Source organism: Triturus cristatus, chromosome 10, assembly GCF_964204655.1.
Source record: "Triturus cristatus chromosome 10, aTriCri1.1, whole genome shotgun sequence".
NCBI lineage: Eukaryota > Metazoa > Chordata > Amphibia > Caudata > Salamandridae > Triturus > Triturus cristatus.
In genome coordinates this window covers 825,068,550-825,140,638 of record NC_140593.1, presented here as the reverse complement: position 1 = coordinate 825,140,638, position 72,089 = coordinate 825,068,550, and positions in this window count along the sequence as shown.

The following is a 72,089-nucleotide window of genomic DNA, read 5'->3' as shown; positions in this document are numbered from 1 at the left end:
AACTACTTTTTAAAGCCTCAATGTGACCAAAATTGCTATTATTACAGACTTTTTCTCCTATTCAGAAGCTTCTATTTCGACCAATTTCCGGCATAAAAGTGACTCTAAACACACTTGTTTTAGTTCCAAAAGTGATAATTTACATGGAATAGTTATTTGCAGTCAAAAAATTAAACTTAAAAATTTTTCCATTTCTGACCATCTGGAGAAATTTCGACAGGTCACGGGTCATCGTTTTTCATCAAAAAATTGATTTTTTGGAATGTAGAAAAATTGATTCAAAATGTCTTTCGGAATGTGCCTCATGTTGAATAACTACTTTTTAAAGCCTCAATTTGACCAAAATTACCATTATTACAGACTTTTTCTCCTATTCAGAAGCTTCTATTTCGACAATTTCAGGCTTTAAAGTGACTCTAAACACACTTGTTTTTGTTCCAAAAGTGATAATTTACATGGAATAGTCATTTGCAGTCAAAAAATTAAACTTAAAAAAATTTCCATTTCTGACCATCTGGAGAAATTTCGACGGGTCACGGGTCATCGTTTTTCATCAGAAAATTGATTTTTTGGACTGTAGAAAAATTGATTCAAAATGTCATTTGGAATGTGCCTCATGTTGAAGAACTACTTTTTAAAGCCTCAATGTGACCAAAATTGCCATTATTACAGACTTCTTCTCCTATTCAGAAGCTTCTATTTCGACCAATTTCAGGCATTAAAGTGACTCTAAACACACTTGTTTTTGTTCCAAAAGTGATAATTTACATGGAATAGTTATTTGCAGTCAAAAAATTAAACATTAAAAAATTTCCATTTCGGACCATCTGGAGAAATTTCGACAGGTCACGGGTCATCGTTTTTCATCAGAAAATTGATTTTTTGGACTGTAGAAAAATTGATTCAAAATGTCATTTGGAATGTGCCTCATGTTGAAGAACTACTTTTTAAAGCCTCAATGTGACCAAAATTGCCATTATTACAGACTTTTTCTCCTATTCAGAAGCTTCTATTTCGACCAATTTAAGGCATTACAGTGACTCTAAACACACTTGTTTTTGTTCCAAAAGTGATAATTTACATGGAATAGTCATTTGCAGTCAAAAAATTAAACATAAAAAAATTTCCATTTCTGACCATCTGGAGAAATTTCGACAGGTCACGGGTCATCGTTTTTCATCAGAAAATTGATTTTTTGGACTGTAGAAAAATTGATTCAAAATGTCATTTGGATTGTGCCTCATGTTGAATAACTACTTTTTAAAGCCTCAATGTGACCAAAATTGCCTTATTACAGACATTTTCTCCTATTCAGAAGCTTCTATTTCGACCAATTTCAGGCATTAAAGTGACTCTAAACACACTTGTTTTTGTTCCAAAAGTGATAATTTACATGGAATAGTCATTTGCAGTCAAAAAATTAAACATAAAAAAATTTCCATTTCTGACCATCTGGAGAAATTTCGACAGGTCACGGGTCATCGTTTTTCATCAGAAAATTGATTTTTTGGACTGTAGAAAAATTGATTCAAAATGTCATTTGGAATGTGCCTCATGTTGAATAACTACTTTTTAAAGCCTCAATGTGACCAAAATTGCTATTATTACAGACTTTTTCTCCTATTCAGAAGCTTCTATTTCGACCAATTTCAGGCATTAAAGTGACTCTAAACACACTTGTTTTTGTTCCAAAAGTGATAATTTACATGGAATAGTCATTTGCAGTCAAAAAATTAAACATAAAAAAAATTCCATTTCTGACCATCTGGAGAAATTTCGACAGGTCACGGGTCATCGTTTTTCATCAGAAAATTGATTTTTTGGACTGTAGAAAAATTGATTCAAAATGTCATTTTGATTGTGCCTCATGTTGAATAACTCTTTTTAAAGCCTCAATGTGACCAAAATTGCCTTATTACAGATATTTTCTCCTATTCAGAAGCTTCTATTTCGGCCTATTTCAGGCATTAAAGTGACTCTAAACACACTTGTTTTTGTTCCAAAATTGATAATTTACATGGAATAGTCATTTGCAGTCAAAAAATTAAACATTAAAAAATTTCCATTTCTGACCATCTGGAGAAATTTCGACAGGTCACGGGTCATCGTTTTTCATCAGAAAATTGATTTTTTGGACTGTAGAAAAATTGATTCAAAATGTCATTTGGAATGTGCCTCATGTTGAATAACTACTTTTTAAAGCCTCAATGTGACCAAAATTGCTATTATTACAGACTTTTTCTCCTATTCAGAAGCTTCTATTTCGACCAATTTCCGGCATAAAAGTGACTCTAAACACACTTGTTTTAGTTCCAAAAGTGATAATTTACATGGAATAGTTATTTGCAGTCAAAAAATTAAACTTAAAAATTTTTCCATTTCTGACCATCTGGAGAAATTTCGACAGGTCACGGGTCATCGTTTTTCATCAAAAAATTGATTTTTTGGAATGTAGAAAAATTGATTCAAAATGTCTTTCGGAATGTGCCTCATGTTGAATAACTACTTTTTAAAGCCTCAATTTGACCAAAATTACCAGTATTACAGACTTTTTCTCCTATTCAGAAGCTTCTATTTCGACAATTTCAGGCTTTAAAGTGACTCTAAACACACTTGTTTTTGTTCCAAAAGTGATAATTTACATGGAATAGTCATTTGCAGTCAAAAAATTAAACTTAAAAAAATTTCCATTTCTGACCATCTGGAGAAATTTCGACGGGTCACGGGTCATCGTTTTTCATCAGAAAATTGATTTTTTGGACTGTAGAAAAATTGATTCAAAATGTCATTTGGAATGTGCCTCATGTTGAAGAACTACTTTTTAAAGCCTCAATGTGACCAAAATTGCCATTATTACAGACTTCTTCTCCTATTCAGAAGCTTCTATTTCGACCAATTTCAGGCATTAAAGTGACTCTAAACACACTTGTTTTTGTTCCAAAAGTGATAATTTACATGGAATAGTTATTTGCAGTCAAAAAATTAAACATTAAAAAATTTCCATTTCGGACCATCTGGAGAAATTTCGACAGGTCACGGGTCATCGTTTTTCATCAGAAAATTGATTTTTTGGACTGTAGAAAAATTGATTCAAAATGTCATTTGGAATGTGCCTCATGTTGAAGAACTACTTTTTAAAGCCTCAATGTGACCAAAATTGCCATTATTACAGACTTTTTCTCCTATTCAGAAGCTTCTATTTCGACCAATTTAAGGCATTACAGTGACTCTAAACACACTTGTTTTTGTTCCAAAAGTGATAATTTACATGGAATAGTCATTTGCAGTCAAAAAATTAAACATAAAAAAATTTCCATTTCTGACCATCTGGAGAAATTTCGACAGGTCACGGGTCATCGTTTTTCATCAGAAAATTGATTTTTTGGACTGTAGAAAAATTGATTCAAAATGTCATTTGGATTGTGCCTCATGTTGAATAACTACTTTTTAAAGCCTCAATGTGACCAAAATTGCCTTATTACAGACATTTTCTCCTATTCAGAAGCTTCTATTTCGACCAATTTCAGGCATTAAAGTGACTCTAAACACACTTGTTTTTGTTCCAAAAGTGATAATTTACATGGAATAGTCATTTGCAGTCAAAAAATTAAACATAAAAAAAATTCCATTTCTGACCATCTGGAGAAATTTCGACAGGTCACACGGGTCATCATTTTTCATCAGAAAATTGATTTTTTGGACTGTAGAAAAATTGATTCAAAATGTCATTTGGAATGTGCCTCATGTTGAAGAACTACTTTTTAAAGCCCCAATGTGACCAAAATTGCCATTATTACAGACTTTTTCTCCTATTCAGAAGCTTCTATTTTGACCAATTTAAGGCATTAAAGTGACTCTAAACACACTTGTTTTTGTTCCAAAAGTGATACTTTACATGGAATAGTCATTTGCAGTCAAAAAATTAAACATAAAAATTTTTCCATTTCTGACCATCTGGAGAAATTTCGACAGGTCCCGGGTCATCGTTTTTCATCAGAAAATGGATTTTTTGGACTGTAGAAAAATTTATTCAAAATGTCATTTGGATTGTGCCTCATGTTGAATAACTCTTTTTAAAGCCTCAATGTGACCAAAATTGCCTTATTACAGACATTTTCTCCTATTCAGAAGCTTCTATTTCGGCCTATTTCAGGCATTAAAGTGACTCTAAACACACTTGTTTTTGTTCCAAAGGTGATAATTTACATGGAATAATCATTTGCAGTCAAAAAATTAAACATTAAAAAATTTACATTTCTGACCATCTGGAGAAATTTCGACAGGTCACGGGTCATCGTTTTTCAACAGAAAATTGATTTTTTGGACTGTAGAAAAATTGATTCAAAATGTCTTTTGGAATGTGCCTCATGTTGAAGAACTACTTTTTAAAGCCTCAATGTGACCAAAATTGCCATTATTACAGACATTTTCTACTATTCAGAAGCTTCTATTTCGACCAATTTCAGGCATTAAAGTGACTCTAAACACACTTGTTTTTGTTCCAAAAGTGATAATTTACATGGAATAGTCATTTGCAGTCAAAAAATTAAACATAAAAAAATTTCCATTTCTGACCATCTGGAGAAATTTCGACAGGTCCCGGGTCATCGTTTTTCATCAGAAAATGGATTTTTTGGACTGTAGAAAAATTGATTCAAAATGTCATTTGGATTGTGCCTCATGTTGAATAACTCTTTTTAAAGCCTCAATGTGACCAAAATTGCCTTATTACAGACATTTTCTCCTATTCAGAAGCTTCTATTTCGGCCTATTTCAGGCATTAAAGTGACTCTAAACACACTTGTTTTTGTTCCAAAGGTGATAATTTACATGGAATAATCATTTGCAGTCAAAAAATTAAACATTAAAAATTTTACATTTCTGACCATCTGGAGAAATTTCGACAGGTCCCGGGTCATCGTTTTTCATCAGAAAATGGATTTTTTGGACTGTAGAAAAATTGATTCAAAATGTCATTTGGATTGTGCCTCATGTTGAATAACTCTTTTTAAAGCCTCAATGTGACCAAAATTGCCTTATTACAGACATTTTCTCCTATTCAGAAGCTTCTATTTCGGCCTATTTCAGGCATTAAAGTGACTCTAAACACACTTGTTTTTGTTCCAAAGGTGATAATTTACATGGAATAATCATTTGCAGTCAAAAAATTAAACATTAAAAAATTTACATTTCTGACCATCTGGAGAAATTTCGACAGGTCACGGGTCATCGTTTTTCATCAGAAATTTGATTTTTTGGACTGTAGAAAAATTGATTCAAAATGTCATTTGGAATGTGCCTCATGTTGAAGAACTACTTTTTAAAGCCTCAATGTGACCAAAATTGCCATTATTACAGACTTTTTCTCCTATTCAGAAGCTTCTATTTCGATAATTTAAGGCATTACAGTGACTCTAAACACACTTGTTTTTGTTCCAAAAGTGATAATTTACATGGAATAGTCATTTGCAGTCAAAAAATTAAACATAAAAAAATTTCCATTTCTGACCATCTGGAGGATTTTCGACAGGTCCCGGGTCATCGTTTTTCATCAGAAAATTGATTTTTTGGACTGTAGAAAAATTGATTCAAAATGTCATTTGGATTGTGCCTCATGTTGAATAACTACTTTTTAAAGCCTCAATGTGACCAAAATTGCCTTATTACAGACATTTTCTCCTATTCAGAAGCTTCTATTTCGACCAATTTCAGGCATTAAAGTGACTCTAAACACACTTGTTTTTGTTCCAAAAGTGATAATTTACATGGAATAGTCATTTGCAGTCAAAAAATTAAACATAAAAAAATTTCCATTTCTGACCATCTGGAGAAATTTCGACAGGTCACGGGTCATCGTTTTTCATCAGAAAATTGATTTTTTGGACTGTAGAAAAATTGATTCAAAATGTCATTTTGATTGTGCCTCATGTTGAATAACTCTTTTTAAAGCCTCAATGTGACCAAAATTGCCTTATTACAGATATTTTCTCCTATTCAGAAGCTTCTATTTCGGCCTATTTCAGGCATTAAAGTGACTCTAAACACACTTGTTTTTGTTCCAAAATTGATAATTTACATGGAATAGTCATTTGCAGTCAAAAAATTAAACATTAAAAAATTTCCATTTCTGACCATCTGGAGAAATTTCGACAGGTCACGGGTCATCGTTTTTCATCAGAAAATTGATTTTTTGGACTGTAGAAAAATTGATTCAAAATGTCATTTGGAATGTGCCTCATGTTGAATAACTACTTTTTAAAGCCTCAATGTGACCAAAATTGCTATTATTACAGACTTTTTCTCCTATTCAGAAGCTTCTATTTCGACCAATTTCCGGCATAAAAGTGACTCTAAACACACTTGTTTTAGTTCCAAAAGTGATAATTTACATGGAATAGTTATTTGCAGTCAAAAAATTAAACTTAAAATTTTTTCCATTTCTGACCATCTGGAGAAATTTCGACAGGTCACGGGTCATCGTTTTTCATCAAAAAATTGATTTTTTGAACTGTGGAAAAATTGATTCAAAATTTCTTTTGGAATGTGCCTCATGTTGAATAACTACTTTTTAAAGCCTCAATGTGACCAAAATTACAATTATTACAGACTTTTTCTCCTATTCAGAAGCTTCATTTTGACAATTTCAGGCATTAAAGTGACTCTAAACACACTTGTTTTTGTTCCAAAAGTGATAATTTACATGGAATAGTTATTTGCAGTCAAAAAATTAAACATTAAAAAATTTCCATTTCTGACCATCTGGAGAAATTTCGACAGGTCACGGGTCATCGTTTTTCATCAGAAAATTGATTTTTTGGACTGTAGAAAAATTGATTCAAAATGTCATTTTGATTGTGCCTCATGTTGAATAACTCTTTTTAAAGCCTCAATGTGACCAAAATTGCCTTATTACAGATATTTTCTCCTATTCAGAAGCTTCTATTTCGGCCTATTTCAGGCATTAAAGTGACTCTAAACACACTTGTTTTTGTTCCAAAATTGATAATTTACATGGAATAGTCATTTGCAGTCAAAAAATTAAACATTAAAAAATTTCCATTTCTGACCATCTGGAGAAATTTCGACAGGTCACGGGTCATCGTTTTTCATCAGAAAATTGATTTTTTTGGACTGTAGAAAATTTGATTCAAAATGTCATTTGGAATGTGCCTCATGTTGAATAACTACTTTTTAAAGCCTCAATGTGACCAAAATTGCTATTATTACAGACTTTTTCTCCTATTCAGAAGCTTCTATTTCGGCCTATTTCAGGCATTAAAGTGACTCTAAACACACTTGTTTTTGTTCCAAAGGTGATAATTTACATGGAATAATCATTTGCAGTCAAAAAATTAAACATTAAAAAATTTACATTTCTGACCATCTGGAGGATTTTCGACAGGTCCCGGGTCATCGTTTTTCATCAGAAAATTGATTTTTTGGACTGTAGAAAAATTGATTCAAAATGTCATTTGGATTGTGCCTCATGTTGAATAACTACTTTTTAAAGCCTCAATGTGATCAAAATTGCCTTATTACAGACATTTTCTCCTATTCAGAAGCTTCTATTTCGACCAATTTCAGGCATTAAAGTGACTCTAAACACACTTGTTTTTGTTCCAAAAGTGATAATTTACATGGAATAGTCATTTGCAGTCAAAAAATTAAACATAAAAAAATTTCCATTTTTGACCATCTGGAGAAATTTCGACAGGTCACGGGTCATCGTTTTTCATCAGAAAATGGATTTTTTGGACTGTAGAAAAATTGATTCAAAATGTCATTTGGATTGTGCCTCATGTTGAATAACTCTTTTTAAAGCCTCAATGTGACCAAAATTGACTTATTACAGACATTTTCTCCTGTTCAGAAGCTTCTATTTCGGCCTATTTCAGGCATTAAAGTGACTCTAAACACACTTGTTTTTGTTCCAAAAGTGATAATTTACATGGAATAGTCATTTGCAGTCAAAAAATTAAACATAAAAATTTTTCCATTTCTGACCATCTGGAGAAATTTCGACAGGTCACGGTTCATCGTTTTTCATCAGAAAATTGATTTTTTGGACTGTAGAAAAATTGATTCAAAATGTCATTTGGAATGTGCCTCATGTTGGAGAAATAATTTTTAAAGCCTCAATGTGACCAAAATTGCCATTATTACAGACTTTTTCTCCTATTCAAAAGCTTCTATTTCGACCAATTTCCGGCATAAAAGTGACTCTAAACACACTTGTTTTTGTTCCAAAAATGATAATTTACATGGAATAGTTATTTGCAGTCAAAAAATTAAACTTCAAATTTTTTCCATTTCTGACCATCTGGAGAAATTTCGACAGGTCACGGGTCATCGTTTTTCATCAAAAAATTGATTTTTTGGACTGTAGAAAAATTGATTCAAAATGTCTTTCGGAATGTGCCTCATGTTGAATAACTACTTTTTAAAGCCTCAATTTGACCAAAATTACCATTATTACAGACTTTTTCTCCTATTCAGAAGCTTCTATTTCGACCAATTTCAGGCATTAAAGTGACTCTAAACACACTTGTTTTTGTTCCAAAAGTGATAATTTACATGGAATAGTTATTTGCAGTCAAAAAATTAAACATTAAAAAATTTCCATTTCGGACCATCTGGAGAAATTTCGACAGGTCACGGGTCATCGTTTTTCATCAGAAAATTGATTTTTTGGACTGTAGAAAAATTGATTCAAAATGTCATTTGGAATGTGCCTCATGTTGAAGAACTACTTTTTAAAGCCCCAATGTGACCAAAATTGCCATTATTACAGACTTTTTCTCCTATTCAGAAGCTTCTATTTCGACCAATTTAAGGCATTACAGTGACTCTAAACACACTTGTTTTTGTTCCAAAAGTGATAATTTACATGGAATAGTCATTTGCAGTCAAAAAATTAAACATAAAAAAATTTCCATTTCTGACCATCTGGAGGATTTTCGACAGGTCACGGGTCATCGTTTTTCATCAGAAAATTGATTTTTTGGACTGTAGAAAAATTGATTCAAAATGTCATTTGGATTGTGCCTCATGTTGAATAACTACTTTTTAAAGCCTCAATGTGACCAAAATTGCCTTATTACAGACATTTTCTCCTATTCAGAAGCTTCTATTTCGACCAATTTCAGGCATTAAAGTGACTCTAAACACACTTGTTTTTGTTCCAAAAGTGATAATTTACATGGAATAGTCATTTGCAGTCAAAAAATTAAACATAAAAAAATTTCCATTTCTGACCATCTGGAGAAATTTCGACAGGTCACGGGTCATCGTTTTTCATCAGAAAATTGATTTTTTGGACTGTAGAAAAATTGATTCAAAATGTCATTTGGAATGTGCCTCATGTTGAATAACTACTTTTTAAAGCCTCAATGTGACCAAAATTGCTATTATTACAGACTTTTTCTCCTATTCAGAAGCTTCTATTTCGACCAATTTCAGGCATTAAAGTGACTCTAAACACACTTGTTTTTGTTCCAAAAGTGATAATTTACATGGAATAGTCATTTGCAGTCAAAAAATTAAACATAAAAAAAATTCCATTTCTGACCATCTGGAGAAATTTCGACAGGTCACGGGTCATCGTTTTTCATCAGAAAATTGATTTTTTGGACTGTAGAAAAATTGATTCAAAATGTCATTTTGATTGTGCCTCATGTTGAATAACTCTTTTTAAAGCCTCAATGTGACCAAAATTGCCTTATTACAGATATTTTCTCCTATTCAGAAGCTTCTATTTCGGCCTATTTCAGGCATTAAAGTGACTCTAAACACACTTGTTTTTGTTCCAAAATTGATAATTTACATGGAATAGTCATTTGCAGTCAAAAAATTAAACATTAAAAAATTTCCATTTCTGACCATCTGGAGAAATTTCGACAGGTCACGGGTCATCGTTTTTCATCAGAAAATTGATTTTTTGGACTGTAGAAAAATTGATTCAAAATGTCATTTGGAATGTGCCTCATGTTGAATAACTACTTTTTAAAGCCTCAATGTGACCAAAATTGCTATTATTACAGACTTTTTCTCCTATTCAGAAGCTTCTATTTCGACCAATTTCCGGCATAAAAGTGACTCTAAACACACTTGTTTTAGTTCCAAAAGTGATAATTTACATGGAATAGTTATTTGCAGTCAAAAAATTAAACTTAAAAATTTTTCCATTTCTGACCATCTGGAGAAATTTCGACAGGTCACGGGTCATCGTTTTTTACAAGAAAATTGATTTTTTGGACTGTAGAAAAATTGATTCAAAATGTCTTTTGGAATGTGCCTCATGTTGAATAACTACTTTTTAAAGCCTCAATGTGACCAAAATTGCCATTATTACAGACATTTTCTACTATTCAGAAGCTTCTATTTCGACCAATTTCAGGCATTAAAGTGACTCTAAACACACTTGTTTTTGTTCCAAAAGTGATAATTTACATGGAATAGTCATTTGCAGTCAAAAAATTAAACATTAAAAAATTTCCATTTCTGACCATCTGGAGAAATTTCGACGGGTCACGGGTCATCGTTTTTCATCAGAAAATTGATTTTTTGGACTGTTGAAAAATTGATTCAAAATGTCATTTGGAATGTGCCTCATGTTGAAGAAATACTTTTTAAAGCCTCAATGTGACCAAAATTGCCATTATTACAGACTTTTTCTCCTATTCAGAAGCTTCTATTTCGACCAATTTAAGGCATTCCAGTGACTCTAAACACACTTGTTTTTGTTCCAAAAGTGATAATTTACATGGAATAGTCATTTGCAGTCAAAAAATTAAACATAAAAAAATTTCCATTTCTGACCATCTGGAGAAATTTCGACGGGTCACGGGTCATCGTTTTTCATCAGAAAATTGATTTTTTGGACTGTAGAAAAATTGATTCAAAATGTCATTTGGAATGTGCCTCATGTTGAAGAAATAATTTTTAAAGCCTCAATGTGACCAAAATTGCCATTATTACAGACTTTTTCTCCTATTCAAAAGCTTCTATTTCGACCAATTTCTGGCATAAAAGTGACTCTAAACACACTTGTTTTTGTTCCAAACGTGATAATTTACATGGAATAGTTATTTGCAGTCAAAAAATTAAACTTAACATTTTTTCCATTTCTGACCATCTGGGGAAATTTCGACAGGTCACGGGTCATCGTTTTTCATCAGAAAATTGATTTTTTGGACTGTAGAAAAATTGATTCAAAATGTCATTTGGATTGTGCCTCATGTTGAATAACTACTTTTTAAAGCCTCAAGGTGACCAAAATTGCCTTATTACAGACATTTTCTCCTATTCAGAAGCTTCTATTTCAACCAATTTCAGGCATTAAAGTGACTCTAAACACACTTGTTTTTGTTCCAAAAGTGATAATTTACATGGAATAGTCATTTGCAGTCAAAAAATTAAACATAAAAAAATTTCCATTTCTGACCATCTGGAGAAATTTCGACAGGTCACGGGTCATCGTTTTTCATCAGAAAATTGATTTTTTGGACTGTAGAAAAATTGATTCAAAATGTCATTTTGATTGTGCCTCATGTTGAATAACTCTTTTTAAAGCCTCAATGTGACCAAAATTGCCTTATTACAGATATTTTCTCCTATTCAGAAGCTTCTATTTCGGCCTATTTCAGGCATTAAAGTGACTCTAAACACACTTGTTTTTGTTCCAAAATTGATAATTTACATGGAATAGTCATTTGCAGTCAAAAAATTAAACATTAAAAAATTTCCATTTCTGACCATCTGGAGAAATTTCGACAGGTCACGGGTCATCGTTTTTCATCAGAAAATTGATTTTTTGGACTGTAGAAAATTTGATTCAAAATGTCATTTGGAATGTGCCTCATGTTGAATAACTACTTTTTAAAGCCTCAATGTGACCAAAATTGCTATTATTACAGACTTTTTCTCCTATTCAGAAGCTTCTATTTCGACCAATTTCCGGCATAAAAGTGACTCTAAACACACTTGTTTTAGTTCCAAAAGTGATAATTTACATGGAATAGTTATTTGCAGTCAAAAAATTAAACTTAAAAATGTTTCCATTTCTGACCATCTGGAGAAATTTCGACAGGTCACGGGTCATCGTTTTTTACAAGAAAATTGATTTTTTGGACTGTAGAAAAATTGATTCAAAATGTCTTTTGGAATGTGCCTCATGTTGAATAACTACTTTTTAAAGCCTCAATGTGACCAAAATTGCCATTATTACAGACATTTTCTACTATTCAGAAGCTTCTATTTCGACCAATTTCAGGCATTAAAGTGACTCTAAACACACTTGTTTTTGTTCCAAAAGTGATAATTTACATGGAATAGTCATTTGTAGTCAAAAAATTAAACATTAAAAAATTTCCATTTCTGACCATCTGGAGAAATTTCGACGGGTCACGGGTCATCGTTTTTCATCAGAAAATTGATTTTTTGGACTGTAGAAAAATTGATTCAAAATGTCATTTGGAATGTGCCTCATGTTGAAGAAATACTTTTTAAAGCCTCAATGTGACCAAAATTGCCATTATTACAGACTTTTTCTCCTATTCAGAAGCTTCTATTTCGACCAATTTAAGGCATTCCAGTGACTCTAAACACACTTGTTTTTGTTCCAAAAGTGATAATTTACATGGAATAGTCATTTGCAGTCAAAAAATTAAACATAAAAAAATTTCCATTTCTGACCATCTGGAGAAATTTCGACAGGTCACGGGTCATCGTTTTTCATCAAAAAATTGATTTTTTGGAATGTAGAAAAATTGATTCAAAATGTCTTTCGGAATGTGCCTCATGTTGAAGAAATACTTTTTAAAGCCTCAATTTGACCAAAATTACCATTATTACAGACTTTTTCTCCTATTCAGAAGCTTCTATTTCGACAATTTCAGGCTTTAAAGTGACTCTAAACACACTTGTTTTTGTTCCAAAAGTGATAATTTACATGGAATAGTCATTTGCAGTCAAAAAATTAAACTTAAAAAAATTTCCATTTCTGACCATCTGGGGAAATTTCGACGGGTCACGGGTCATCGTTTTTCATCAGAAAATTGATTTTTTGGACTGTAGAAAAATTGATTCAAAATGTCATTTGGAATGTGCCTCATGTTGAAGAACTACTTTTTAAAGCCTCAATGTGACCAAAATTGCCATTATTACAGACTTTTTCTCCTATTCAGAAGCTTCTATTTCGACCAATTTAAGGCATTACAGTGACTCTAAACACACTTGTTTTTGTTCCAAAAGTGATAATTTACATGGAATAGTCATTTGCAGTCAAAAAATTAAACATAAAAAAATTTCCATTTCTGACCATCTGGAGAAATTTCGACAGGTCACGGGTCATCGTTTTTCATCAGAAAATTGATTTTTTGGACTGTAGAAAAATTGATTCAAAATGTCATTTGGATTGTGCCTCATGTTGAATAACTACTTTTTAAAGCCTCAATGTGACCAAAATTGCCTTATTACAGACATTTTCTCCTATTCAGAAGCTTCTATTTCGACCAATTTCAGGCATTAAAGTGACTCTAAACACACTTGTTTTTGTTCCAAAAGTGATAATTTACATGGAATAGTCATTTGCAGTCAAAAAATTAAACATTAAAAAATTTCCATTTCTGACCATCTGGAGAAATTTCGACGGGTCACGGGTCATCGTTTTTCATCAGAAAATTGATTTTATGGACTGTAGAAAAATTGATTCAAAATGTCATTTGGAATGTGCCTCATGTTGAAGAAATACTTTTTAAAGCCTCAATGTGACCAAAATTGCCATTATTACAGACTTTTTCTCCTATTCAAAAGCTTCTATTTCGACCAATTTCCGGCATAAAAGTGACTCTAAACACACTTGTTTTTGTTCCAAAAGTGATAATTTACATGGAATAGTTATTTGCAGTCAAAAAATTAAACTTAAAATTTTTTCCATTTCTGACCATCTGGAGAAATTTCGACAGGTCACGGGTCATCGTTTTTCATCAAAAAATTGATTTTTTGGAATGTAGAAAAATTGATTCAAAATGTCTTTCGGAATGTGCCTCATGTTGAATAACTACTTTTTAAAGCCTCAATTTGACCAAAATTACCATTATTACAGACTTTTTCTCCTATTCAGAAGCTTCTATTTCGACAATTTCAGGCTTTAAAGTGACTCTAAACACACTTGTTTTTGTTCCAAAAGTGATAATTTACATGGAATAGTCATTTGCAGTCAAAAAATTAAACTTAAAAAAATTTCCATTTCTGACCATCTGGAGAAATTTCGACGGGTCACGGGTCATCGTTTTTCATCAGAAAATTGATTTTTTGGACTGTAGAAAAATTGATTCAAAATGTCATTTGGAATGTGCCTCATGTTGAAGAACTACTTTTTAAAGCCTCAATGTGACCAAAATTGCCATTATTACAGACTTCTTCTCCTATTCAGAAGCTTCTATTTCGACCAATTTCAGGCATTAAAGTGACTCTAAACACACTTGTTTTTGTTCCAAAAGTGATAATTTACATGGAATAGTTATTTGCAGTCAAAAAATTAAACATTAAAAAATTTCCATTTCGGACCATCTGGAGAAATTTCGACAGGTCACGGGTCATCGTTTTTCATCAGAAAATTGATTTTTTGGACTGTAGAAAAATTGATTCAAAATGTCATTTGGAATGTGCCTCATGTTGAAGAACTACTTTTTAAAGCCTCAATGTGACCAAAATTGCCATTATTACAGACTTTTTCTCCTATTCAGAAGCTTCTATTTCGACCAATTTAAGGCATTACAGTGACTCTAAACACACTTGTTTTTGTTCCAAAAGTGATAATTTACATGGAATAGTCATTTGCAGTCAAAAAATTAAACATAAAAAAATTTACATTTCTGACCATCTGGAGAAATTTCGACAGGTCACACGGGTCATCGTTTTTCATCAGAAAATTGATTTTTTGGACTGTAGAAAAATTGATTCAAAATGTCATTTGGAATGTGCCTCATGTTGAAGAACTACTTTTTAAAGCCCCAATGTGACCAAAATTGCCATTATTACAGACTTTTTCTCCTATTCAGAAGCTTCTATTTCGACCAATTTAAGGCATTAAAGTGACTCTAAACACACTTGTTTTTGTTCCAAAAGTGATACTTTACATGGAATAGTCATTTGCAGTCAAAAAATTAAACATAAAAATTTTTCCATTTCTGACCATCTGGAGAAATTTCGACAGGTCCCGGGTCATCGTTTTTCATCAGAAATTGGATTTTTTGGACTGTAGAAAAATTGATTCAAAATGTCATTTGGATTGTGCCTCATGTTGAATAACTCTTTTTAAAGCCTCAATGTGACCAAAATTGCCTTATTACAGACATTTTCTCCTATTCAGAAGCTTCTATTTCGGCCTATTTCAGGCATTAAAGTGACTCTAAACACACTTGTTTTTGTTCCAAAGGTGATAATTTACATGGAATAATCATTTGCAGTCAAAAAACTTAAACATTAAAAAATTTCCATTTCTGACCATCTGGAGAAATTTCGACAGGTCACGGGTCATCGTTTTTCAACAGAAAACTGATTTTTTGGACTGTAGAAAAATTGATTCAAAATGTCTTTTGGAATGTGCCTCATGTTGAATAACTACTTTTTAAAGCCTCAATGTGACCAAAATTGCCATTATTAAAGACATTTTCTACTATTCAGAAGCTTCTATTTCGACCAATTTTAGGCATTAAAGTGACTCTAAACACACTTGTTTTTGTTCCAAAAGTGATAATTTACATGGAATAGTCATTTGCAGTCAAAAAATTAAACATTAAAAAATTTACATTTCTGACCATCTGGAGAAATTTCGACAGGTCACGGGTCATCGTTTTTTACAAGAAAATTGATTTTTTGGACTGTAGAAAAATTGATTCAAAATGTCTTTTGGAATGTGCCTCATGTTGAATAACTACTTTTTAAAGCCTCAATGTGACCAAAATTGCCATTATTACAGACATTTTCTACTATTCAGAAGCTTCTATTTCGACCAATTTCAGGCATTAAAGTGACTCTAAACACACTTGTTTTTGTTCCAAAAGTGATAATTTACATGGAATAGTCATTTGCAGTCAAAAAATTAAACATTAAAAAATTTCCATTTCTGACCATCTGGAGAAATTTCGACGGGTCACGGGTCATCGTTTTTCATCAGAAAATTGATTTTTTGGACTGTAGAAAAATTGATTCAAAATGTCATTTGGAATGTGCCTCATGTTGAAGAAATACTTTTTAAAGCCTCAATGTGACCAAAATTGCCATTATTACAGACTTTTTCTCCTATTCAGAAGCTTCTATTTCGACCAATTTAAGGCATTCCAGTGACTCTAAACACACTTGTTTTTGTTCCAAAAGTGATAATTTACATGGAATAGTCATTTGCAGTCAAAAAATTAAACATAAAAAAATTTCCATTTCTGACCATCTGGAGAAATTTCGACAGGTCACGGGTCATCGTTTTTCATCAAAAAATTGATTTTTTGGAATGTAGAAAAATTGATTCAAAATGTCTTTCGGAATGTGCCTCATGTTGAAGAAATACTTTTTAAAGCCTCAATTTGACCAAAATTACCATTATTACAGACTTTTTCTCCTATTCAGAAGCTTCTATTTCGACAATTTCAGGCTTTAAAGTGACTCTAAACACACTTGTTTTTGTTCCAAAAGTGATAATTTACATGGAATAGTCATTTGCAGTCAAAAAATTAAACTTAAAAAAATTTCCATTTCTGACCATCTGGGGAAATTTCGACGGGTCACGGGTCATCGTTTTTCATCAGAAAATTGATTTTTTGGACTGTAGAAAAATTGATTCAAAATGTCATTTGGAATGTGCCTCATGTTGAAGAACTACTTTTTAAAGCCTCAATGTGACCAAAATTGCCATTATTACAGACTTTTTCTCCTATTCAGAAGCTTCTATTTCGACCAATTTAAGGCATTACAGTGACTCTAAACACACTTGTTTTTGTTCCAAAAGTGATAATTTACATGGAATAGTCATTTGCAGTCAAAAAATTAAACATAAAAAAATTTCCATTTCTGACCATCTGGAGAAATTTCGACAGGTCACGGGTCATCGTTTTTCATCAGAAAATTGATTTTTTGGACTGTAGAAAAATTGATTCAAAATGTCATTTGGATTGTGCCTCATGTTGAATAACTACTTTTTAAAGCCTCAATGTGACCAAAATTGCCTTATTACAGACATTTTCTCCTATTCAGAAGCTTCTATTTCGACCAATTTCAGGCATTAAAGTGACTCTAAACACACTTGTTTTTGTTCCAAAAGTGATAATTTACATGGAATAGTCATTTGCAGTCAAAAAATTAAACATTAAAAAATTTCCATTTCTGACCATCTGGAGAAATTTCGACGGGTCACGGGTCATCGTTTTTCATCAGAAAATTGATTTTATGGACTGTAGAAAAATTGATTCAAAATGTCATTTGGAATGTGCCTCCTGTTGAAGAAATACTTTTTAAAGCCTCAATGTGACCAAAATTGCCATTATTACAGACTTTTTCTCCTATTCAAAAGCTTCTATTTCGACCAATTTCCGGCATAAAAGTGACTCTAAACACACTTGTTTTTGTTCCAAAAGTGATAATTTACATAGAATAGTTATTTGCAGTCAAAAAATTAAACTTAAAATTTTTTCCATTTCTGACCATCTGGAGAAATTTCGACAGGTCACGGGTCATCGTTTTTCATCAAAAAATTGATTTTTTGGAATGTAGAAAAATTGATTCAAAATGTCTTTCGGAATGTGCCTCATGTTGAATAACTACTTTTTAAAGCCTCAATTTGACCAAAATTACCATTATTACAGACTTTTTCTCCTATTCAGAAGCTTCTATTTCGACAATTTCAGGCTTTAAAGTGACTCTAAACACACTTGTTTTTGTTCCAAAAGTGATAATTTACATGGAATAGTCATTTGCAGTCAAAAAATTAAACTTAAAAAAATTTCCATTTCTGACCATCTGGAGAAATTTCGACGGGTCACGGGTCATCGTTTTTCATCAGAAAATTGATTTTTTGGACTGTAGAAAAATTGATTCAAAATGTCATTTGGAATGTGCCTCATGTTGAAGAACTACTTTTTAAAGCCTCAATGTGACCAAAATTGCCATTATTACAGACTTCTTCTCCTATTCAGAAGCTTCTATTTCGACCAATTTAAGGCATTACAGTGAGTCTAAACACACTTGTTTTTGTTCCAAAAGTGATAATTTACATGGAATAGTCATTTGCAGTCAAAAAATTAAACATAAAAAATTTTCCATTTCTGACCATCTGGAGAAATTTCGACAGGTCACGGGTCATCGTTTTTCATCAGAAATTGGATTTTTTGGACTGTAGAAAAATTGATTCAAAATGTCATTTGGATTGTGCCTCATGTTGAATAACTCTTTTTAAAGCCTCAATGTGACCAAAATTGCCTTATTACAGACATTTTCTCCTATTCAGAAGCTTCTATTTCGGCCTATTTCAGGCATTAAAGTGACTCTAAACACACTTGTTTTTGTTCCAAAGGTGATAATTTACATGGAATAGTCATTTGCAGTCAAAAAACTTAAACATTAAAAAATTTCCATTTCTGACCATCTGGAGAAATTTCGACAGGTCACGGGTCATCGTTTTTCAACAGAAAACTGATTTTTTGGACTGTAGAAAAATTGATTCAAAATGTCTTTTGGAATGTGCCTCATGTTGAATAACTACTTTTTAAAGCCTCAATGTGACCAAAATTGCCATTATTACAGACATTTTCTACTATTCAGAAGCTTCTATTTCGACCAATTTTAGGCATTAAAGTGACTCTAAACACACTTGTTTTTGTTCCAAAAGTGATAATTTACATGGAATAGTCATTTGCAGTCAAAAAATTAAACATTAAAAAATTTACATTTCTGACCATCTGGAGAAATTTCGACAGGTCACGGGTCATCGTTTTTCATCAGAAAATTGATTTTTTGGACTGTAGAAAAATTGATTCAAAATGTCATTTGGAATGTGCCTCATGTTGAAGAACTACTTTTTAAAGCCTCAATGTGACCAAAATTGCCATTATTACAGACTTTTTCTCCTATTCAGAAGCTTCTATTTCGACCAATTTAAGGCATTACAGTGACTCTAAACACACTTGTTTTTGTTCCAAAAGTGATAATTTACATGGAATAGTCATTTGCAGTCAAAAAATTAAACATAAAAAATTTTCCATTTCTGACCATCTGGAGGATTTTCGACAGGTCCGGGTCATCGTTTTTCATCAGAAAATTGATTTTTTGGACTGTAGAAAAATTGATTCAAAATGTCATTTGGATTGTGCCTCATGTTGAATAACTACTTTTTAAAGCCTCAATGTGACCAAAATTGCCTTATTACAGACATTTTCTCCTATTCAGAAGCTTCTATTTCGACCAATTTCAGGCATTAAAGTGACTCTAAACACACTTGTTTCTGTTCCAAAAGTGATAATTTACATGGAATAGTCATTTGCAGTCAAAAAATTAAACATAAAAAAATTTCCATTTCTGACCATCTGGAGAAATTTCAACAGGTCACAGGTCATCGTTTTTCATCAGAAAATTGATTTTTTGGTCTGTAAAAAAATTGATTCAAAATGTCATTTTGATTGTGCCTCATGTTGAATAACTCTTTTTAAAGCCTCAATGTGACCAAAATTGCCTTATTACAGAAATTTTCTCCTATTCAGAAGCTTCTATTTCGGCCTATTTCAGGCATTAAAGTGACTCTAAACACACTTGTTTTTGTTCCAAAGGTGATAATTTACATGGAATAATCATTTGCAGTCAAAAAATTAAACATTAAAAAATTTCCATTTCTGACCATCTGGAGAAATTTCGACAGGTCACGGGTCATCGTTTTTCAACAGAAAATTGATTTTTTGGACAGTATAAAAATTGATTCAAAATGTCATTTGGAATGTGCCTCATGTTGAATAACTACTTTTTAAAGCCTCAATGTGACCAAAATTGCCATTATTACAGACATTTTCTACTATTCAGAAGCTTCTATTTCGACCAATTTCAGGCATTAAAGTGACTCTAAACACACTTGTTTTTGTTCCAAAAGTGATAATTTACATGGAATAGTCATTTGCAGTCAAAAAATTAAACATTAAAAAATTTACATTTCTGACCATCTGGAGAAATTTCGACAGGTCACGGGTCATCGTTTTTCATCAGAAAATTGATTTTTTGGACTGTAGAAAAATTGATTCAAAATGTCATTTGGAATGTGCCTCATGTTGAAGAACTACTTTTTAAAGCCTCAATGTGACCAAAATTGCCATTATTACAGACTTTTTCTCCTATTCAGAAGCTTCTATTTCGACCAATTTAAGGCATTACAGTGACTCTAAACACACTTGTTTTTGTTCCAAAAGTGATAATTTACATGGAATAGTCATTTGCAGTCAAAAAATTAAACATAAAAAAATTTCCATTTCTGACCATCTGGAGGATTTTCGACAGGTCCCGGGTCATCGTTTTTCATCAGAAAATTGATTTTTTGGACTGTAGAAAAATTGATTCAAAATGTCATTTGGATTGTGCTTCATGTTGAATAACTTCTTTTTAAAGCCTCAATGTGACCAAAATTGCCTTATTACAGACATTTTCTCCTATTCAGAAGCTTCTATTTCGACCAATTTCAGGCATTAAAGTGACTCTAAACACACTTGTTTTTGTTCCAAAAGTGATAATTTACATGGAATAGTCATTTGCAGTCAAAAAATTAAACATGAAAAAATTTCCATTTCTGACCATCTGGAGAAATTTCGACGGGTCACGGGTCATCGTTTTTCATCAGAAAATTGATTTTTTGGACTGTAGAAAAATTGATTCAAAATGTCATTTGGAATGTGCCTCATGTTGAAGAAATACTTTTTAAAGCCTCAATGTGACCAAAATTGCCATTATTACAGACTTTTTCTCCTATTCAAAAGCTTCTATTTCGACCAATTTCCGGCATAAAAGTGACTCTAAACACACTTGTTTTTGTTCCAAAAGTGATAATTTACATGGAATAGTTATTTGCAGTCAAAAAATTAAACTTAAAATTTTTTCCATTTCTGACCATCTGGAGAAATTTCGACAGGTCACGGGTCATCGTTTTTCATCAAAAAATTGATTTTTTGGAATGTAGAAAAATTGATTCAAAATGTCTTTCGGAATGTGCCTCATGTTGAATAACTACTTTTTAAAGCCTCAATTTGACCAAAATTACCATTATTACAGACTTTTTCTCCTATTCAGAAGCTTCTATTTCGACAATTTCAGGCTTTAAAGTGACTCTAAACACACTTGTTTTTGTTCCAAAAGTGATAATTTATATGGAATAGTCATTTGCAGTCAAAAAATTAAACATAAAAAAATTTCCATTTCTGACCATCTGGAGAAATTTCGACAGGTCACGGGTCATCGTTTTTCATCAGAAAATTGATTTTTTGGACTGTAGAAAAATTGATTCAAAATGTCATTTGGATTGTGCCTCATGTTGAATAACTACTTTTTAAAGCCTCAATGTGACCAAATTGCCTTATTACAGACTTCTTCTCCTATTCAGAAGCTTCTATTTCGACCAATTTAAGGCATTACAGTGACTCTAAACACACTTGTTTTTGTTCCAAAAGTGATAATTTACATGGAATAGTCATTTGCAGTCAAAAAATTAAACATAAAAAAATTTCCATTTCTGACCATCTGGAGAAATTTCGACAGGTCACGGGTCATCGTTTTTCATCAGAAAATTGATTTTTTGGACTGTAGAAAAATTGATTCAAAATGTCATTTGGATTGTGCCTCATGTTGAATAACTACTTTTTAAAGCCTCAATGTGACCAAAATTGCCTTATTACAGACATTTTCTCCTATTCAGAAGCTTCTATTTCGACCAATTTCAGGCATTAAAGTGACTCTAAACACACTTGTTTTTCTTCAAAAGTGATAATTTACATGGAATAGTCATTTGCAGTCAAAAAATTAAACATAAAAAAATTTACATTTCTGACCATCTGGAGAAATTTCGACAGGTCACACGGGTCATCGTTTTTCATCAGAAAATTGATTTTTTGGACTGTAGAAAAATTGATTCAAAATGTCATTTGGAATGTGCCTCATGTTGAAGAACTACTTTTTAAAGCCCCAATGTGACCAAAATTGCCATTATTACAGACTTTTTCTCCTATTCAGAAGCTTCTATTTCGACCAATTTAAGGCATTAAAGTGACTCTAAACACACTTGTTTTTGTTCCAAAAGTGATACTTTACATGGAATAGTCATTTGCAGTCAAAAAATTAAACATAAAAATTTTTCCATTTCTGACCATCTGGAGAAATTTCGACAGGTCCCGGGTCATCGTTTTTCATCAGAAATTGGATTTTTTGGACTGTAGAAAAATTGATTCAAAATGTCATTTGGATTGTGCCTCATGTTGAATAACTCTTTTTAAAGCCTCAATGTGACCAAAATTGCCTTATTACAGACATTTTCTCCTATTCAGAAGCTTCTATTTCGGCCTATTTCAGGCATTAAAGTGACTCTAAACACACTTGTTTTTGTTCCAAAGGTGATAATTTACATGGAATAGTCATTTGCAGTCAAAAAACTTAAACATTAAAAAATTTCCATTTCTGACCATCTGGAGAAATTTCGACAGGTCACGGGTCATCGTTTTTCAACAGAAAACTGATTTTTTGGACTGTAGAAAAATTGATTCAAAATGTCTTTTGGAATGTGCCTCATGTTGAATAACTACTTTTTAAAGCCTCAATGTGACCAAAATTGCCATTATTACAGACATTTTCTACTATTCAGAAGCTTCTATTTCGACCAATTTTAGGCATTAAAGTGACTCTAAACACACTTGTTTTTGTTCCAAAAGTGATAATTTACATGGAATAGTCATTTGCAGTCAAAAAATTAAACATTAAAAAATTTACATTTCTGACCATCTGGAGAAATTTCGACAGGTCACAGGTCATCGTTTTTCATCAGAAAATTGATTTTTTGGACTGTAGAAAAATTGATTCAAAATGTCATTTGGAATGTGCCTCATGTTGAAGAACTACTTTTTAAAGCCTCAATGTGACCAAAATTGCCATTATTACAGACTTTTTCTCCTATTCAGAAGCTTCTATTTCGACCAATTTAAGGCATTACAGTGACTCTAAACACACTTGTTTTTGTTCCAAAAGTGATAATTTACATGGAATAGTCATTTGCAGTCAAAAAATTAAACATAAAAAAATTTCCATTTCTGACCATCTGGAGGATTTTCGACAGGTCCGGGTCATCGTTTTTCATCAGAAAATTGATTTTTTGGACTGTAGAAAAATTGATTCAAAATGTCATTTGGATTGTGCCTCATGTTGAATAACTACTTTTTAAAGCCTCAATGTGACCAAAATTGCCTTATTACAGACATTTTCTCCTATTCAGAAGCTTCTATTTCGACCAATTTCAGGCATTAAAGTGACTCTAAACACACTTGTTTTTGTTCCAAAAGTGATAATTTACATGGAATAGTCATTTGCAGTCAAAAAATTAAACATTAAAAAATTTCCATTTCTGACCATCTGGAGAAATTTCGACGGGTCACGGGTCATCGTTTTTCATCAGAAAATTGATTTTTTGGACTGTAGAAAAATTGATTCAAAATGTCATTTGGAATGTGCCTCATGTTGAAGAAATACTTTTTAAAGCCTCAATGTGACCAAAATTGCCATTATTACAGACTTTTTCTCCTATTCAGAAGCTTCTATTTCGACCAATTTAAGGCATTCCAGTGACTCTAAACACACTTGTTTTTGTTCCAAAAGTGATAATTTACATGGAATAGTCATTTGCAGTCAAAAAATTAAACATAAAAAAATTTCCATTTCTGACCATCTGGAGAAATTTCGACAGGTCACGGGTCATCGTTTTTCATCAAAAAATTGATTTTTTGGAATGTAGAAAAATTGATTCAAAATGTCTTTCGGAATGTGCCTCATGTTGAAGAAATACTTTTTAAAGCCTCAATTTGACCAAAATTACCATTATTACAGACTTTTTCTCCTATTCAGAAGCTTCTATTTCGACAATTTCAGGCTTTAAAGTGACTCTAAACACACTTGTTTTTGTTCCAAAAGTGATAATTTACATGGAATAGTCATTTGCAGTCAAAAAATTAAACTTAAAAAAATTTCCATTTCTGACCATCTGGGGAAATTTCGACGGGTCACGGGTCATCGTTTTTCATCAGAAAATTGATTTTTTGGACTGTAGAAAAATTGATTCAAAATGTCATTTGGAATGTGCCTCATGTTGAAGAACTACTTTTTAAAGCCTCAATGTGACCAAAATTGCCATTATTACAGACTTTTTCTCCTATTCAGAAGCTTCTATTTCGACCAATTTAAGGCATTACAGTGACTCTAAACACACTTGTTGTTGTTCCAAAAGTGATAATTTACATGGAATAGTCATTTGCAGTCAAAAAATTAAACATAAAAAAATTTCCATTTCTGACCATCTGGAGAAATTTCGACAGGTCACGGGTCATCGTTTTTCATCAGAAAATTGATTTTTTGGACTGTAGAAAAATTGATTCAAAATGTCATTTGGATTGTGCCTCATGTTGAATAACTACTTTTTAAAGCCTCAATGTGACCAAAATTGCCTTATTACAGACATTTTCTCCTATTCAGAAGCTTCTATTTCGACCAATTTCAGGCATTAAAGTGACTCTAAACACACTTGTTTTTGTTCCAAAAGTGATAATTTACATGGAATAGTCATTTGCAGTCAAAAAATTAATTATTAAAAAATTTCCATTTCTGACCATCTGGAGAAATTTCGACGGGTCACGGGTCATCGTTTTTCATCAGAAAATTGATTTTATGGACTGTAGAAAAATTGATTCAAAATGTCATTTGGAATGTGCCTCATGTTGAAGAAATACTTTTTAAAGCCTCAATGTGACCAAAATTGCCATTATTACAGACTTTTTCTCCTATTCAAAAGCTTCTATTTCGACCAATTTCCGGCATAAAAGTGACTCTAAACACACTTGTTTTTGTTCCAAAAGTGATAATTTACATGGAATAGTTATTTGCAGTCAAAAAATTAAACTTAAAATTTTTTCCATTTCTGACCATCTGGAGAAATTTCGACAGGTCACGGGTCATCGTTTTTCATCAAAAAATTGATTTTTTGGAATGTAGAAAAATTGATTCAAAATGTCTTTCGGAATGTGCCTCATGTTGAATAACTACTTTTTAAAGCCTCAATTTGACCAAAATTACCATTATTACAGACTTTTTCTCCTATTCAGAAGCTTCTATTTCGACAATTTCAGGCTTTAAAGTGACTCTAAACACACTTGTTTTTGTTCCAAAAGTGATAATTTACATGGAATAGTCATTTGCAGTCAAAAAATTAAACTTAAAAAAATTTCCATTTCTGACCATCTGGAGAAATTTCGACGGGTCACGGGTCATCGTTTTTCATCAGAAAATTGATTTTTTGGACTGTAGAAAAATTGATTCAAAATGTCATTTGGAATGTGCCTCATGTTGAAGAACTACTTTTTAAAGCCTCAATGTGACCAAAATTGCCATTATTACAGACTTCTTCTCCTATTCAGAAGCTTCTATTTCGACCAATTTCAGGCATTAAAGTGACTCTAAACACACTTGTTTTTGTTCCAAAAGTGATAATTTACATGGAATAGTTATTTGCAGTCAAAAAATTAAACATTAAAAAATTTCCATTTCGGACCATCTGGAGAAATTTCGACAGGTCACGGGTCATCGTTTTTCATCAGAAAATTGATTTTTTGGACTGTAGAAAAATTGATTCAAAATGTCATTTGGAATGTGCCTCATGTTGAAGAACTACTTTTTAAAGCCTCAATGTGACCAAAATTGCCATTATTACAGACTTTTTCTCCTATTCAGAAGCTTCTATTTCGACCAATTTAAGGCATTACAGTGACTCTAAACACACTTGTTTTTGTTCCAAAAGTGATAATTTACATGGAATAGTCATTTGCAGTCAAAAAATTAAACATAAAAAAATTTCCATTTCTGACCATCTGGAGAAATTTCGACAGGTCACGGGTCATCGTTTTTCATCAGAAAATTGATTTTTTGGACTGTAGAAAAATTGATTCAAAATGTCATTTGGATTGTGCCTCATGTTGAATAACTACTTTTTAAAGCCTCAATGTGACCAAAATTGCCTTATTACAGACATTTTCTCCTATTCAGAAGCTTCTATTTCGACCAATTTCAGGCATTAAAGTGACTCTAAACACACTTGTTTTTGTTCCAAAAGTGATAATTTACATGGAATAGTCATTTGCAGTCAAAAAATTAAACATAAAAAAATTTACATTTCTGACCATCTGGAGAAATTTCGACAGGTCACACGGGTCATCGTTTTTCATCAGAAAATTGATTTTTTGGACTGTAGAAAAATTGATTCAAAATGTCATTTGGAATGTGCCTCATGTTGAAGAACTACTTTTTAAAGCCCCAATGTGACCAAAATTGCCATTATTACAGACTTTTTCTCCTATTCAGAAGCTTCTATTTCGACCAATTTAAGGCATTAAAGTGACTCTAAACACACTTGTTTTTGTTCCAAAAGTGATACTTTACATGGAATAGTCATTTGCAGTCAAAAAATTAAACATAAAAATTTTTCCATTTCTGACCATCTGGAGAAATTTCGACAGGTCCCGGGTCATCGTTTTTCATCAGAAATTGGATTTTTTGGACTGTAGAAAAATTGATTCAAAATGTCATTTGGATTGTGCCTCATGTTGAATAACTCTTTTTAAAGCCTCAATGTGACCAAAATTGCCTTATTACAGACATTTTCTCCTATTCAGAAGCTTCTATTTCGGCCTATTTCAGGCATTAAAGTGACTCTAAACACACTTGTTTTTGTTCCAAAGGTGATAATTTACATGGAATAATCATTTGCAGTCAAAAAACTTAAACATTAAAAAATTTCCATTTCTGACCATCTGGAGAAATTTCGACAGGTCACGGGTCATCGTTTTTCAACAGAAAACTGATTTTTTGGACTGTAGAAAAATTGATTCAAAATGTCTTTTGGAATGTGCCTCATGTTGAATAACTACTTTTTAAAGCCTCAATGTGACCAAAATTGCCATTATTAAAGACATTTTCTACTATTCAGAAGCTTCTATTTCGACCAATTTTAGGCATTAAAGTGACTCTAAACACACTTGTTTTTGTTCCAAAAGTGATAATTTACATGGAATAGTCATTTGCAGTCAAAAAATTAAACATTAAAAAATTTACATTTCTGACCATCTGGAGAAATTTCGACAGGTCACGGGTCATCGTTTTTTACAAGAAAATTGATTTTTTGGACTGTAGAAAAATTGATTCAAAATGTCTTTTGGAATGTGCCTCATGTTGAATAACTACTTTTTAAAGCCTCAATGTGACCAAAATTGCCATTATTACAGACATTTTCTACTATTCAGAAGCTTCTATTTCGACCAATTTCAGGCATTAAAGTGACTCTAAACACACTTGTTTTTGTTCCAAAAGTGATAATTTACATGGAATAGTCATTTGCAGTCAAAAAATTAAACATTAAAAAATTTCCATTTCTGACCATCTGGAGAAATTTCGACGGGTCACGGGTCATCGTTTTTCATCAGAAAATTGATTTTTTGGACTGTAGAAAAATTGATTCAAAATGTCATTTGGAATGTGCCTCATGTTGAAGAAATACTTTTTAAAGCCTCAATGTGACCAAAATTGCCATTATTACAGACTTTTTCTCCTATTCAGAAGCTTCTATTTCGACCAATTTAAGGCATTCCAGTGACTCTAAACACACTTGTTTTTGTTCCAAAAGTGATAATTTACATGGAATAGTCATTTGCAGTCAAAAAATTAAACATAAAAAAATTTCCATTTCTGACCATCTGGAGAAATTTCGACGGGTCACGGGTCATCGTTTTTCATCAGAAAATTGATTTTTTGGACTGTAGAAAAATTGATTCAAAATGTCATTTGGAATGTGCCTCATGTTGAAGAAATAATTTTTAAAGCCTCAATGTGACCAAAATTGCCATTATTACAGACTTTTTCTCCTATTCAAAAGCTTCTATTTCGACCAATTTCTGGCATAAAAGTGACTCTAAACACACTTGTTTTTGTTCCAAACGTGATAATTTACATGGAATAGTTATTTGCAGTCAAAAAATTAAACTTAACATTTTTTCCATTTCTGACCATCTGGGGAAATTTCGACAGGTCACGGGTCATCGTTTTTCATCAGAAAATTGATTTTTTGGACTGTAGAAAAATTGATTCAAAATGTCATTTGGATTGTGCCTCATGTTGAATAACTACTTTTTAAAGCCTCAAGGTGACCAAAATTGCCTTATTACAGACATTTTCTCCTATTCAGAAGCTTCTATTTCAACCAATTTCAGGCATTAAAGTGACTCTAAACACACTTGTTTTTGTTCCAAAAGTGATAATTTACATGGAATAGTCATTTGCAGTCAAAAAATTAAACATAAAAAAATTTCCATTTCTGACCATCTGGAGAAATTTCGACAGGTCACGGGTCATCGTTTTTCATCAGAAAATTGATTTTTTGGACTGTAGAAAAATTGATTCAAAATGTCATTTTGATTGTGCCTCATGTTGAATAACTCTTTTTAAAGCCTCAATGTGACCAAAATTGCCTTATTACAGATATTTTCTCCTATTCAGAAGCTTCTATTTCGGCCTATTTCAGGCATTAAAGTGACTCTAAACACACTTGTTTTTGTTCCAAAATTGATAATTTACATGGAATAGTCATTTGCAGTCAAAAAATTAAACATTAAAAAATTTCCATTTCTGACCATCTGGAGAAATTTCGACAGGTCACGGGTCATCGTTTTTCATCGGAAAATTGATTTTTTGGACTGTAGAAAATTTGATTCAAAATGTCATTTGGAATGTGCCTCATGTTGAATAACTACTTTTTAAAGCCTCAATGTGACCAAAATTGCTATTATTACAGACTTTTTCTCCTATTCAGAAGCTTCTATTTCGACCAATTTCCGGCATAAAAGTGACTCTAAACACACTTGTTTTAGTTCCAAAAGTGATAATTTACATGGAATAGTTATTTGCAGTCAAAAAATTAAACTTAAAAATTTTTCCATTTCTGACCATCTGGAGAAATTTCGACAGGTCACGGGTCATCGTTTTTTACAAGAAAATTGATTTTTTGGACTGTAGAAAAATTGATTCAAAATGTCTTTTGGAATGTGCCTCATGTTGAATAACTACTTTTTAAAGCCTCAATGTGACCAAAATTGCCATTATTACAGACATTTTCTACTATTCAGAAGCTTCTATTTCGACCAATTTCAGGCATTAAAGTGACTCTAAACACACTTGTTTTTGTTCCAAAAGTGATAATTTACATGGAATAGTCATTTGTAGTCAAAAAATTAAACATTAAAAAATTTCCATTTCTGACCATCTGGAGAAATTTCGACGGGTCACGGGTCATCGTTTTTCATCAGAAAATTGATTTTTTGGACTGTAGAAAAATTGATTCAAAATGTCATTTGGAATGTGCCTCATGTTGAAGAAATACTTTTTAAAGCCTCAATGTGACCAAAATTGCCATTATTACAGACTTTTTCTCCTATTCAGAAGCTTCTATTTCGACCAATTTAAGGCATTCCAGTGACTCTAAACACACTTGTTTTTGTTCCAAAAGTGATAATTTACATGGAATAGTCATTTGCAGTCAAAAAATTAAACATAAAAAAATTTCCATTTCTGACCATCTGGAGAAATTTCGACAGGTCACGGGTCATCGTTTTTCATCAAAAAATTGATTTTTTGGAATGTAGAAAAATTGATTCAAAATGTCTTTCGGAATGTGCCTCATGTTGAAGAAATACTTTTTAAAGCCTCAATTTGACCAAAATTACCATTATTACAGACTTTTTCTCCTATTCAGAAGCTTCTATTTCGACAATTTCAGGCTTTAAAGTGACTCTAAACACACTTGTTTTTGTTCCAAAAGTGATAATTTACATGGAATAGTCATTTGCAGTCAAAAAATTAAACTTAAAAAAATTTCCATTTCTGACCATCTGGGGAAATTTCGACGGGTCACGGGTCATCGTTTTTCATCAGAAAATTGATTTTTTGGACTGTAGAAAAATTGATTCAAAATGTCATTTGGAATGTGCCTCATGTTGAAGAACTACTTTTTAAAGCCTCAATGTGACCAAAATTGCCATTATTACAGACTTTTTCTCCTATTCAGAAGCTTCTATTTCGACCAATTTAAGGCATTACAGTGACTCTAAACACACTTGTTTTTGTTCCAAAAGTGATAATTTACATGGAATAGTCATTTGCAGTCAAAAAATTAAACATAAAAAAATTTCCATTTCTGACCATCTGGAGAAATTTCGACAGGTCACGGGTCATCGTTTTTCATCAGAAAATTGATTTTTTGGACTGTAGAAAAATTGATTCAAAATGTCATTTGGATTGTGCCTCATGTTGAATAACTACTTTTTAAAGCCTCAATGTGACCAAAATTGCCTTATTACAGACATTTTCTCCTATTCAGAAGCTTCTATTTCGACCAATTTCAGGCATTAAAGTGACTCTAAACACACTTGTTTTTGTTCCAAAAGTGATAATTTACATGGAATAGTCATTTGCAGTCAAAAAATTAAACATTAAAAAATTTCCATTTCTGACCATCTGGAGAAATTTCGACGGGTCACGGGTCATCGTTTTTCATCAGAAAATTGATTTTATGGACTGTAGAAAAATTGATTCAAAATGTCATTTGGAATGTGCCTCATGTTGAAGAAATACTTTTTAAAGCCTCAATGTGACCAAAATTGCCATTATTACAGACTTTTTCTCCTATTCAAAAGCTTCTATTTCGACCAATTTCCGGCATAAAAGTGACTCTAAACACACTTGTTTTTGTTCCAAAAGTGATAATTTACATGGAATAGTTATTTGCAGTCAAAAAATTAAACTTAAAATTTTTTCCATTTCTGACCATCTGGAGAAATTTCGACAGGTCACGGGTCATCGTTTTTCATCAAAAAATTGATTTTTTGGAATGTAGAAAAATTGATTCAAAATGTCTTTCGGAATGTGCCTCATGTTGAATAACTACTTTTTAAAGCCTCAATTTGACCAAAATTACCATTATTACAGACTTTTTCTCCTATTCAGAAGCTTCTATTTCGACAATTTCAGGCTTTAAAGTGACTCTAAACACACTTGTTTTTGTTCCAAAAGTGATAATTTACATGGAATAGTCATTTGCAGTCAAAAAATTAAACTTAAAAAAATTTCCATTTCTGACCATCTGGAGAAATTTCGACGGGTCACGGGTCATCGTTTTTCATCAGAAAATTGATTTTTTGGACTGTAGAAAAATTGATTCAAAATGTCATTTGGAATGTGCCTCATGTTGAAGAACTACTTTTTAAAGCCTCAATGTGACCAAAATTGCCATTATTACAGACTTCTTCTCCTATTCAGAAGCTTCTATTTCGACCAATTTCAGGCATTAAAGTGACTCTAAACACACTTGTTTTTGTTCCAAAAGTGATAATTTACATGGAATAGTTATTTGCAGTCAAAAAATTAAACATTAAAAAATTTCCATTTCGGACCATCTGGAGAAATTTCGACAGGTCACGGGTCATCGTTTTTCATCAGAAAATTGATTTTTTGGACTGTAGAAAAATTGATTCAAAATGTCATTTGGAATGTGCCTCATGTTGAAGAACTACTTTTTAAAGCCTCAATGTGACCAAAATTGCCATTATTACAGACTTTTTCTCCTATTCAGAAGCTTCTATTTCGACCAATTTAAGGCATTACAGTGACTCTAAACACACTTGTTTTTGTTCCAAAAGTGATAATTTACATGGAATAGTCATTTGCAGTCAAAAAATTAAACATAAAAAAATTTCCATTTCTGACCATCTGGAGAAATTTCGACAGGTCACGGGTCATCGTTTTTCATCAGAAAATTGATTTTTTGGACTGTAGAAAAATTGATTCAAAATGTCATTTGGATTGTGCCTCATGTTGAATAACTACTTTTTAAAGCCTCAATGTGACCAAAATTGCCTTATTACAGACATTTTCTCCTATTCAGAAGCTTCTATTTCGACCAATTTCAGGCATTAAAGTGACTCTAAACACACTTGTTTTTGTTCCAAAAGTGATAATTTACATGGAATAGTCATTTGCAGTCAAAAAATTAAACATAAAAAAATTTACATTTCTGACCATCTGGAGAAATTTCGACAGGTCACACGGGTCATCGTTTTTCATCAGAAAATTGATTTTTTGGACTGTAGAAAAATTGATTCAAAATGTCATTTGGAATGTGCCTCATGTTGAAGAACTACTTTTTAAAGCCCCAATGTGACCAAAATTGCCATTATTACAGACTTTTTCTCCTATTCAGAAGCTTCTATTTCGACCAATTTAAGGCATTAAAGTGACTCTAAACACACTTGTTTTTGTTCCAAAAGTGATACTTTACATGGAATAGTCATTTGCAGTCAAAAAATTAAACATAAAAATTTTTCCATTTCTGACCATCTGGAGAAATTTCGACAGGTCCCGGGTCATCGTTTTTCATCAGAAATTGGATTTTTTGGACTGTAGAAAAATTGATTCAAAATGTCATTTGGATTGTGCCTCATGTTGAATAACTCTTTTTAAAGCCTCAATGTGACCAAAATTGCCTTATTACAGACATTTTCTCCTATTCAGAAGCTTCTATTTCGGCCTATTTCAGGCATTAAAGTGACTCTAAACACACTTGTTTTTGTTCCAAAGGTGATAATTTACATGGAATAATCATTTGCAGTCAAAAAACTTAAACATTAAAAAATTTCCATTTCTGACCATCTGGAGAAATTTCGACAGGTCACGGGTCATCGTTTTTCAACAGAAAACTGATTTTTTGGACTGTAGAAAAATTGATTCAAAATGTCTTTTGGAATGTGCCTCATGTTGAATAACTACTTTTTAAAGCCTCAATGTGACCAAAATTGCCATTATTAAAGACATTTTCTACTATTCAGAAGCTTCTATTTCGACCAATTTTAGGCATTAAAGTGACTCTAAACACACTTGTTTTTGTTCCAAAAGTGATAATTTACATGGAATAGTCATTTGCAGTCAAAAAATTAAACATTAAAAAATTTACATTTCTGACCATCTGGAGAAATTTCGACAGGTCACGGGTCATCGTTTTTCAACAGAAAACTGATTTTTTGGACTGTAGAAAAATTGATTCAAAATGTCTTTTGGAATGTGCCTCATGTTGAATAACTACTTTTTAAAGCCTCAATGTGACCAAAATTGCCATTATTACAGACATTTTCTACTATTCAGAAGCTTCTATTTCGACCAATTTTAGGCATTAAAGTGACTCTAAACACACTTGTTTTTGTTCCAAAAGTGATAATTTACATGGAATAGTCATTTGCAGTCAAAAAATTAAACATTAAAAAATTTACATTTCTGACCATCTGGAGAAATTTCGACAGGTCACGGGTCATCGTTTTTCATCAGAAAATTGATTTTTTGGACTGTAGAAAAATTGATTCAAAATGTCATTTGGAATGTGCCTCATGTTGAAGAACTACTTTTTAAAGCCTCAATGTGACCAAAATTGCCATTATTACAGACTTTTTCTCCTATTCAGAAGCTTCTATTTCGACCAATTTAAGGCATTACAGTGACTCTAAACACACTTGTTTTTGTTCCAAAAGTGATAATTTACATGGAATAGTCATTTGCAGTCAAAAAATTAAACATAAAAAATTTTCCATTTCTGACCATCTGGAGGATTTTCGACAGGTCCGGGTCATCGTTTTTCATCAGAAAATTGATTTTTTGGACTGTAGAAAAATTGATTCAAAATGTCATTTGGATTGTGCCTCATGTTGAATAACTACTTTTTAAAGCCTCAATGTGACCAAAATTGCCTTATTACAGACATTTTCTCCTATTCAGAAGCTTCTATTTCGACCAATTTCAGGCATTAAAGTGACTCTAAACACACTTGTTTCTGTTCCAAAAGTGATAATTTACATGGAATAGTCATTTGCAGTCAAAAAATTAAACATAAAAAAATTTCCATTTCTGACCATCTGGAGAAATTTCAACAGGTCACAGGTCATCGTTTTTCATCAGAAAATTGATTTTTTGGTCTGTAAAAAAATTGATTCAAAATGTCATTTTGATTGTGCCTCATGTTGAATAACTCTTTTTAAAGCCTCAATGTGACCAAAATTGCCTTATTACAGAAATTTTCTCCTATTCAGAAGCTTCTATTTCGGCCTATTTCAGGCATTAAAGTGACTCTAAACACACTTGTTTTTGTTCCAAAGGTGATAATTTACATGGAATAATCATTTGCAGTCAAAAAATTAAACATTAAAAAATTTCCATTTCTGACCATCTGGAGAAATTTCGACAGGTCACGGGTCATCGTTTTTCAACAGAAAATTGATTTTTTGGACAGTATAAAAATTGATTCAAAATGTCATTTGGAATGTGCCTCATGTTGAATAACTACTTTTTAAAGCCTCAATGTGACCAAAATTGCCATTATTACAGACATTTTCTACTATTCAGAAGCTTCTATTTCGACCAATTTCAGGCATTAAAGTGACTCTAAACACACTTGTTTTTGTTCCAAAAGTGATAATTTACATGGAATAGTCATTTGCAGTCAAAAAATTAAACATTAAAAAATTTACATTTCTGACCATCTGGAGAAATTTCGACAGGTCACGGGTCATCGTTTTTCATCAGAAAATTGATTTTTTGGACTGTAGAAAAATTGATTCAAAATGTCATTTGGAATGTGCCTCATGTTGAAGAACTACTTTTTAAAGCCTCAATGTGACCAAAATTGCCATTATTACAGACTTTTTCTCCTATTCAGAAGCTTCTATTTCGACCAATTTAAGGCATTACAGTGACTCTAAACACACTTGTTTTTGTTCCAAAAGTGATAATTTACATGGAATAGTCATTTGCAGTCAAAAAATTAAACATAAAAAAATTTCCATTTCTGACCATCTGGAGGATTTTCGACAGGTCCCGGGTCATCGTTTTTCATCAGAAAATTGATTTTTTGGACTGTAGAAAAATTGATTCAAAATGTCATTTGGATTGTGCTTCATGTTGAATAACTTCTTTTTAAAGCCTCAATGTGACCAAAATTGCCTTATTACAGACATTTTCTCCTATTCAGAAGCTTCTATTTCGACCAATTTCAGGCATTAAAGTGACTCTAAACACACTTGTTTTTGTTCCAAAAGTGATAATTTACATGGAATAGTCATTTGCAGTCAAAAAATTAAACATGAAAAAATTTCCATTTCTGACCATCTGGAGAAATTTCGACGGGTCACGGGTCATCGTTTTTCATCAGAAAATTGATTTTTTGGACTGTAGAAAAATTGATTCAAAATGTCATTTGGAATGTGCCTCATGTTGAAGAAATACTTTTTAAAGCCTCAATGTGACCAAAATTGCCATTATTACAGACTTTTTCTCCTATTCAAAAGCTTCTATTTCGACCAATTTCCGGCATAAAAGTGACTCTAAACACACTTGTTTTTGTTCCAAAAGTGATAATTTACATGGAATAGTTATTTGCAGTCAAAAAATTAAACTTAAAATTTTTTCCATTTCTGACCATCTGGAGAAATTTCGACAGGTCACGGGTCATCGTTTTTCATCAAAAAATTGATTTTTTGGAATGTAGAAAAATTGATTCAAAATGTCTTTCGGAATGTGCCTCATGTTGAATAACTACTTTTTAAAGCCTCAATTTGACCAAAATTACCATTATTACAGACTTTTTCTCCTATTCAGAAGCTTCTATTTCGACAATTTCAGGCTTTAAAGTGACTCTAAACACACTTGTTTTTGTTCCAAAAGTGATAATTTATATGGAATAGTCATTTGCAGTCAAAAAATTAAACATAAAAAAATTTCCATTTCTGACCATCTGGAGAAATTTCGACAGGTCACGGGTCATCGTTTTTCATCAGAAAATTGATTTTTTGGACTGTAGAAAAATTGATTCAAAATGTCATTTGGATTGTGCCTCATGTTGAATAACTACTTTTTAAAGCCTCAATGTGACCAAAATTGCCTTATTACAGACTTCTTCTCCTATTCAGAAGCTTCTATTTCGACCAATTTAAGGCATTACAGTGACTCTAAACACACTTGTTTTTGTTCCAAAAGTGATAATTTACATGGAATAGTCATTTGCAGTCAAAAAATTAAACATAAAAAAATTTCCATTTCTGACCATCTGGAGAAATTTCGACAGGTCACGGGTCATCGTTTTTCATCAGAAAATTGATTTTTTGGACTGTAGAAAAATTGATTCAAAATGTCATTTGGATTGTGCCTCATGTTGAATAACTACTTTTTAAAGCCTCAATGTGACCAAAATTGCCTTATTACAGACATTTTCTCCTATTCAGAAGCTTCTATTTCGACCAATTTCAGGCATTAAAGTGACTCTAAACACACTTGTTTTTGTTCCAAAAGTGATAATTTACATGGAATAGTCATTTGCAGTCAAAAAATTAAACATAAAAAAATTTACATTTCTGACCATCTGGAGAAATTTCGACAGGTCACACGGGTCATCGTTTTTCATCAGAAAATTGATTTTTTGGACTGTAGAAAAATTGATTCAAAATGTCATTTGGAATGTGCCTCATGTTGAAGAACTACTTTTTAAAGCCCCAATGTGACCAAAATTGCCATTATTACAGACTTTTTCTCCTATTCAGAAGCTTCTATTTCGACCAATTTAAGGCATTAAAGTGACTCTAAACACACTTGTTTTTGTTCCAAAAGTGATACTTTACATGGAATAGTCATTTGCAGTCAAAAAATTAAACATAAAAATTTTTCCATTTCTGACCATCTGGAGAAATTTCGACAGGTCCCGGGTCATCGTTTTTCATCAGAAATTGGATTTTTTGGACTGTAGAAAAATTGATTCAAAATGTCATTTGGATTGTGCCTCATGTTGAATAACTCTTTTTAAAGCCTCAATGTGACCAAAATTGCCTTATTACAGACATTTTCTCCTATTCAGAAGCTTCTATTTCGGCCTATTTCAGGCATTAAAGTGACTCTAAACACACTTGTTTTTGTTCCAAAGGTGATAATTTACATGGAATAGTCATTTGCAGTCAAAAAACTTAAACATTAAAAAATTTCCATTTCTGACCATCTGGAGAAATTTCGACAGGTCACGGGTCATCGTTTTTCAACAGAAAACTGATTTTTTGGACTGTAGAAAAATTGATTCAAAATGTCTTTTGGAATGTGCCTCATGTTGAATAACTACTTTTTAAAGCCTCAATGTGACCAAAATTGCCATTATTACAGACATTTTCTACTATTCAGAAGCTTCTATTTCGACCAATTTTAGGCATTAAAGTGACTCTAAACACACTTGTTTTTGTTCCAAAAGTGATAATTTACATGGAATAGTCATTTGCAGTCAAAAAATTAAACATTAAAAAATTTACATTTCTGACCATCTGGAGAAATTTCGACAGGTCACGGGTCATCGTTTTTCATCAGAAAATTGATTTTTTGGACTGTAGAAAAATTGATTCAAAATGTCATTTGGAATGTGCCTCATGTTGAAGAACTACTTTTTAAAGCCTCAATGTGACCAAAATTGCCATTATTACAGACTTTTTCTCCTATTCAGAAGCTTCTATTTCGACCAATTTAAGGCATTACAGTGACTCTAAACACACTTGTTTTTGTTCCAAAAGTGATAATTTACATGGAATAGTCATTTGCAGTCAAAAAATTAAACATAAAAAAATTTCCATTTCTGACCATCTGGAGGATTTTCGACAGGTCCGGGTCATCGTTTTTCATCAGAAAATTGATTTTTTGGACTGTAGAAAAATTGATTCAAAATGTCATTTGGATTGTGCCTCATGTTGAATAACTACTTTTTAAAGCCTCAATGTGACCAAAATTGCCTTATTACAGACATTTTCTCCTATTCAGAAGCTTCTATTTCGACCAATTTCAGGCATTAAAGTGACTCTAAACACACTTCTTTCTGTTCCAAAAGTGATAATTTACATGGAATAGTCATTTGCAGTCAAAAAATTAAACATAAAAAAATTTCCATTTCTGACCATCTGGAGAAATTTCGACAGGTCACAGGTCATCGTTTTTCATCAGAAAATTGATTTTTTGGTCTGTAAAAAAATTGATTCAAAATGTCATTTTGATTGTGCCTCATGTTGAATAACTCTTTTTAAAGCCTCAATGTGACCAAAATTGCCTTATTACAGACATTTTCTCCTATTCAGAAGCTTCTATTTCGGCCTATTTCAGGCATTAAAGTGACTCTAAACACACTTGTTTTTGTTCCAAAGGTGATAATTTACATGGAATAATCATTTGCAGTCAAAAAATTAAACATTAAAAAATTTCCATTTCTGACCATCTGGAGAAATTTCGACAGGTCACGGGTCATCGTTTTTCAACAGAAAATTGATTTTTTGGACAGTATAAAAATTGATTCAAAATGTCATTTGGAATGTGCCTCATGTTGAATAACTACTTTTTAAAGCCTCAATGTGACCAAAATTGCCATTATTACAGACATTTTCTACTATTCAGAAGCTTCTATTTCGACCAATTTCAGGCATTAAAGTGACTCTAAACACACTTGTTTTTGTTCCAAAAGTGATAATTTACATGGAATAGTCATTTGCAGTCAAAAAATTAAACATTAAAAAATTTACATTTCTGACCATCTGGAGAAATTTCGACAGGTCACGGGTCATCGTTTTTCATCAGAAAATTGATTTTTTGGACTGTAGAAAAATTGATTCAAAATGTCATTTGGAATGTGCCTCATGTTGAAGAACTACTTTTTAAAGCCTCAATGTGACCAAAATTGCCATTATTACAGACTTTTTCTCCTATTCAGAAGCTTCTATTTCGACCAATTTAAGGCATTACAGTGACTCTAAACACACTTGTTTTTGTTCCAAAAGTGATAATTTACATGGAATAGTCATTTGCAGTCAAAAAATTAAACATAAAAAAATTTCCATTTCTGACCATCTGGAGGATTTTCGACAGGTCCCGGGTCATCGTTTTTCATCAGAAAATTGATTTTTTGGACTGTAGAATAATTGATTCAAAATGTCATTTGGATTGTGCTTCATGTTGAATAACTTCTTTTTAAAGCCTCAATGTGACCAAAATTGCCTTATTACAGACATTTTCTCCTATTCAGAAGCTTCTATTTCGACCAATTTCAGGCATTAAAGTGACTCTAAACACACTTGTTTTTGTTCCAAAAGTGATAATTTACATGGAATAGTCATTTGCAGTCAAAAAATTAAACATGAAAAAATTTCCATTTCTGACCATCTGGAGAAATTTCGACGGGTCACGGGTCATCGTTTTTCATCAGAAAATTGATTTTTTGGACTGTAGAAAAATTGATTCAAAATGTCATTTGGAATGTGCCTCATGTTGAAGAAATACTTTTTAAAGCCTCAATGTGACCAAAATTGCCATTATTACAGACTTTTTCTCCTATTCAAAAGCTTCTATTTCGACCAATTTCCGGCATAAAAGTGACTCTAAACACACTTGTTTTTGTTCCAAAAGTGATAATTTACATGGAATAGTTATTTGCAGTCAAAAAATTAAACTTAAAATTTTTTCCATTTCTGACCATCTGGAGAAATTTCGACAGGTCACGGGTCATCGTTTTTCATCAAAAAATTGATTTTTTGGAATGTAGAAAAATTGATTCAAAATGTCTTTCGGAATGTGCCTCATGTTGAATAACTACTTTTTAAAGCCTCAATTTGACCAAAATTACCATTATTACAGACTTTTTCTCCAATTCAGAAGCTTCTATTTCGACAATTTCAGGCTTTAAAGTGACTCTAAACACACTTGTTTTTGTTCCAAAAGTGATAATTTATATGGAATAGTCATTTGCAGTCAAAAAATTAAACATAAAAAAATTTCCATTTCTGACCATCTGGAGAAATTTCGACAGGTCACGGGTCATCGTTTTTCATCAGAAAATTGATTTTTTGGACTGTAGAAAAATTGATTCAAAATGTCATTTGGATTGTGCCTCATGTTGAATAACTACTTTTTAAAGCCTCAATGTGACCAAAATTGCCTTATTACAGACATTTTCTCCTATTCAGAAGCTTCTATTTCGACCAATTTCAGGCATTAAAGTGACTCTAAACACACTTGTTTTTGTTCCAAAAGTGATAATTTACATGGAATAGTCATTTGCAGTCAAAAAATTAAACATAAAAAAATTTACATTTCTGACCATCTGGAGGATTTTCGACAGGTCCCGGGTCATCGTTTTTCATCAGAAAATTGATTTTTTGGACTGTAGAAAAATTGATTCAAAATGTCATTTGGATTGTGCTTCATGTTGAATAACTTCTTTTTAAAGCCTCAATGTGACCAAAATTGCCTTATTACAGACATTTTCTCCTATTCAGAAGCTTCTATTTCGACCAATTTCAGGCATTAAAGTGACTCTAAACACACTTGTTTTTGTTCCAAAAGTGATAATTTACATGGAATAGTCATTTGCAGTCAAAAAATTAAACATGAAAAAATTTCCATTTCTGACCATCTGGAGAAATTTCGACGGGTCACGGGTCATCGTTTTTCATCAGAAAATTGATTTTTTGGACTGTAGAAAAATTGATTCAAAATGTCATTTGGAATGTGCCTCATGTTGAAGAAATACTTTTTAAAGCCTCAATGTGACCAAAATTGCCATTATTACAGACTTTTTCTCCTATTCAAAAGCTTCTATTTCGACCAATTTCCGGCATAAAAGTGACTCTAAACACACTTGTTTTTTTTCCAAAAGTGATAATTTACATGGAATAGTTATTTGCAGTCAAAAAATTAAACTTAAAATTTTTTCCATTTCTGACCATCTGGAGAAATTTCGACAGGTCACGGGTCATCGTTTTTCATCAAAAAATTGATTTTTTGGAATGTAGAAAAATTGATTCAAAATGTCTTTCGGAATGTGCCTCATGTTGAATAACTACTTTTTAAAGCCTCAATTTGACCAAAATTACCATTATTACAGACTTTTTCTCCTATTCAGAAGCTTCTATTTCGACAATTTCAGGCTTTAAAGTGACTCTAAACACACTTGTTTTTGTTCCAAAAGTGATAATTTATATGGAATAGTCATTTGCAGTCAAAAAATTAAACATAAAAAAATTTCCATTTCTGACCATCTGGAGAAATTTCGACAGGTCATCGTTTTTCATCAGAAAATTGATTTTTTGGACTGTAGAAAAATTGATTCAAAATGTCATTTGGATTGTGCCTCATGTTGAATAACTACTTTTTAAAGCCTCAATGTGACCAAAATTGCCTTATTACAGACATTTTCTCCTATTCAGAAGCTTCTATTTCGACCAATTTCAGGCATTAAAGTGACTCTAAACACACTTGTTTTTGTTCCAAAAGTGATAATTTACATGGAATAGTCATTTGCAGTCAAAAAATTAAACATAAAAAAATTTACATTTCTGACCATCTGGAGAAATTTCGACAGGTCACACGGGTCATCGTTTTTCATCAGAAAATTGATTTTTTGGACTGTAGAAAAATTGATTCAAAATGTCATTTGGAATGTGCCTCATGTTGAAGAACTACTTTTTAAAGCCCCAATGTGACCAAAATTGCCATTATTACAGACTTTTTCTCCTATTCAGAAGCTTCTATTTCGACCAATTTAAGGCATTAAAGTGACTCTAAACACACTTGTTTTTGTTCCAAAAGTGATACTTTACATGGAATAGTCATTTGCAGTCAAAAAATTAAACATAAAATTTTTTCCATTTCTGACCATCTGGAGAAATTTCGACAGGTCCCGGGTCATCGTTTTTCATCAGAAATTGGATTTTTTGGACTGTAGAAAAATTGATTCAAAATGTCATTTGGATTGTGCCTCATGTTGAATAACTCTTTTTAAAGCCTCAATGTGACCAAAATTGCCTTATTACAGACATTTTCTCCTATTCAGAAGCTTCTATTTCGGCCTATTTCAGGCATTAAAGTGACTCTAAACACACTTGTTTTTGTTCCAAAGGTGATAATTTACATGGAATAATCATTTGCAGTCAAAAAACTTAAACATTAAAAAATTTCCATTTCTGACCATCTGGAGAAATTTCGACAGGTCACGGGTCATCGTTTTTCAACAGAAAACTGATTTTTTGGACTGTAGAAAAATTGATTCAAAATGTCTTTTGGAATGTGCCTCATGTTGAATAACTACTTTTTAAAGCCTCAATGTGACCAAAATTGCCATTATTACAGACATTTTCTACTATTCAGAAGCTTCTATTTCGACCAATTTTAGGCATTAAAGTGACTCTAAACACACTTGTTTTTGTTCCAAAAGTGATAATTTACATGGAATAGTCATTTGCAGTCAAAAAATTAAACATTAAAAAATTTACATTTCTGACCATCTGGAGAAATTTCGACAGGTCACGGGTCATCGTTTTTCATCAGAAAATTGATTTTTTGGACTGTAGAAAAATTGATTCAAAATGTCATTTGGAATGTGCCTCATGTTGAAGAACTACTTTTTAAAGCCTCAATGTGACCAAAATTGCCATTATTACAGACTTTTTCTCCTATTCAGAAGCTTCTATTTCGACCAATTTAAGGCATTACAGTGACTCTAAACACACTTGTTTTTGTTCCAAAAGTGATAATTTACATGGAATAGTCATTTGCAGTCAAAAAATTAAACATAAAAAATTTTCCATTTCTGACCATCTGGAGGATTTTCGACAGGTCCCGGGTCATCGTTTTTCATCAGAAAATTGATTTTTTGGACTGTAGAAAAATTGATTCAAAATGTCATTTTGATTGTGCCTCATGTTGAATAACTCTTTTTAAAGCCTCAATGTGACCAAAATTGCCTTATTACAGACATTTTCTCCTATTCAGAAGCTTCTATTTCGGCCTATTTCAGGCATTAAAGTGACTCTAAACACACTTGTTTTTGTTCCAAAGGTGATAATTTACATGGAATAATCATTTGCAGTCAAAAAATTAAACATTAAAAAATTTCCATTTCTGACCATCTGGAGAAATTTCGACAGGTCACGGGTCATCGTTTTTCAACAGAAAATTGATTTTTTGGACAGTATAAAAATTGATTCAAAATGTCATTTGGAATGTGCCTCATGTTGAATAACTACTTTTTAAAGCCTCAATGTGACCAAAATTGCCATTATTACAGACATTTTCTACTATTCAGAAGCTTCTATTTCGACCAATTTCAGGCATTAAAGTGACACTAAACACACTTGTTTTTGTTCCAAAAGTGATAATTTACATGGAATAGTCATTTGCAGTCAAAAAATTAAACATTAAAAAATTTCCATTTCGGACCATCTGGAGAAATTTCGACAGGTCACGGGTCATCGTTTTTCATCAGAAAATTGATTTTTTGGACTGTAGAAAAATTGATTCAAAATGTCATTTGGAATGTGCCTCATGTTGAAGAACTACTTTTTAAAGCCTCAATGTGACCAAAATTGCCATTATTACAGACATTTTCTCCTATTCAGAAGCTTCTATTTCGACCAATTTCAGGCATTAAAGTGACTCTAAACACACTTGTTTTTGTTCCAAAAGTGATAATTTACATGGAATAGTCATTTGCAGTCAAAAAATTAAACATAAAAAAATTTCCATTTCTGACCATCTGGAGAAATTTCGACAGGTCACGGGTCATCGTTTTTCATCAGAAAATTGATTTTTTGGACTGTAGAAAAATTGATTCAAAATGTCATTTGGAATGTGCCTCATGTTGAAGAACTACTTTTTAAAGCCCCAATGTGACCAAAATTGCCATTATTACAGACTTTTTCTCCTATTCAGAAGCTTCTATTTAGACCAATTTAAGGCATTAAAGTGACTCTAAACACACTTGTTTTTGTTCCAAAAGTGATACTTTACATGGAATAGTCATTTGCAGTCAAAAAATTAAACATAAAAATTTTTCCATTTCTGACCATCTGGAGAAATTTTGACAGGTCCCGGGTCATCGTTTTTCATCAGAAAATGGATTTTTTGGACTGTAGAAAAATTGATTCAAAATGTCATTTGGACTGTGCCTCATGTTGAATAGCTCTTTTTAAAGCCTCAATGTGACCAAAATTGCCTTATTACAGACATTTTCTCCTATTCAGAAGCTTCTATTTCGGCCTATTTCAGGCATTAAAGTGACTCTAAACACACTTGTTTTTGTTCCAAAGGTGATAATTTACATGGAATAGTCATTTGCAGTCAAAAAATTAAACATTAAAAAATTTACATTTCTGACCATCTGGAGAAATTTCGACAGGTCACGGGTCATCGTTTTTCATCAGAAAATTGATTTTTTGGACTGTAGAAAAATTGATTCAAAATGTCATTTGGAATGTGCCTCATGTTGAAGAACTACTTTTTAAAGCCTCAATGTGACCAAAATTGCCATTATTACAGACTTTTTCTCCTATTCAGAAGCTTCTATTTCGACCAATTTAAGGCATTACAGTGACTCTAAACACACTTGTTTTTGTTCCAAAAGTGATAATTTACATGGAATAGTCATTTGCAGTCAAAAAATTAAACATTAAAAAATTTCCATTTCGGACCATCTGGAGAAATTTCGACAGGTCACGGGTCATCGTTTTTCATCAGAAAATTGATTTTTTGGACTGTAGAAAAATTGATTCAAAATGTCATTTGGAATGTGCCTCATGTTGAAGAACTACTTTTTAAAGCCTCAATGTGACCAAAATTGCCATTATTACAGACATTTTCTCCTATTCAGAAGCTTCTATTTCGACCAATTTCAGGCATTAAAGTGACTCTAAACACACTTGTTTTTGTTCCAAAAGTGATAATTTACATGGAATAGTCATTTGCAGTCAAAAAATTAAACATAAAAAAATTTCCATTTCTGACCATCTGGAGAAATTTCGACAGGTCACGGGTCATCGTTTTTCATCAGAAAATTGATTTTTTGGACTGTAGAAAAATTGATTCAAAATGTCATTTGGAATGTGCCTCATGTTGAAGAACTACTTTTTAAAGCCCCAATGTGACCAAAATTGCCATTATTACAGACTTTTTCTCCTATTCAGAAGCTTCTATTTAGACCAATTTAAGGCATTAAAGTGACTCTAAACACACTTGTTTTTGTTCCAAAAGTGATACTTTACATGGAATAGTCATTTGCAGTCAAAAAATTAAACATAAAAATTTTTCCATTTCTGACCATCTGGAGAAATTTTGACAGGTCCCGGGTCATCGTTTTTCATCAGAAAATGGATTTTTTGGACTGTAGAAAAATTGATTCAAAATGTCATTTGGACTGTGCCTCATGTTGAATAGCTCTTTTTAAAGCCTCAATGTGACCAAAATTGCCTTATTACAGACATTTTCTCCTATTCAGAAGCTTCTATTTCGGCCTATTTCAGGCATTAAAGTGACTCTAAACACACTTGTTTTTGTTCCAAAGGTGATAATTTACATGGAATAGTCATTTGCAGTCAAAAAATTAAACATTAAAAAATTTACATTTCTGACCATCTGGAGAAATTTCGACAGGTCACGGGTCATCGTTTTTCATCAGAAAATTGATTTTTTGGACTGTAGAAAAATTGATTCAAAATGTCATTTGGAATGTGCCTCATGTTGAAGAACTACTTTTTAAAGCCTCAATGTGACCAAAATTGCCATTATTACAGACTTTTTCTCCTATTCAGAAGCTTCTATTTCGACCAATTTAAGGCATTACAGTGACTCTAAACACACTTGTTTTTGTTCCAAAAGTGATAATTTACATGGAATAGTCATTTGCAGTCAAAAAATTAAACATAAAAAAATTTCCATTTCTGACCATCTGGAGAAATTTCGACAGGTCACAGGTCATCGTTTTTCATCAGAAAATTGATTTTTTGGTCTGTAGAAAAATTGATTCAAAATGTCATTTTGATTGTGCCTCATGTTGAATAACTCTTTTTAAAGCCTCAATGTGACCAAAATTGCCTTATTACAGACATTTTCTCCTATTCAGAAGCTTCTATTTCGGCCTATTTCAGGCATTAAAGGGACTCTAAACACACTTGTTTTTGTTCCAAAGGTGATAATTTACATGGAATAATCATTTGCAGTCAAAAAATTAAACATTAAAAAATTTCCATTTCTGACCATCTGGAGAAATTTCGACAGGTCACGGGTCATCGTTTTTCAACAGAAAATTGATTTTTTGGACTGTATAAAAATTGATTCAAAATGTCTTTTGGAATGTGCCTCATGTTGAATAACTACTTTTTAAAGCCTCAATGTGACCAAAATTGCCATTATTACAGACATTTTCTACTATTCAGAAGCTTCTATTTCGACCAATTTCAGGCATTAAAGTGACTCTAAACACACTTGTTTTTGTTCCAAAAGTGATAATTTACATGGAATAGTCATTTGCAGTCAAAAAATTAAACATTAAAAAATTTACATTTCTGACCATCTGGAGAAATTTCGACAGGTCACGGGTCATCGTTTTTCATCAGAAAATTGATTTTTTGGACTGTAGAAAAATTGATTCAAAATGTCATTTGGAATGTGCCTCATGTTGAAGAACTACTTTTTAAAGCCTCAATGTGACCAAAATTGCCATTATTACAGACTTTTTCTCCTATTCAGAAGCTTCTATTTCGACCAATTTAAGGCATTACAGTGACTCTAAACACACTTGTTTTGTTCCAAAAGTGATAATTTACATGGAATAGTCATTTGCAGTCAAAAAATTAAACATAAAAAAATTTCCATTTCTGACCATCTGGAGGATTTTCGACAGGTCCCGGGTCATCGTTTTTCATCAGAAAATTGATTTTTTGGACTGTAGAAAAATTGATTCAAAATGTCTTTCGGAATGTGCCTCATATTGAATAACTACTTTTTAAAGCCTCAATTTGACCAAAATTACCATTATTACAGACTTTTTCTCCTATTCAGAAGCTTCTATTTCGACAATTTCAGGCTTTAAAGTGACTCTAAACACACTTGTTTTTGTTCCAAAAGTGATAATTTACATGGAATAGTCATTTGCAGTCAAAAAATTAAACTTAAAAAAATTTCCATTTCTGACCATCTGGAGAAATTTCGACGGGTCACGGGTCATCGTTTTTCATCAGAAAATTGATTTTTTGGACTGTAGAAAAATTGATTCAAAATGTCATTTGGAATGTGCCTCATGTTGAAGAACTACTTTTTAAAGCCTCAATGTGACCAAAATTGCCATTATTACAGACTTCTTCTCCTATTCAGAAGCTTCTATTTCGACCAATTTCAGGCATTAAAGTGACTCTAAACACACTTGTTTTTGTTCCAAAAGTGATAATTTACATGGAATAGTTATTTGCAGTCAAAAAATTAAACATTAAAAAATTTCCATTTCGGACCATCTGGAGAAATTTCGACAGGTCACGGGTCATCGTTTTTCATCAGAAAATTGATTTTTTGGACTGTAGAAAAATTGATTCAAAATGTCATTTGGAATGTGCCTCATGTTGAAGAACTACTTTTTAAAGCCTCAATGTGACCAAAATTGCCATTATTACAGACTTTTTCTCCTATTCAGAAGCTTCTATTTCGACCAATTTAAGGCATTACAGTGACTCTAAACACACTTGTTTTTGTTCCAAAAGTGATAATTTACATGGAATAGTCATTTGCAGTCAAAAAATTAAACATTAAAAAATTTCCATTTCTGACCATCTGGAGAAATTTCGACAGGTCACGGGTCATCGTTTTTCATCAGAAAATTGATTTTTTGGACTGTAGAAAAATTGATTCAAAATGTCATTTGGATTGTGCCTCATGTTGAATAACTACTTTTTAAAGCCTCAATGTGACCAAAATTGCCTTATTACAGACATTTTCTCCTATTCAGAAGCTTCTATTTCGACCAATTTCAGGCATTAAAGTGACTCTAAACACACTTGTTTTTGTTCCAAAAGTGATAATTTACATGGAATAGTCATTTGCAGTCAAAAAATTAAACATAAAAAAATTTCCATTTCTGACCATCTGGAGAAATTTCGACAGGTCACACGGGTCATCGTTTTTCATCAGAAAATTGATTTTTTGGACTGTAGAAAAATTGATTCAAAATGTCATTTGGAATGTGCCTCATGTTGAAGAACTACTTTTTAAAGCCCCAATGTGACCAAAATTGCCATTATTACAGACTTTTTCTCCTATTCAGAAGCTTCTATTTAGACCAATTTAAGGCATTAAAGTGACTCTAAACACACTTGTTTTTGTTCCAAAAGTGATACATTACATGGAATAGTCATTTGCAGTCAAAAAATTAAACATAAAATTTTTTCCATTTCTGACCATCTGGAGAAATTTCGACAGGTCCCGGGTCATCGTTTTTCATCAGAAAATGGATTTTTTGGACTGTAGAAAAATTGATTCAAAATGTCATTTGGATTGTGCCTCATGTTGAATAGCTCTTTTTAAAGCCTCAATGTGACCAAAATTGCCTTATTACAGACATTTTCTCCTATTCAGAAGCTTCTATTTCGGCCTATTTCAGGCATTAAAGTGACTCTAAACACACTTGTTTTTGTTCCAAAGGTGATAATTTACATGGAATAGTCATTTGCAGTCAAAAAATTAAACATTAAAAAATTTACATTTCTGACCATCTGGAGAAATTTCGACAGGTCACGGGTCATCGTTTTTCATCAGAAAATTGATTTTTTGGACTGTAGAAAAATTGATTCAAAATGTCATTTGGAATGTGCCTCATGTTGAAGAACTACTTTTTAAAGCCTCAATGTGACCAAAATTGCCATTATTACAGACTTTTTCTCCTATTCAGAAGCTTCTATTTCGACCAATTTAAGGCATTACAGTGACTCTAAACACACTTATTTTTGTTCCAAAAGTGATAATTTACATGGAATAGTCATTTGCAGTCAAAAAATTAAACATAAAAAAATTTCCATTTCTGACCATCTGGAGGATTTTCGACAGGTCCCGGGTCATCGTTTTTCATCAGAAAATTGATTTTTTGGACTGTAGAAAAATTGATTCAAAATGTCATTTGGATTGTGCCTCATGTTGAATAACTACTTTTTAAAGCCTCAATGTGACCAAAATTGCCTTATTACAGACATTTTCTCCTATTCAGAAGCTTCTATTTCGACCAATTTCAGGCATTAAAGTGACTCTAAACACACTTGTTTTTGTTCCAAAAGTGATAATTTACATGGAATAGTCATTTGCAGTCAAAAAATTAAACATAAAAAAATTTCCATTTCTGACCATCTGGAGAAATTTCGACAGGTCACAGGTCATCGTTTTTCATCAGAAAATTGATTTTTTGGTCTGTAGAAATATTGATTCAAAATGTCATTTTGATTGTGCCTCATGTTGAATAACTCTTTTTAAAGCCTCAATGTGACCAAAATTGCCTTATTACAGACATTTTCTCCTATTCAGAAGCTTCTATTTTGGCCTATTTCAGGCATTAAAGTGACTCTAAACACACTTGTTTTTGTTCCAAAGGTGATAATTTACATGGAATAATCATTTGCAGTCAAAAAATTAAACATTAAAAAATTTCCATTTCTGACTATCTGGAGAAATTTCGACAGGTCACGGGTCATCGTTTTTCAACAGAAAATTGATTTTTTGGACTGTATAAAAATTGATTCAAAATGTCTTTTGGAATGTGCCTCATGTTGAATAACTACTTTTTAAAGCCTCAATGTGACCAAAATTGCCATTATTACAGACATTTTCTACTATTCAGAAGCTTCTATTTCGACCCATTTCAGGCATTAAAGTGACTCTAAACACACTTGTTTTTGTTCCAAAAGTGATAATTTACATGGAATAGTCATTTGCAGTCAAAAAATTAAACATTAAAAAATTAACATTTCTGACCATCTGGAGAAATTTCGACAGGTCACGGGTCATCGTTTTTCATCAGAAAATTGATTTTTTGGACTGTAGAAAAATTGATTCAAAATGTCATTTGGAATGTGCCTCATGTTGAAGAACTACTTTTTAAAGCCTCAATGTGACCAAAATTGCCATTATTACAGACTTTTTCTCCTATTCAGAAGCTTCTATTTCGACCAATTTAAGGCATTACAGTGACTCTAAACACACTTGTTTTGTTCCAAAAGTGATAATTTACATGGAATAGTCATTTGCAGTCAAAAAATTAAACATAAAAAAATTTCCATTTCTGACCATCTGGAGGATTTTCGACAGGTCCCGGGTCATCGTTTTTCATCAGAAAATTGATTTTTTGGACTATAGAAAAATTGATTCAAAATGTCATTTGGATTGTGCCTCATGTTGAATAACTACTTTTTAAAGCCTCAATGTGACCAAAATTGCCTTATTACAGACATTTTCTCCTATTCAGAAGCTTCTATTTTGACCAATTTCAGGCATTAAAGTGACTCTAAACACACTTGTTTTTGTTCCAAAAGTGATAATTTACATGGAATAGTCATTTGCAGTCAAAAAATTAAACATAAAAAAATTTCCATTTCTGACCATCTGGAGAAATTTCGACAGGTCACGGGTCATCGTTTTTCATCAGAAAATTGATTTTTTGGACTGTAGAAAAATTGATTCAAAATGTCATTTTGATTGTGCCTCATGTTGAATAACTCTTTTTAAAGCCTCAATGTGACCAAAATTGCCTTATTACAGACATTTTCTCCTATTCAGAAGCTTCTATTTCGACCTATTTCAGGCATTAAAGTGACTCTAAACACACTTGTTTTTGTTCCAAAATTGATAATTTACACGGAATAGTCATTTGCAGTCAAAAAATTAAACATTAAAAAATTTCCATTTCTGACCATCTGGAGAAATTTCGACAGGTCACGGGTCATCATTTTTCATCAGAAAATTGATTTTTTGGACTGTAGAAAAATTGATTCAAAATGTCATTTGGAATGTGCCTCATGTTGAATAACTACTTTTTAAAGCCTCAATGTGACCAAAATTGCTATTATTACAGACTTTTTCTCCTATTCAGAAGCTTCTATTTCAACCAATTTCCGGCATAAAAGTGATTCTAAACACACGTGTTTTAGTTCCAAAAGTGATAATTTACATGGAATAGTTATTTGCAGTCAAAAAATTAAACTTAAAATTTTTTCCATTTCTGACCATCTGGAGAAATTTCGACAGGTCACGGGTCATTGTTTTTCATCAAAAAATTGATTTTTTGAACTGTAGAAAAATTGATTCAAAATGTCTTTTGGAATGTGCCTCATGTTGAATAACTACTTTTTAAAGCCTCAATGTGACCAAAATTACCATTATTACAGACTTTTTCTCCTATTCAGAAGCTTCATTTTGACAATTTCAGGCTTTAAAGTGACTCTAAACACACTTGTTTTTGTTCCAAAAGTGATCATTTACATGGAATAGTCATTTGCAGTCAAAAAATTAAACTTTTGAAAAATTTTCATTTCTGACCATCTGGAGAAATTTCGACAGGTCACGGGTCATCGTTTTTTAACAGAAAATTGATTTTTTGGACTGTAGAAAAATTGATTCAAAATGTCTTTTGGAATGTGCCTCATGTTGAATAACTACTTTTTAAAGCCTCAATGTGACCAAAATTGCCATTATTACAGACATTTTCTACTATTCAGAAGCTTCTATTTCGACCAATTTCAGGCATTAAAGTGACTCTAAACACACTTGTTTTTGTTCCAAAAGTGATAATTTACATGGAATAGTCATTTGCAGTCAAAAAATTAAACATTAAAAAATTTCTATTTCTGACCATCTGGAGAAATTTCGACGGGTCACGGGTCATCGTTTTTCATCAGAAAATTGATTTTTTGGACTGTAGAAAAATTGATTCAAAATGTCATTTGGAATGTGCCTCATGTTGAAGAAATACTTTTTAAAGCCTCACTGTGACCAAAATTGCCATTATTACAGACTTTTTCTCCTATTCAGAAGCTTCTATTTCGACCAATTTAAGGCATTCCAGTGACTCTAAACACACTTGTTTTTGTTCCAAAAGTGATAATTTACATGGAATAGTCATTTGCAGTCAAAAAATTAAACATAAAAAAATTTCCATTTCTGACCATCTGGAGAAATTTCGACGGGTCACGGGTCATCGTTTTTCATCAGAAAATTGATTTTTTGGACTGTAGAAAAATTGATTCAAAATGTCATTTGGAATGTGCCTCATGTTGAAGAAATACTTTTTAAAGCCTCAATGTGACCAAAATTGCCATTATTACAGACTTTTTCTCCTATTCAAAAGCTTCTATTTCAACCAATTTCCGGCATAAAAGTGACTCTAAACACACTTGTTTTTGTTCCAAAAGTGATAATTTACATGGAATAGTTATTTGCAGTCAAAAAATTAAACTTAAAATTTTTTCCATTTCTGACCATCTGACGAAATTTCGACAGGTCACGGGTCATCGTTTTTCATCAGAAAATTGATTTTTTGGACTGTAGAAAAATTGATTCAAAATGTCATTTGGATTGTGCCTCATGTTGAAAAACTACTTTTTAAAGCCCCAATGTGACCAAAATTGCCATTATTACAGACTTTTTCTCCTATTCAGAAGCTTCTATTTCGACCAATTTAAGGCATTAAAGTGACTCTAAACACACTTGTTTTTGTTCCAAAAGTGATACTTTACATGGAATAGTCATTTGCAGTCAAAAAATTAAACATAAAAAAATGTACATTTCTGACCATCTGGAGAAATTTCGACAGGTCCCGGGTCATCGTTTTTCATCAGAAAATTGATTTTTTGGACTGTAGAAAAATTGATTCAAAATGTCATTTGGATTGTGCCTCATGTTGAATAACTACTTTTTAAAGCCTCAATGTGACCAAAATTGCCTTATTACAGACATTTTCTCCTATTCAGAAGCTTCTATTTCGGCCTATTTCAGGCATTAAAGTGACTCTAAACACACTTGTTTTTGTTCCAAAAGTGATAATTTACATGGAATAGTCATTTGCAGTCAAAAAATTAAACATTAAAAAATGTCCATTTCTGACCATCCTGTGAAATTTCGACAGGTCCCGGGTCATCGTTTTTCATCAGAAAATTGATTTTTTGGACTGTAGAAAAATTGATTCAAAATGTCATTTGGATTGTGCCTCATGTTGAAGAACTACTTTTTAAAGCCCCAATGTGACCAAAATTGCCATTATTACAGACATTTTCTCCTGTTCAGAAGCTTCTATTTCGGCCTATTTCAGGCATTAAAGTGACTCTAAACACACTTGTTTTTGTTCCAAAGGTGATAATTTACATGGAATTGTCATTTGCAGTCAAAAAATTAAACTTTAAAAAATGTCCATTTCTGACCATCTGGAGAAATTTCGACAGGTCACGGGTCATCGTTTTTCATCAGAAAATTGATTTTTTGGACTGTAGAAAAATTGATTCAAAATGTCATTTGGAATGTGCCTCATGTTGAAGAACTACTTTTTAAAGCCCCAATGTGACCAAAATTGCCATTATTACAGACTTTTTCTCCTATTCAGAAGCTTCTATTTCGACCAATTTAAGGCATTAAAGTGACTCTAAACACACTTGTTTTTGTTCCAAAAGTGATACTTTACATGGAATAGTCATTTGCAGTCAAAAAATTAAACATAAAAAAATGTACATTTCTGACCATCTGGAGAAATTTCGACAGGTCCCGGGTCATCATTTTTCATCAGAAAATTGATTTTTTGGACTGTAGAAAAATTGATTCAAAATGTCATTTGGATTGTGCCTCATGTTGAATAACTACTTTTTAAAGCCTCAATGTGACCAAAATTGCCTTATTACAGACATTTTCTCCTATTCAGAAGCTTCTATTTCGGCATATTTCAGGCATTAAAGTGACTTTAAACACACTTGTTTTTGTTCCAAAAGTGATAATTTACATGGAATAGTCATTTGCAGTCAAAAAATTAAACATTAAAAAATGTCCATTTCTGACCATCCTGAGAAATTTCGACAGGTCCCGGGTCATCGTTTTTCATCAGAAAATTGATTTTTTGGACTGTAGAAAAATTGATTCAAAATGTCATTTGGATTGTGCCTCATGTTGAAGAACTACTTTTTAAAGCCCCAATGTGACCAAAATTGCCATTATTACAGACATTTTCTCCTGTTCAGAAGCTTCTATTTCGGCCTATTTCAGGCATTAAAGTGACTCTAAACACACTTGTTTTTGTTCCAAAAGTGATAATTTACATGGAATTGTCATTTGCAGTCAAAAAATTAAACTTTAAAAAATGTCCATTTCTGACCATCTGGAGAAATTTCGACAGGTCACGGGTCATCGTTTTTCATCAGAAAATTGATTTTTTGGACTGTAGAAAAATTGATTCAAAATGTCATCTGGAATGTGCCTCATGTTGAATAACTACTTTTTAAAGCCTCAATGTGACCAAAATTGCCATTATTACAGACTTTTTCTCCTATTCAGAAGCTTCTATTTCGACCAATTTAAGGCATTACAGTGACTCTAAACACACTTGTTTTTGTTCCAAAAGTGATAATTTACATGGAATAGTCATTTGCAGTCAAAAAATTAAACATAAAAAAAATTCCATTTCTGACCATGTGGAGAAATTTCGACAGGTCACGGGTCATCGTTTTTCATCAGAAAATTGATTTTTTGGACTGTAGAAAAATTGATTCAAAATGTCATTTGGAATGTGCCTCATGTTGAAGAACTACTTTTTAAAGCCCCAATGTGACCAAAATTGCCATTATTACAGACTTTTTCTCCTATTCAGAAGCTTCTATTTCGACCAATTTAAGGCATTAAAGTGACTCTAAACACACTTGTTTTTGTTCCAAAAGTGATACTTTACATGGAATAGTCATTTGCAGTCAAAAAATTAAACATAAAAAAATGTACATTTCTGACCATCTGGAGAAATTTCGACAGGTCCCGGGTCATCATTTTTCATCAGAAAATTGATTTTTTGGACTGTAGAAAAATTGATTCAAAATGTCATTTGGATTGTGCCTCATGTTGAATAACTACTTTTTAAAGCCTCAATATGACCAAAATTGCCTTATTACAGACATTTTCTCCTATTCAGAAGCTTCTATTTCGGCATATTTCAGGCATTAAAGTGACTTTAAACACACTTGTTTTTGTTCCAAAAGTGATAATTTACATGGAATAGTCATTTGCAGTCAAAAAATTAAACCTTAAAAAATGTCCATTTCTGACCATCCTGAGAAATTTCGACAGGTCCCGGGTCATCGTTTTTCATCAGAAAATTGATTTTTTGGACTGTAGAAAAATTGATTCAAAATGTCATTTGGATTGTGCCTCATGTTGAAGAACTACTTTTTAAAGCCCCAATGTGACCAAAATTGCCATTATTACAGACATTTTCTCCTGTTCAGAAGCTTCTATTTCGGCCTATTTCAGGCATTAAAGTGACTCTAAACACACTTGTTTTTGTTCCAAAAGTGATAATTTACATGGAATTGTCATTTGCAGTCAAAAAATTAAACTTTAAAAAATGTCCATTTCTGACCATCTGGAGAAATTTCGACAGGTCACGGGTCATCGTTTTTCATCAGAAAATTGATTTTTTGGACTGTAGAAAAATTGATTCAAAATGTCATCTGGAATGTGCCTCATGTTGAATAACTACTTTTTAAAGCCTCAATGTGACCAAAATTGCCATTATTACAGACTTTTTCTCCTATTCAGAAGCTTCTATTTCGACCAATTTAAGGCATTACAGTGACTCTAAACACACTTGTTTTTGTTCCAAAAGTGATAATTTACATGGAATAGTCATTTGCAGTCAAAAAATTAAACATAAAAAAAATTCCATTTCTGACCATGTGGAGAAATTTCGACAGGTCACGGGTCATCGTTTTTCATCAGAAAATTGATTTTTTGGACTGTAGAAAAATTGATTCAAAATGTCATTTGGAATGTGCCTCATGTTGAAGAACTACTTTTTAAAGCCCCAATGTGACCAAAATTGCCATTATTACAGACTTTTTCTCCTATTCAGAAGCTTCTATTTCGACCAATTTAAGGCATTAAAGTGACTCTAAACACACTTGTTTTTGTTCCAAAAGTGATACTTTACATGGAATAGTCATTTGCAGTCAAAAAATTAAACATAAAAAAATGTACATTTCTGACCATCTGGAGAAATTTCGACAGGTCCCGGGTCATCGTTTTTCATCAGAAAATTGATTTTTTGGACTGTAGAAAAATTGATTCAAAATGTCATTTGGATTGTGCCTCATGTTGAATAACTACTTTTTAAAGCCTCAATGTGACCAAAATTGCCTTATTACAGACATTTTCTCCTATTCAGAAGCTTCTATTTCGGCCTATTTCAGGCATTAAAGTGACTCTAAACACACTTGTTTTTGTTCCAAAAGTGATAATTTACATGGAATAGTCATTTGCAGTCAAAAAATTAAACATTAAAAAATGTCCATTTCTGACCATCCTGTGAAATTTCGACAGGTCCCGGGTCATCGTTTTTCATCAGAAAATTGATTTTTTGGACTGTAGAAAAATTGATTCAAAATGTCATTTGGATTGTGCCTCATGTTGAAGAACTACTTTTTAAAGCCCCAATGTGACCAAAATTGCCATTATTACAGACATTTTCTCCTGTTCAGAAGCTTCTATTTCGGCCTATTTCAGGCATTAAAGTGACTCTAAACACACTTGTTTTTGTTCCAAAGGTGATAATTTACATGGAATTGTCATTTGCAGTCAAAAAATTAAACATAAAAAAATGTACATTTCTGACCATCTGGAGAAATTTCGACAGGTCCCGGGTCATCGTTTTTCATCAGAAAATTGATTTTTTGGACTGTAGAAAAATTGATTCAAAATGTCATTTGGATTGTGCCTCATGTTGAATAACTACTTTTTAAAGCCTCAATGTGACCAAAATTGCCTTATTACAGACATTTTCTCCTATTCAGAAGCTTCTATTTCGGCATATTTCAGGCATTAAAGTGACTCTAAACACACTTGTTTTTGTTCCAAAAGTGATAATTTACATGGAATAGTCATTTGCAGTCAAAAAATTAAACATTAAAAAATGTCCATTTCTGACCATCCTGAGAAATTTCGACAGGTCCCGGGTCATCGTTTTTCATCAGAAAATTGATTTTTTGGACTGTAGAAAAATTGATTCAAAATGTCATTTGGATTGTGCCTCATGTTGAAGAACTACTTTTTAAAGCCCCAATGTGACCAAAATTGCCATTATTACAGACATTTTCTCCTGTTCAGAAGCTTCTATTTCGGCCTATTTCAGGCATTAAAGTGACTCTAAACACACTTGTTTTTGTTCCAAAAGTGATAATTTACATGGAATTGTCATTTGCAGTCAAAAAATTAAACTTTAAAAAATGTCCATTTCTGACCATCTGGAGAAATTTCGACAGGTCACGGGTCATCGTTTTTCATCAGAAAATTGATTTTTTGGACTGTAGAAAAATTGATTCAAAATGTCATCTGGAATGTGCCTCATGTTGAATAACTACTTTTTAAAGCCTCAATGTGACCAAAATTGCCATTATTACAGACTTTTTCTCCTATTCAGAAGCTTCTATTTCGACCAATTTCCGGCATTAAAGTGACTCTAAACACACTTGTTTTTGTTCCAAAAGTGATAATTTACATGGCATAGTTATTTGCAGTCAAAAAATTAAACTTAAACATTTTTCCATTTCTGACCATCTGGAGAATTTTCGACAGGTCACGGGTCATCGTTTTTCATCAAAAAATTGATTTTTTGGACTGTAGAAAAATTGATTCAAAATGTCTTTTGGAATGTGCCTCATGTTGAACAACTACTTTTTAAAGCCTCAATGTGACCAAAATTACCATTATTACAGACTTTTTCTCCTATTCAGAAGCTTCTATTTCGGCCTATTTCAGGCATTAAAGTGACTCTAAACACACTTGTTTTTGTTCCAAAAGTGATAATTTACATGGAATAGTCATTTGCAGTCAAAAAATTAAACATTAAAAAATGTCCATTTCTGACCATCTGGAGAAATTTCGACAGGTGGTCATCGTTTTTCATCAGAAAATTGATTTTTTGGACTATAGAAAAATTGATTCAAAATGTCATTTGGAATGTGCCGCATGTTGAATAACTACTTTTTAAAGCCTCAATATGACCAAAATTGCCATTATTACAGACTTTTTCTCCTATTCAGAAGCTTCTATTTTGACCAATTTCCGGCATTAAAGTGACTCTAAACACACTTGTTTTTGTTCCAAAAGTGATAATTTACCTGGAATAGTTATTTGCAGTCAAAAAATTAAACTTAAACATTTTTCCATTTCTGACCATCTGGAGAAATTTTGACAGGTCACGGGTCATCGTTTTTCATCAAAAAATTGATTTTTTGGACTGTAGAAAAATTGATTCAAAATGTCTTTTGGAATGTGCCTCATGTTGAAGAACTACTTTTTAAAGCCTCAATGTGACCAAAATTGCCTTATTACAGACATTTTCTCCTATTCAGAAGCTTCTACTTCGACCAATTTCAGGCATTAAAGTGACTCTAAACACACTTGTTTTTGTTCCAAAAGTGATAATTTACATGGAATAGTTATTTGCAGTCAAAAAATTAAACATAAAAAAATTTCCATTTCTGACCATCTGGAGAAATTTGGACAGGTCACGGGTCATCGTTTTTCAACAGAAAATTGATTTTTTGGACTGTAGAAAAATTGATTCAAAATGTCTTTTGGAATGTGCCTCATGTTGAATAACTACTTTTAAAAGCCTCAATGTAACCAAAATTGCCATTATTACAGACATTTTCTACTATTCAGAAGCTTCTATTTCGACCAATTTCAGTCATTAAAGTGACTCTAAACACACTTGTTTTTGTTCCAAAAGTGATAATTTACATGGAATAGTCATTTGCAGACAAAAATCGTAAACATTAAAAAAATTCCATTTCTGACCATCTGGAGAAATTTCGACGGTTCACGGGTCATTGTTTTTCATCAGAAAATTGATTTTTTTGGACTGTAGAAAAATTGATTCAAAATGTCATTTGGAATATGCCTCATGTTGAAGAACTACTTTTTAAAGCCTCAATGTGACCAAAATTGCCTTATTACAGACATTTTCTCCTATTCAGAAGCTTCTATTTCGACCAATTTCAGGCATTAAAGTGACTCTAAACACACTTGTTTTTGTTCCAAAAGTGATAATTTACATGGAATAGTCATCTGCAGTCAAAAAATTAAACATAAAAAAAATTCCATTTCTGACCATCTGGAGAAATTTCGACAGGTCACGGGTCATCGTTTTTCATCAGAAAATTGATTTTTTGGACTGTAGAAAAATTGATTCAAAATGTCATTTGGAATGTGCCTCATGTTGAAGAACTACTTTTTAAAGCCCCAATGTGACCAAAATTGCCATTATTACAGACTTTTTCTCCTATTCAGAAGCTTCTATTTCGACCAATTTAAGGCATTAAAGTGACTCTAAACACACTTGTTTTTGTTCCAAAAGTGATACTTTACATGGAATAGTCATTTGCAGTCAAAAAATTAAACATAAAAAAATTTCCATTTCTGACCATCTGGAGAAATTTCGACAGGTCCCGGGTCATCGTTTTTCATCAGAAAATGGATTTTTTGGACTGTAGAAAAATTGATTCAAAATGTCTTTTGGAATGTGCCTCATGTTGAATAACTACTTTTTAAAGCCTCAATGTGACCAAAATTGCCATTATTACAGACATTTTCTACTATTCAGAAGCTTCTATTTCGACCAATTTCAGGCATTAAAGTGACTCTAAACACACTTGTTTTTGTTCCAAAAGTGATAATTTACATGGAATAGTCATTTGCAGTCAAAAAACTTAAACATTAAAAAATTTCCATTTCTGACCATCTGGAGAAATTTCGACAGGTCACGGGTCATCGTTTTTCATCAAAAAATTGATTTTTTGGACTGTAGAAAAATTGATTCAAAATGTCTTTTGGAATGTGCCTCATGTTGAATAACTACTTTTTAAAGCCTCAATGTGACCAAAATTACCATTATTACAGACTTTTTCTCCTATTCAGAAGCTTCTATTTCGACAATTTCAGGCTTTAAAGTGACTCTAACACACTTGTTTTTGTTCCAAAAGTGATAATTTACATGGAATAGTCATTTGCAGTCAAACAATTAAACTTAAAAAAATTTCCATTTCTGACCATCTGGAGAAATTTCGACGGGTCACGGGTCATCGTTTTTCATCAGAAAATTGATTTTTTGGACTGTAGAAAAATTGATTCAAAATGTCATTTGGAATGTGCCTCATGTTGAAGAACTACTTTTTAAAGCCTCAATGTGACCAAAATTGCCATTATTACAGCCTTTTTCTCCTATTCAGAAGCTTCTCTTTTGACCAGTTTAAGGCATTAAGTGACTCTAAACACACTTGTTTTTGTTCCAAAAGTGATAATTTACATGGAATAGTCATTTGCAGTCAAAAAATTAAACATTAAAAAATTTACATTTCTGACCATCTGGAGAAATTTCGACAGGTCACGGGTCATCGTTTTTCATCAGAAAATTGATTTTTTGGACTGTAGAAAAATTGATTCAAAATGTCATTTGGAATCTGCCTCATGTTGAAGAACTACTTTTTAAAGCCTCAATGTGACCAAAATTGCCATTATTACAGACTTTTTCTCCTATTCAGAAGCTTCTATTTCGACCAATTTCAGGCATTAAAGTGACTCTAAACACACTTGTTTTTGTTCCAAAAGTGATAATTTACATGGAATAGTTATTTGCAGTCTAAAAATTAAACATTTAAAAATTTTCATTTCGGACCATCTGGAGAAATTTCGACAGGTCACGGGTCATCGTTTTTCATCAGAAAATAGATTTTTTGGACTGTAGAAAAATTGATTCAAAATGTCATTTGGAATGTGCCTCATGTTGAATAACTACTTTTTAAAGCCTCAATGTGACCAAAATTGCCTTATTACAGACATTTTCTCCTATTCAGAAGCTTCTATTTCGGCCTATTTCAGGCATTAAAGTGACTCTAAACACACTTGTTTTTGTTCCAAAAGTGATAATTTACATGGAATAGTCATTTGCAGTCAAAAAATTAAACATAAAAAAATTTCCATTTCTGACCATCTGGAGAAATTTCGACAGGTCACGGGTCATCGTTTTTCATCAGAAAATTGATTTTTTGACTGTAGAAAAATTGATTCAAAATGTCATTTTGATTGTGCCTCATGTTGAATAACTCTTTTTAAAGCCTCAATGTGACCAAAATTGCCTTATTACAGACATTTTCTCCTATTCAGAAGCTTCTATTCCGGCCTATTTCAGGCATTAAAGTGACTCTAAACACACTTGTTTTTGTTCCAAAAGTGATACTTTACATGGAATAGTCATTTGCAGTCAAAAAATTAAACATAAAAAAATTTCCATTTCTGACCATCTGGAGAAATTTCGACAGGTCCCGGGTCATCGTTTTTCATCAGAAAATGGATTTTTTGGACTGTAGAAAAATTGATTCAAAATGTCTTTTGGAATGTGCCTCATGTTGAATAACTACTTTTTAAAGCCTCAATGTGACCAAAATTGCCATTATTACAGACATTTTCTACTATTCAGAAGCTTCTATTTCGACCAATTTCAGGCATTAAAGTGACTCTAAACACACTTGTTTTTGTTCCAAAAGTGATAATTTACATGGAATAGTCATTTGCAGTCAAAAAACTTAAACATTAAAAAATTTCCATTTCTGACCATCTGGAGAAATTTCGACAGGTCACGGGTCATCGTTTTTCATCAAAAAATTGATTTTTTGGACTGTAGAAAAATTGATTCAAAATGTCTTTTGGAATGTGCCTCATGTTGAATAACTACTTTTTAAAGCCTCAATGTGACCAAAATTACCATTATTACAGACTTTTTCTCCTATTCAGAAGCTTCTATTTCGACAATTTCAGGCTTTAAAGTGACTCTAACACACTTGTTTTTGTTCCAAAAGTGATAATTTACATGGAATAGTCATTTGCAGTCAAACAATTAAACTTAAAAAAATTTCCATTTCTGACCATCTGGAGAAATTTCGACGGGTCACGGGTCATCGTTTTTCATCAGAAAATTGATTTTTTGGACTGTAGAAAAATTGATTCAAAATGTCATTTGGAATGTGCCTCATGTTGAAGAACTACTTTTTAAAGCCTCAATGTGACCAAAATTGCCATTATTACAGCCTTTTTCTCCTATTCAGAAGCTTCTCTTTTGACCAGTTTAAGGCATTAAGTGACTCTAAACACACTTGTTTTTGTTCCAAAAGTGATAATTTACATGGAATAGTCATTTGCAGTCAAAAAATTAAACATTAAAAAATTTACATTTCTGACCATCTGGAGAAATTTCGACAGGTCACGGGTCATCATTTTTCATCAGAAAATTGATTTTTTGGACTGTAGAAAAATTGATTCAAAATGTCATTTGGAATCTGCCTCATGTTGAAGAACTACTTTTTAAAGCCTCAATGTGACCAAAATTGCCATTATTACAGACTTTTTCTCCTATTCAGAAGCTTCTATTTCGACCAATTTCAGGCATTAAAGTGACTCTAAACACACTTGTTTTTGTTCCAAAAGTGATAATTTACATGGAATAGTTATTTGCAGTCTAAAAATTAAACATTAAAAAATTTCCATTTCGGACCATCTGGAGAAATTTCGACAGGTCACGGGTCATCGTTTTTCATCAGAAAATAGATTTTTTGGACTGTAGAAAAATTGATTCAAAATGTCATTTGGAATGTGCCTCATGTTGAATAACTACTTTTTAAAGCCTCAATGTGACCAAAATTGCCTTATTACAGACATTTTCTCCTATTCAGAAGCTTCTATTTCGGCCTATTTCAGGCATTAAAGTGACTCTAAACACACTTGTTTTTGTTCCAAAAGTGATAATTTACATGGAATAGTCATTTGCAGTCAAAAAATTAAACATAAAAAAATTTCCATTTCTGACCATCTGGAGAAATTTCGACAGGTCACGGGTCATCGTTTTTCATCAGAAAATTGATTTTTTGACTGTAGAAAAATTGATTCAAAATGTCATTTTGATTGTGCCTCATGTTGAATAACTCTTTTTAAAGCCTCAATGTGACCAAAATTGCCTTATTACAGACATTTTCTCCTATTCAGAAGCTTCTATTCCGGCCTATTTCAGGCATTAAAGTGACTCTAAACACACTTGTTTTTGTTCCAAAAGTGATAATTTACATGGAATAGTCATTTGCAGTCAAAAAATTAAACATTACAAAATTTCCATTTCTGACCAGCTGGAGAAATTTCGACAGGTCACGGGTCATCGTTTTTCATCAGAAAATTGATTTTTTGGACTGTAGAAAAATTGATTCAAAATGTCATTTGGAATGTGCCTCATGTTGAAGAACTACTTTTTAAAGCCTCAATGTGACCAAAATTGCCATTATTACAGACTTTTTCTCCTATTCAGAAGCTTCTATTTCGACCAATTTAAGGCATTAAAGTGACTCTAAACACACTTGTTTTTGTTCCAAAAGTGATACTTTACATGGAATAGTCATTTGCAGTCAAAAAATTAAACATAAAAAAATTTCCATTTCTGACCATCTGGAGAAATTTCGACAGGTCCCGGGTCATCGTTTTTCATCAGAAAATTGATTTTTTGGACTGTAGAAAAATTGATTCAAAATGTCATTTGGATTGTGCCTCATGTTGAATAACTACTTTTTAAAGCCTCAATGTGACCAAAATTGCCTTATTACAGACATTTTCTCCTATTCAGAAGCTTCTATTTCGGCCTATTTCAGGCATTAAAGTGACTCTAAACACACTTGTTTTTGTTCCAAAAGTGATAATTTACATGGAATAGTCATTTGCAGTCAAAAAATTAAACATAAAAAAATTTCCATTTCTGACCATCTGGAGAAATTTCGACAGGTCACGGGTCATCGTTTTTCATCAGAAAATTGATTTTTTGACTGTAGAAAAATTGATTCAAAATGTCATTTTGATTGTGCCTCATGTTGAATAACTCTTTTTAAAGCCTCAATGTGACCAAAATTGCCTTATTACAGACATTTTCTCCTATTCAGAAGCTTCTATTTCGGCCTATTTCAGGCATTAAAGTGACTCTAAACACACTTGTTTTTGTTCCAAAAGTGATAATTTACATGGAATAGTCATTTGCAGTCAAAAAATTAAACATTACAAAATTTCCATTTCTGACCATCTGGAGAAATTTCGACAGGTCACGGGTCATCGTTTTTCATCAGAAAATTGATTTTTTGGACTGTAGAAAAATTGATTCAAAATGTCATTTGGAATGTGCCTCATGTTGAATAACTACTTTTTAAAGCCTCAATGTGACCAAAATTGCTATTATTACAGACTTTTTCTCCTATTCAGAAGCTTCTATTTCGACCAATTTCCGGCATAAAAGTGACTCTAAACACACTTGTTTTAGTTCCAAAAGTGATAATTTACATGGAATAGTTATTTGCAGTCAAAAAATTAAACTTAAAATTTTTTCCATTTCTGACCATCTGGAGAAATTTCGACAGGTCACGGGTCATCGTTTTTCATCAAAAAATTGATTTTTTGGAATGTAGAAAAATGTATTCAAAATGTCATTTGGAATGTGCCTCATGTTGAATGACTACTTTTTAAAGCCTCAATGTGACCAAAATTACCATTATTACAGACTTTTTCTCCTATTCAGAAGCTTCATTTCGACAATTTCAGGCTTTAAAGTGACTCTAAACACACTTGTTTTTGTTCCAAAAGTGATAATTTCCATGGAATAGTCATTTGCAGTCAAAAAATTAAACTTTAAAAAATTTCCATTTCTGACCATCTGGAGAAATTTCGACAGGTCACGGGTCATCGTTTTTTAACAGAAAATTGATTATTTGGACTGTAGAAAAATTGATTCAAAATGTCTTTTGGAATGTGCCTCATGTTGAATAACTACTTTTTAAAGCCTCAATATGACCAAAATTGCCATTATTACAGACATTTTCTACTATTCAGAAAATTCTATTTCGACCAATTTCAGGCATTAAAGTGACTCTAAACACACTTGTTTTTGTTCCAAAAGTGATAATTTACATGGAATAGTCATTTGCAGTCAAAAAATTAAACATTAAAAAATTTCCATTTCGGACCATCTGGAGAAATTTCGACAGGTCACGGGTCATCGTTTTTCATCAGAAAATAGATTTTTTGGACTGTAGAAAAATTGATTCAAAATGTCATTTGGAATGTGCCTCATGTTGAAGAACTACTTTTTAAAGCCTCAATGTGACCAAAATTGCCATTATTACAGACTTTTTCTCCTATTCAGAAGCTTCTATTTCGACCAATTTAAGGCATTACAGTGACTCTAAACACACTTGTTTTTGTTCCAAAAGTGATAATTTACATGGAATAGTCATTTGCAGTCAAAAAATTAAACATAAAAAAATTTCCATTTCTGACCATCTGGAGAAATTTCGACAGGTCACGGGTCATCGTTTTTCATCAGAAAATTGATTTTTTGGACTGTAGAAAAATTGATTCAAAATGTCATTTGGAATGTGCCTCATGTTGAAGAACTACTTTTTAAAGCCCCAATGTGACCAAAATTGCCAATATTACAGACTTTTTCTCCTATTCAGAAGCTTCTATTTCGACCAATTTAAGGCATTAAAGTGACTCTAAACTCACTTGTTTTTGTTCCAAAAGTGATACTTTACATGGAATAGTCATTTGCAGTCAAAAAATTAAACATAAAAAAATGTACATTTCTGACCATCTGGAGAAATTTCGACAGGTCCCGGGTCATCGTTTTTCATCAGAAAATTTATTTTTTGGACTGTAGAAAAATTGATTCAAAATGTCATTTGGATTGTGCCTCATGTTGAATAACTACTTTTTAAAGCCTCAATGTGACCAAAATTGCCTTATTACAGACATTTTCTCCTATTCAGAAGCTTCTATTTCGGCCTATTTCAGGCATTAAAGTGACTCTAAACACACTTGTTTTTGTTCCAAAAGTGATAATTTACATGGAATAGTCATTTGCAGTCAAAAAATTAAACATAAAAAAATTTCCATTTCTGACCATCTGGAGAAATTTCGACAGGTCACGGGTCATCGTTTTTCATCAGAAAATTGATTTTTTGACTGTAGAAAAATTGATTCAAAATGTCATTTTGATTGGGCCTCATGTTGAATAACTCTTTTTAAAGCCTCAATGTGACCAAAATTGCCTTATTACAGACATTTTCTCCTATTCAGAAGCTTCTATTCCGGCCTATTTCAGGCATTAAAGTGACTCTAAACACACTTGTTTTTGTTCCAAAAGTGATAATTTACATGGAATAGTCATTTGCAGTCAAAAAATTAAACATTAAAAAATTTCCATTTCTGACCATCTGGAGAAATTTCGACAGGTCACGGGTCATCGTTTTTCATCAGAAAATTGATTTTTTGGACTGTAGAAAAATTGATTCAAAATGTCATTTGGATTGTGCCTCATGTTGAATAACTACTTTTTAAAGCCTCAATGTGACCAAAATTGCCTTATTACAGACATTTTCTCCTATTCAGAAGCTTCTATTTCGACCAATTTAAGGCATTAAAGTGACTCTAAACACACTTGTTTTTGTTCCAAAAGTGATACTTTACATGGAATAGTCATTTGCAGTCAAAAAATTAAACATAAAAAAATTTCCATTTCTGACCATCTGGAGAAATTTCGACAGGTCCCGGGTCATCGTTTTTCATCAGAAAATTGATTTTTTGGACTGTAGAAAAATTGATTCAAAATGTCATTTGGATTGTGCTTCATGTTGAATAACTACTTTTTAAAGCCTCAATGTGACCAAAATTGCCTTATTACAGACATTTTCTCCTATTCAGAAGCTTCTATTTCGGCCTATTTCAGGCATTAAAGTGACTCTAAACACACTTGTTTTTGTTCCAAAAGTGATAATTTACATGGAATAGTCATTTGCAGTCAAAAAATTAAACATAAAAAAATTTCCATTTCTGACCATCTGGAGAAATTTCGACAGGTCACGGGTCATCGTTTTTCATCAGAAAATTGATTTTTTGACTGTAGAAAAATTGATTCAAAATGTCATTTTGATTGTGCCTCATGTTGAATAACTCTTTTTAAAGCCTCAATGTGACCAAAATTGCCTTATTACAGACATTTTCTCCTATTCAGAAGCTTCTATTTCGGCCTATTTCAGGCATTAAAGTGACTCTAAACACACTTGTTTTTGTTCCAAAAGTGATAATTTACATGGAATAGTCATTTGCAGTCAAAAAATTAAACATTACAAAATTTCCATTTCTGACCATCTGGAGAAATTTCGACAGGTCACGGGTCATCGTTTTTCATCAGAAAATTGATTTTTTGGACTGTAGAAAAATTGATTCAAAATGTCATTTGGAATGTGCCTCATGTTGAATAACTACTTTTTAAAGCCTCAATGTGACCAAAATTGCTATTATTACAGACTTTTTCTCCTATTCAGAAGCTTCTATTTCGACCAATTTCCGGCATAAAAGTGACTCTAAACACACTTGTTTTAGTTCCAAAAGTGATAATTTACATGGAATAGTTATTTGCAGTCAAAAAATTAAACTTAAAATTTTTTCCATTTCTGACCATCTGGAGAAATTTCGACAGGTCACGGGTCATCGTTTTTCATCAAAAAATTGATTTTTTGGAATGTAGAAAAATGTATTCAAAATGTCATTTGGAATGTGCCTCATGTTGAATGACTACTTTTTAAAGCCTCAATGTGACCAAAATTACCATTATTACAGACTTTTTCTCCTATTCAGAAGCTTCATTTCGACAATTTCAGGCTTTAAAGTGACTCTAAACACACTTGTTTTTGTTCCAAAAGTGATAATTTCCATGGAATAGTCATTTGCAGTCAAAAAATTAAACTTTAAAAAATTTCCATTTCTGACCATCTGGAGAAATTTCGACAGGTCACGGGTCATCGTTTTTTAACAGAAAATTGATTATTTGGACTGTAGAAAAATTGATTCAAAATGTCTTTTGGAATGTGCCTCATGTTGAATAACTACTTTTTAAAGCCTCAATATGACCAAAATTGCCATTATTACAGACATTTTCTACTATTCAGAAAATTCTATTTCGACCAATTTCAGGCATTAAAGTGACTCTAAACACACTTGTTTTTGTTCCAAAAGTGATAATTTACATGGAATAGTCATTTGCAGTCAAAAAATTAAACATTAAAAAATTTCCATTTCGGACCATCTGGAATAATTTCGACAGGTCACGGGTCATCGTTTTTCATCAGAAAATAGATTTTTTGGACTGTAGAAAAATTGATTCAAAATGTCATTTGGAATGTGCCTCATGTTGAAGAACTACTTTTTAAAGCCTCAATGTGACCAAAATTGCCATTATTACAGACTTTTTCTCCTATTCAGAAGCTTCTATTTCGACCAATTTAAGGCATTACAGTGACTCTAAACACACTTGTTTTTGTTCCAAAAGTGATAATTTACATGGAATAGTCATTTGCAGTCAAAAAATTAAACATAAAAAAATTTCCATTTCTGACCATCTGGAGAAATTTCGACAGGTCACGGGTCATCGTTTTTCATCAGAAAATAGATTTTTTGGACTGTAGAAAAATTGATTCAAAATGTCATTTGGAATGTGCCTCATGTTGAAGAACTACTTTTTAAAGCCTCAATGTGACCAAAATTGCCATTATTACAGACTTTTTCTCCTATTCAGAAGCTTCTATTTCGACCAATTTAAGGCATTACAGTGACTCTAAACACACTTGTTTTTGTTCCAAAAGTGATAATTTACATGGAATAGTCATTTGCAGTCAAAAAATTAAACATAAAAAAATTTCCATTTCTGACCATCTGGAGAAATTTCGACAGGTCACGGGTCATCGTTTTTCATCAGAAAATTGATTTTTTGGACTGTAGAAAAATTGATTCAAAATGTCATTTGGAATGTGCCTCATGTTGAAGAACTACTTTTTAAAGCCCCAATGTGACCAAAATTGCCAATATTACAGACTTTTTCTCCTATTCAGAAGCTTCTATTTCGACCAATTTAAGGCATTAAAGTGACTCTAAACTCACTTGTTTTTGTTCCAAAAGTGATACTTTACATGGAATAGTCATTTGCAGTCAAAAAATTAAACATAAAAAAATGTACATTTCTGACCATCTGGAGAAATTTCGACAGGTCCCGGGTCATCGTTTTTCATCAGAAAATTTATTTTTTGGACTGTAGAAAAATTGATTCAAAATGTCATTTGGATTGTGCCTCATGTTGAATAACTACTTTTTAAAGCCTCAATGTGACCAAAATTGCCTTATTACAGACATTTTCTCCTATTCAGAAGCTTCTATTTCGGCCTATTTCAGGCATTAAAGTGACTCTAAACACACTTGTTTTTGTTCCAAAAGTGATAATTTACATGGAATAGTCATTTGCAGTCAAAAAATTAAACATAAAAAAATTTCCATTTCTGACCATCTGGAGAAATTTCGACAGGTCACGGGTCATCGTTTTTCATCAGAAAATTGATTTTTTGACTGTAGAAACATTGATTCAAAATGTCATTTTGATTGGGCCTCATGTTGAATAACTCTTTTTAAAGCCTCAATGTGACCAAAATTGCCTTATTACAGACATTTTCTCCTATTCAGAAGCTTCTATTCCGGCCTATTTCAGGCATTAAAGTGACTCTAAACACACTTGTTTTTGTTCCAAAAGTGATAATTTACATGGAATAGTCATTTGCAGTCAAAAAATTAAACATTAAAAAATTTCCATTTCTGACCATCTGGAGAAATTTCGACAGGTCACGGGTCATCGTTTTTCATCAGAAAATTGATTTTTTGGACTGTAGAAAAATTGATTCAAAATGTCATTTGGAATGTGCCTCATGTTGAATAACTACTTTTTAAAGCCTCAATGTGACCAAAATTGCTATTATTACAGACTTTTTCTCCTATTCAGAAGCTTCTATTTCGACCAATTTCCGGCATAAAAGTGACTAAACACACTTGTTTTAGTTCCAAAAGTGATAATTTACATGGAATAGTTATTTGCAGTCAAAAAATTAAACTTAAATTTTTTTCCATTTCTGACCATCTGGAGAAATTTCGACAGGTCACGGGTCATCGTTTTTCATCAAAAAATTGATTTTTTGGAATGTAGAAAAATTTATTCAAAATGTCATTTGGAATGTGCCTCATGTTGAATAACTACTTTTTAAAGCCTCAATGTGACCAAAATTACCATTATTACAGACTTTTTCTCCTATTAAGAAGCTTCATTTCGACAATTTCAGGCTTTAAAGTGACTCTAAACACACTTGTTTTTGTTCCAAAAGTGATAATTTCCATGGAATAGTCATTTGCAGTCAAAAAATTAAACTTTAAAAAATTTCCATTTCTGACCATCTGGAGAAATTTCGACAGGTCACGGGTCATCGTTTTTTAACAGAAAATTGATTATTTGGACTGTAGAAAAATTGATTCAAAATGTCTTTTGGAATGTGCCTCATGTTGAATAACTACTTTTTAAAGCCTCAATGTGACCAAAATTGCCATTATTACAGACATTTTCTACTATTCAGAAAATTCTATTTCGACCAATTTCAGGCATTAAAGTGACTCTAAACACACTTGTTTTTGTTCCAAAAGTGATAATTTACATGGAATAGTCATTTGCAGTCAAAAAATTAAACATTAAAAAATTTCCATTTCTGACCATCTGGAGAAATTTCGACGGGTCACTGGTCATCGTTTTTCATCAGAAAATTGATTTTTTGGAATGTAGAAAAATTTATTCAAAATGTCATTTGGAATGTGCCTCATGTTGAAGAAATAATTTTTAAAGCCTCAATGTGACCAAAATTGCCATTATTACAGACTTTTTCTCCTATTCAGAAGCTTCTATTTCGACCAATTTAAGGCATTCCAGTGACTCTAAACACACTTGTTTTTGTTCCAAAATTGATAATTTACATGGAATAGTCATTTGCAGTCAAAAAATTAAACATAAAAAAAATTCCATTTCTGACCATCTGGAGAAATTTCGACGGGTCACGGGTCATCGTTTTTCATCAGAAAATTAATTTTTTGGACTGTAGAAAAATTGATTCAAAATGTAATTTGGAATGTGCCTCATGTTGAAGAACTACTTTTTAAAGCCTCAATGTCACCAAAATTGCCATTATTACAGACTTTTTCTCCTATTCAGAAGCTTCTATTTCGACCAATTTCAGGCATTAAAGTGACTCTAACCACACTTGTTTTTGTTCCAAAAGTGATAATTTACATGGAATAGTTATTTGCAGTCAAAAAATTAAACATTAAAAAATTTCCATTTCGGACCATCTGGAGAAATTTCGACAGGTCACGGGTCATCGTTTTTCATCAGAAAATAGATTTTTTGGACTGTAGAAAAATTGATTCAAAATGTCATTTGGAATGTGCCTCATGTTGAAGAACTACTTTTTAAAGCCTCAATGTGACCAAAATTGCCATTATTACAGACTTTTTCTCCTATTCAGAAGCTTCTATTTCGACCAATTTAAGGCATTACAGTGACTCTAAACACACTTGTTTTTGTTCCAAAAGTGATAATTTACATGGAATAGTCATTTGCAGTCAAAAAATTAAACATTAAAAAATTTCCATTTCTGACCATCTGGAGAAATTTCGACGGGTCACTGGTCATCGTTTTT